This window comes from Humulus lupulus, chromosome 2 (genome assembly GCF_963169125.1).
Source record: "Humulus lupulus chromosome 2, drHumLupu1.1, whole genome shotgun sequence".
Taxonomy (NCBI): Eukaryota; Viridiplantae; Streptophyta; class Magnoliopsida; order Rosales; family Cannabaceae; genus Humulus; species Humulus lupulus.
In genome coordinates, this window is record NC_084794.1 from 27,015,562 (window position 1) to 27,087,650 (window position 72,089).

At 37.6% G+C, this 72,089-nt stretch overlaps 2 protein-coding genes and 1 long non-coding RNA gene across 3 annotated transcripts; all 3 read right to left on the reverse strand.

The window, feature by feature from the left end:
* Positions 1–28,189: 28,189 nt before the first annotated feature.
* LOC133814067 (alpha-mannosidase At3g26720-like) lies at positions 28,190–35,164 on the reverse strand. The gene is made up of 4 exons (XM_062247077.1): positions 35,150–35,164; positions 34,651–34,770; positions 34,091–34,203; positions 28,190–28,623 (listed from the first exon to the last, which is right to left on the reverse strand). Exons 1-4 carry the CDS (start codon positions 35,162–35,164, stop codon positions 28,614–28,616), a joined length of 258 nt encoding a protein of 85 aa, XP_062103061.1. The 3' UTR covers positions 28,190–28,613.
* Positions 31,010–33,841, reverse strand: LOC133816822 (protein NPGR2-like). Its single transcript, XM_062249124.1, has 5 exons — positions 33,789–33,841; positions 33,600–33,690; positions 32,512–32,532; positions 31,503–31,755; positions 31,010–31,233 (listed from the first exon to the last, which is right to left on the reverse strand). Exons 1-5 carry the CDS (start codon positions 33,839–33,841, stop codon positions 31,010–31,012), a joined length of 642 nt encoding a protein of 213 aa, XP_062105108.1.
* Positions 35,165–35,449: 285 nt separating the features above from the next.
* LOC133815918 (uncharacterized) lies at positions 35,450–36,359 on the reverse strand. Its single transcript, XR_009884906.1, has 4 exons — positions 36,285–36,359; positions 36,131–36,202; positions 35,818–35,957; positions 35,450–35,519 (listed from the first exon to the last, which is right to left on the reverse strand). It is a non-coding gene; the product is annotated as an uncharacterized LOC133815918 (long non-coding RNA).
* Positions 36,360–72,089: the final 35,730 nt, after the last annotated feature.

Genomic DNA, 72,089 nt, shown 5'->3' on the forward strand with positions numbered 1-72,089 from the left:
AAATAAAATGAATAATGACTGAGTTCGGTGAGGGTGGATACGAATCAATGAACCTGGTTTCCTTGTTGAGAGTTAGGGGGCCTTAGTAGTGGGAACGATTTTACTGATCCCAGCCCTCCCTCAATATGGTTAACTTTGGAACAAAGATAAGTTTCGAGCCTGAGAATTAAGTCATATAGGATGATTAGAAACACACTTAGAAAATAAATATGACTTGTTTTTCTAAGTATAGAAACCCACTCTAATAATAAATAAAGACCTATATAATTTTTCATAAAAAGTCATAATAAATAGGTCCGAGATATGTTTGTTTTAGAATAAGTTTTTGCCTTAGAGCCTATTAGGAAAAAGTTCTAGCATGTTTCTTTTAACTGTTAGAACTCTGCTACGATGTCTCTCCGAAGATCTGCTCGCACCAACGGAAACGCCTCCAACGTTGTTCCAACGACCAATGATGCCCTCCAGTTCGCAGAAGAGGAGTGCGTGCTACTACTAGCCGCAACGCGCCGACACCGTCAGCTGACAACACCGCGGAAATTGCTTGACGGCGACAACAAGTCGAGGAACTTCTGCAGCAACAATGCCAACAGGCTCAATCTCAGCCTCAGCCTCCGCCACAGCCGCAGCCGCAGCCACAGCCAATGGCCCCAGCACCCCAACAAGTTGGTCCGTATGGGGGATGGCCTATGACGAACTACGCTCCTTATCCTGTACAGCATATGGAGCCAGTGTACGAGAGGTTCCGCAAGCAGCACGCTCCGAACTTCGAAGGGACTACGGACCCCTTTGAAGCAGAAGAATGGCTAAGGAATGTGGAGCCGATCCTAGCCCACATGAACCTCAATAATGCTGACCGCATATCCTGCGTCTCATCTTTACTCAAGAAAGATGCCAGGATATGGTGGGATTTGGTCCAGCAATCCCACGATGCTGCCACTATGACGTGGACCCGATTTGTGGAGCTCTTCCACAAGAAGTACTACAATTCAGCAGTGCTTGCTACGAGAGTTGAGGAGTTCACCAATCTGAAGCAAGGGAACTTAACAGTGGCGGAATATGCTCGTCAGTTTGATCGCTTAGCCAAGTTCGCAGCAGAGTTAGTTCCGACCGATTATCTGAGGGTGAACAAATTCGTGAGAGGACTCCGACCAAAGATTGAGATGGGGGTGAAGCTAGCAAACCCGGGAAACACTTCATATGCCGACGTTCTTGAGACGGCAATTGAAGTAGAAAGGTTGCAAGCCAACGTGAGCAAAGAAGAAGCCAGCAAGCCGGAACCTAGGCAGCAGAGCCAACCTCAGGCCAGTCGGAACAACAATCAGTCCAGCAACAGTCAGTCCAACAACAACGGTAACGGACAGAAGAGAAGGCATCCTGACAACAAGCAAGCCGACAACAATAAAAGGGCACGACCAAGTAATGGGGGAAATAGGTCGGGCTACGTGGAATACCCGCCATGTGCCAAATGTCAGAAGAAGCACCCCGGAGAATGCCGTGCCAACACCAAGGAGTGTTTCAACTGTGGTCAAGAAGGGCATCGTAAAAGAGACTGTCCTCAGCAAAAGCCGGAAGGAAAGAAGGACGAAAAGATGGTTCCTGCTCGGGTTTTTGCTTTAACCCAAGGAGAGGCGGATGCTAGCAACAAGGTGGTCACAGGTCAGGTTTCCATCCTCAATAAATTATGTCATGTATTATTTGATTCGGGAGCCACCCATTCGTATATTTCGTTAGGAATGATAGATAAACTAGACAAACCTAGTGAAAGATTTAGAACTAGGTTTGCAACCGAGTTGCCTTCGGGCAAAGTAGTTCTATCATCACGAATTGTACGAGGCGTACCAATCAAGATTGAGGACAAGGAACTAGAAGGAGACCTGATAGAGCTGGTGATCAAAGACTTCGACGTAATAGTAGGCATGGATCGGCTAGCACGGCATGGCGCAACGATCGACAGCAAACGCAAGAAGGTGATGTTCGAGACTCCTGACGGCCAGAAACTGTGCTTCATGGGACAAGCTTCAGGACTACGCACACCGTTAGTATCATCTCTCAAAGCTCAGAGAATGATAGAGAAAGGATGTCAAGCATTCTTAGCCAACATCACGAATGTGGAGAAGGAGACATCACTCAAAGTTGGAGATGTTCGAGTCATACAAGAATTTCCAGAAGTTTTCCCCGATGACTTGCCAGGATTGCCGCCAACTAGAGAAATAGACTTCACGATAGAATTAGTACCGGGCACCGAGCCTATCTCTAAGGCACCATACCGGATGGCACCTACGGAACTCAAGGAGTTAAAGACGCAGCTACAAGAACTCCTAGACTTGGGTTTCATTAGGCCAAGCCATTCACCATGGGGAGCTCCGGTACTATTCGTGAAAAAGAAGGACGGAAGTATGCGCATGTGCATAGACTACCGTGAGCTGAATAAAGTAACGATTAAGAACAAATACCCGCTACCTCGGATTGATGATTTGTTTGATCAACTCCGAGGCGCGACTGTATTCTCTAAGATCGATTTACGGTCCGGGTATCATCAGCTCAAGGTAAAGGGGGAAGATATTCCTAAGACAGCCTTTAGGACTCGTTATGGACATTACGAGTTCTTGGTTATGTCTTTTGGTCTTACTAACGCGCCAGCCGCGTTTATGGACTTAATGAATAGGGTCTTCAAGGACTACTTGGATAAATTCGTCGTTGTGTTCATCGACGACATTTTAATTTACTCCAAGGATGAAGTGGAGCACGAGGAACACTTGAGGATAATTTTGACGCGATTGAAGGAGCACCAACTCTACGCGAAGTTCAAGAAATGCGAGTTTTGGCTCTCACAAGTGGCGTTCCTCGGGCACATCATATCGAAAGACGGAGTTGCAGTAGATCCATCGAAGGTAGAGGCCGTGAAAGATTGGCCTAGACCAAAGAACGCGTCGGAAGTAAGAAGCTTCTTAGGGCTAGCAGGTTACTATAGAAAGTTTGTAGAGGGCTTTTCTAAAATAGCCACTCCACTCACCAACCTGACCCGGAAGCAACAAAAGTTTAACTGGAATGATAAGTGTGAGGAAAGCTTCCAGTTGCTTAAGGATAAGCTTTGCTCAACACCAGTACTTAGTGTCCCAACACCCAACGACAAGTTCGTTGTCTACTGTGATGCATCAAAGTTAGGATTGGGATGCGTACTGATGCAAAATGACAAGGTGATAGCCTACGCGTCACGTCAGTTAAAGGAGTATGAACAACGCTATCCAACTCACGATATGGAGTTGGCAGCGGTGGTCTTTGCGTTAAAAATCTGGCGCCATTATCTTTACGGAGAACGGTGCGAGATTTATACGGACCACAAAAGTTTAAAATACTTCTTTACTCAGAAGGAGCTTAACATGAGGCAGCGCCGGTGGTTGGAATTAGTAAAGGATTACGACTGCGAAATCCTATACCACCCGGGGAAGGCAAACGTAGTTGCCGATGCACTTAGCCGAAAAAGTTATGGGAACTTAGCAGCCTTATCCGGAATAGAAAAGCCACTACAGCAGGAGCTTATCAGTGCCGGAATAGAAGTGGTTGTAGGCAAGTTGGCTAACTTGTCTATCCAATCGAATATGCTAGAAGACATACGGAATGGTCAGAGACATGATGATTCACTAGCAACGCACATGGATGCAGTCAGAGAAGGCAAGACTACAGATTTCTCAATATCCAGTCAAGGTTTATTGAGATATAAGGATCGGGTATGCGTGCCAGACGATCAAAGTATTAAGAAGACGATCCTAGAAGAAGCGCACAACACCCCATACTCGGTTCATCCAGGGTCTACCAAGATGACTCATCACATCAAGGCAGTCTATTGGTGGCCAGGGATGAAGAAGGACATAGCGGAATATGTATCTAAGTGTCTGGTATGCCAGCAAGTGAAGGCGGAGCATCAGCGGCCTGCAGGATTATTGCAACCGCTTAGCATACCGGAGTGGAAGTGGGACGATATAGCCATGGACTTCGTGACGGGTCTGCCAAAGACAAATAAGCAGCATGATTCTGCTTGGATAGTCATAGATAGACTAACCAAGTCGGCTCATTTTCTGCCTGTTAAGACTTCTTATACGGCAGACCAATATGCAGACATCTACATCCAAGAGATTGTACGATTGCATGGAATCCCCAAGACGATAGTATCAGATAGAGGATCAGTGTTTACGTCAAGATTTTGGAGAAGCTTACAGCAAGCCATGGGTACTAAGTTAAGTCTTAGTACAGCTTTCCATCCTCAGACAGATGGGCAGTTAGAGCGTACGATTCAGATTTTAGAGGATATGCTACGCGCATGTGTACTTGACTTCGGAGGATCGTGGAACAAGTACTTACCGCTGATCGAGTTCTCGTACTACAATAGCTACCAGTCGACGATCGAGATGGCACCTTATGAGTTGCTATATGGAAGAAGGTGCCGATCACCGTTGCACTGGGACGAGGTAGGAGAAAGGCAGCTTCTAGGGCCCGAAGCTGTTAGGCAAGCTCAAGAAGCAGTAACGCTTATTAGACAGCGTATGCTTGCTGCTCAAAGCCGACAGAAAAGCTATGCAGATACCAAGAGACGCGATGTGGAGTTCCAAGTTGGAGATCAAGTCTTCCTGAAGATATCTCCTATGAAGGGTGTCAAGCGGTTCGGGAAGAAAGGCAAGCTCAGTCCCCGATTCTTAGGTCCTTTTGAGATATTGGACAAAGTGGGACCAGTTGCGTATAGACTAGCCCTACCGCCAGCACTAGCCGATAGTCACAACGTCTTCCACATCTCGATGTTACGCAAGTATGTGTCAGACCCATCTCACGTCCTCAAGTACGATACCATAGCACTCCAGAAAGACTTAAGTTACGAGGAACGACCGGTTAGCATCCTAGATAGGGGGATGAAGCAGTTACGGTCCAAGAGCTTTCCTATAGTTAAAGTCCTATGGAGCAATAGTTCTGAACGCGAGGCAACGTGGGAGTTGGAAGAAGACATGCAGAGCCGGTATCCGGAGTTATTTGGTAAGTAAATTTCGAGGACGAAATTCTTTTTAGTAGGGGAGAATTGTAGAGTCCAAGAACTTTACTTAGCTAATTGTTTAGTAGTATTATAGTATGTTTAGTGTTATCATTGTTACTTTGGATTTTTGGTTCAGACCGGGAGTTATTTGGACACTCATAGTAGTACTTATAGATTTTCTAAGTTTAACCTATAGTTTAAGAATATTAAGTATAACCTAAGGTTTGATTAATGTGTCTGATATTAAGGAATATATTATTATATTATAAGGTTTAGACATCAACCAATAGGATTTTAAGCACATGTTTTGAATGGTAATTAAGGATTTAGTATTTTTGAGGATTAAATTAAATAAGGGTAAAAGTTTGAATGTATAGGGTCAGTCAGCAGCTTTGAGCACGTTGAGGGCTTAGTCAAGGCTGTTTACTCCATTCAAACTCAGCTAAAAATGTGTAAATTCGTGTTTAAATATTCAGCGTATGCCGATATATCGCAGCTATAGGGGGCGATATGTCGCAGCACGTAGATACGGAAAACACGAATCGATGCACGGTCGCCTCGGGAACAAAGGTCCAGGCGATATATCGCCTATAGGGGGCGATATATCGCCTCCACCAGCATGAATTCAAATACATTTGAATTCTTTTCCCTTCAGCCATTCAAACTCCTTCAACAGTCCAGCATCTTCTGAACGAGTCTTCAGCCTCTGCTGAACGATTATTCAAATGATTTTCACCTAAAAAGCCATTATTTTTATTCAAGTAAAATTAAGATATTTTCATTCCCAAACTCTATAAATAGGACCTAGTACCCAGCCATTATTCACCATTTTCTCTAAGTTCAGAGGCTGCTAGTGTTAAGTGAGTGAGAGAGTGTAAACACTTGGTTTGGGGAAAAACTATAAGCTTAAACATCATAAGCTTATCAAACACTTGGGAAGTAAGTGAGTGCTATAGTATTTCGGTGGATGTTAGATTGATCTTGCAATCTTTGAGGTAAACCCAAAACTCTAGTCCTTTCTGTATTCTATGTTATTTCTTTTCTCAAAACCTTCTACTCAGTCCCCTAACCTTATTCGTATTTTTGGTTAGGGAATCCAAGTTCTTAAGCACTTAAGTGGTGGTAAGCATATTTTCGTTTAATGGTTTAGTCTTCCTATTCTCTTTCATTTCATCTCCTTTCTTTAGACTCACCCTTGTTCATTGTGGTTTTAGGAGTGTTCCAAAAGTCCTAACTCAGTCCATTTTATCCCGGTAACTTTGGTAAGGAAAATAGGCTAGAATTAATATGTTATGTGCTTATGTTATCTATATGTTTATGTTATTAAAAGTGTTATGATATGTATATGTGTATGTAGGCTTGGGCATATGACCCATATGACTAACAAGACCCCAAATGGGTTATGGGCATATGACCTACTTAGCTAGTAGGACCCCATTAACCCCATGGGCATATGCTTGTTTAGTCTATGGGACCCCAAGTAATAATGGCCATTGTAATAAGTGTATGTTATATGTATTATGTTAAGTCTTTATGTTTTCTTATGAAATTGTGTATATGACTATGTGTTAGGTTTTTCCTTGCTGGGCATTAGGCTCACTCCTTTCTGTTTATGTGCAGGAAAATAAGCTTAGAGGCGGTAAGATTCGTGATGCTTGGGAGGATGTGTATCGATGATGAATGGAGTCAAGGGGCCGAGCGTTATCGATTCGAGGATGTAGTCTCCTTTTATGTTTTTTATGGTTTTACATGTATTTTCCGCATTATTATGAAATGTCTTTTATTTTAAATCTTATTTTGTTTTAAAGACAATGGGATCCCAAAATCCTTCTTAGTATTCTGTTTCTTTGTAAATAACTCTTATTTTCAAGTTACTCAATAAATTATGGTATTTTCGTAAAATGTAAGTTTTTATGTATAGTTTCGATAATGGTCCAATTAGTCTAGATTAGTGGGTCATTACAACAGGTTAAACATCTGGCTACGTACTCTACCACATCCTTCTTCATCCTGAGCCACCAATATAACGTCCGTAGATCCTGATACACCTTCGTGGTATCTGGATGAAGTGAGTACGACGTTGTATGTTACTCATCCAATATCTCTCATCGAATCCCCTTATCAGCTGAAACACAAATCCACCCATGATACCGAAGCAAACCAATCTCAGAAATAGAATAGTCCTTAGCTACTCCCGCTAAGACATTCTCTCTAACCTCCTGTAACTGAGCGTCTACCAATTGACCTTCTTTAATTTGCTCTAGCAAGGTCGACTGCAGAGCAATATTGGCTAATCGGCCGACCACCAATTCTATCCCCACTCTCACCATCTCATCAGCTAACTCTCTCGAGATCTGGGTGGAACTATACAACTGGCCTGGGCCTCTCCGGCTCAACACATCCGCCACTACATTGGCTTTTCCCGGATGGTAAAGAATATCACAGTCATAGTCTTTCAGCAACTCTAGCCAACGTCTCTGCCTCATGTTCAGGTTCTTCTGGGTGAAAAAGTACTTCAAGCTCTTGTGATCAGTGTATATCTCGCACTTCTCCCCATATAGATAATGCCGCCAAACCTTCAGTGCGAATACCACTGTTGCTAACAAATCATGGGTAGGATACCGCTGCTCATACTCCTTCAGCTTCCGTGACGCAGAAGCTATAACCTTCCCATTTGGCATCAACACACAGCCTAAACCCAACCTCGATGCATCACAGTAGACAACAAACTTCCCTTCCCCCGAAGGGAGACTTAACATAGGTGCAATAATAAGTCGTCGCTTAAATTCTTGGAAACTGTTCTCACACTTTTCTGACCAGATAAACTTTAAATTCTTCCGTGTCAATTCTATCATCGGTGCCGCTATCTTTGAGAAGCCTTCCACAAACCGTCTGTAGTAACCTGCTAGACCAAGAAAACTCTGCACCTCCGAGACGTTCCTTGGCGTCAGCCAATCCCTAATTGCTTCCACCTTAGATGGATCCACCTTAATTCCATCTGCACCAACAATATGTCCAAGGCATGTCACTTCTGGTAACCATTATTCACATTTCTTAAACTTGGCATACAACTGATGCTCCCTCAATCTCTGCAAAACCTGTCGAAGATGAATCTCATGCTCTGCCTCTGAACTTGAGTACACAAAGATGTTGTCGATGAAGACAATAACGAACTGATCCAGAAAGTCCTTGAACACCATGTTCATTAATCCATAAAGGCTGCTGGGGCATTGGTCAAACCAAATGACATGACCAGAAACTCATAGTGCCTATACCTCGTTCGGAAGGCCATCTTCGGTATATCCTCATCCTTGATCCTCAGCTGGTGATAACCAAATCGAAGATCAATCTTCGAGAACACCGTCTTACCCTGCAACTGATCGAACAAGTCGTGAATCCTTGATAGGGGATACTTATTCTTGATAGTCAACTTGTTCAATTTGTGGTAGTCTATACACATCCTCAATGTCCCGTCCTTCTTCTTCACAAAAAAAATTGGTGCACCCCACGGCGAGTAGCTAGGCCTAATGAACCCCAAATCAAGAAGCTCCTATAACTGTATCTTCAATTCCTTCAGTTCTGCCGGTGCCATTCTATACGGTGCCCTCGACACTGGCTCTGTCCCTGGCGCTAACTCAATAACGAACTGAATCTCCCTACGCGACGATAACCCAGATAAGTCCTTAGGAAACACATCCAAGAACTCGCAATCCAATCTGGTCTCCTCCGGTCTTGTTGGAAAAACCTTAGTGGTATCTACCACACTAGCCAGAAAACATATACATCCTCCTTGTAACAGATCTCTGATACTCAGCGCTGATATCATGGGTATACGGGGTCCATGCACTGCTCCCACAAAAACAAAGGGATTCTCGCCCTCCGGCTCAAAGGTCACCATCTTTTTCCTGCAGTCAATAGTAGCTCCGTATCTAACCAGCCAATCCATACCTAAAATCATATCAAATTCCTCCATGCTCAACTCAATCAAGTCTACTGTCAACTCCCCACCATCAACCATAAATGGCAGTGCTCTAATCCACCTCCTAGAAACCACCAGTTATCCTGTAGGCAAAATTGTCCCAAATCCAGAAGTATAATACTCACTAGGTCTACACAGTCTATCAATTACCTTACTAGAAACAAACGAATGTGTAGCACCAGAGTCAACCAATACAGTAAAAGGAGAGCCAGCGCTAGAAAGCTGACCTGTCACTACTGAGGGACTAGCCTTGGCCTCCGCCTGCGTCAGGGTGAACACTCGAGCTAGAGTCAAGCTGTCCACCTTCCCCGCATCTCCCTTCTTCATGGTCGAGCAGTCCTTCTTGAGGTGTCCTACCACCCCGCACACATAACATGCCTTAGCTCGACACTCGCCCAGATGACGTCTTCTGCACCTCGTGCATTCAAGATAGGTTCTCCATGAATCACCGCCTCCCTGACGGCCACCCTGAGTACCCCGACCTCTCCTATCATGACCAGGAGCGGTCAAAGCATCCGGGGTCTTCCTCTTCAGATCACTGGGGCCTCCGCCCCTACTAGAACCAGAATATGGAGGCACCGTCCTATGGCACTCCCGCCTTGCTGCACTCTCCCTCCATATCTTATTTTTCTGCTTCCTCAACAGTAAGAGCCTTCTCTACAGCGTGGGCATAAGTTGTCCCTCCAGGAACTGGTGTAATCCTCACATCTCAGGCTATCATAGCATTTAGCCCTCTAATAAACATGTCTTGCCTAGTTGCATCAGTAGGTACAAGATCTGGTGCGAACTTTGCAAGTCTGTCAAACTTCAGGTCATATTCTGTAACTGCCATGCTGCCCTGAACCAACCCCACAAACTCATTTACTTTTGTTTCCCTGATGGCAACATTATAGTATTTCTGACTGAATTGGGCCTTGAATCCTTCCCAACTCAGTGTAGAAACATCTCTAGTCTGTGATGCCATTTCCCACCAGATTTGGGCATCCTCTCTTTGCATATATGTGGCACAGGCTACTCTGTCATGTCCCTCTACCCTCATGAAATCTAGGATAGTAGTAATCATGGTCATCCACTGTTTGGCCTTCAATGGATCAGGTCCTCCCTCAAAGATCGGGGGTTGCTGTTTCCTGAACCGCTCATACAATGACTCCCATCTGTTCCCAATCTCTACCGGCTGTACAACTGGTACCACTGCAGGTGGCATAATAGGGGCAACACTCCCTGATGGAGCCTACTGTCGCAGAATTCAAATTTGCTCAGCCTGGCTCTGTAGCCGTGCTTGAATGTCTGCCATAAGTTGCTGCCAGTTCTCAGGGACTGGTGGAGGGGTCTGGCCATGGTCATCATCTCTAGTCTCAGACCTGGTGCCGGCTAGTCGCGTAGATTTTCTTGGATGCATAATAATCCAAGTCAATCTGCAATCAACGACTCGACAGTCAGACTACGATGACAGGGTAATAATCCTTCCATGATCCACCATTAGAACTTAAATATTCACAAGCAATCAAGATATAACAGTTTATCCAAGTATTCATCCATTTATTCATTCACATGCATAGCAATGCTAATAAGCATGCCTCAATATCATCACACAACAGTCAAGGGCCAGGCCCTATTAGCATCTCATGCTCCTTATTAATCAAGCAAATACCAGTATTCATATTTCGATCTAATCATTTAAGCATATAATCACACTACAAGAAAAAATGCTTTTAATAACACCAAAAATGTGTTATCAAAACATACCATAACACTTCTTGATGTGTTAAGACCGACTATGTTATCGTAGGTCAGGGTACTTTACATAACACTTTATCATTGTTATACAGATGTGTTATTATACTATCAACGATAACACACTTTCTGTGTTATTTTAATAAATAGATAAGTGTTTAATTATATTATTTATAGTCGATTATAAATTTGTGTTATACTACACTTTAGTATAACACATTTTTTGTGTTATACTACACTTTAGTATAACACATTATTTGTGTTATATAATGAAGTTTGCATAGCAAAATTCTTTACATAAAAAGTGTTATTGTAATAGATATTATAACACAATTTTTCGTATTATTTTAATATTTAGATAAGTTTAAATTCTCATTATATATTCATTTATATAACACTAATTTATTCTATTATATTTTAATTTTTCTTTATATAATTAAAATTAACTTTCTAATATATACTAGCATCATCAAATGAAGTTGATTTTCAAATAACAAAAAGTAAAAGCATTCAACATTGTATTAACAATCCACAAATTAGTTTAAAACATTCAACATTGTTTTCAACAACAAAATGTTCTTTAAGTATTCAAGTAGTCTTAAATATTCAACATATTGAAAAGTTACTACTTTCAGCAAAAAATATTCTACAGTTACCCAACACAAAGCCTTCAAAATTAAGTATCTTTTTCTCCCCCAATTGATGGGGAAAGAGACATTTTTTCTCCTGCAATAGTAGATAAAAGGTAAGGTATATGCTTAAAAAAATTAAATAATATGAATCAAATAATAAAATTGTATACAATATAAGACCTAAGCAAGCAATACCAGGTGAACATACTTCAAAATTCAAAATACTGCTATCACACAGTGAATAGATACATATTATACAGTAAACAAACATTAACATTTTCAGGTTAAAGGGGCCTCAATTTCACCCTAAAGACATCTCTGGTTCAGGTGCTTAATTACTGAGACAGCATGTTAAAAGTTTGGGAGATTTGAGTTACAAAAGCATTTAGAATGATATTATTATTTCTAGGGTAGATCCATCGAATCTCATTTAAAGGAGAGGTGTAATAGAATATGGAGCTCAAACATGTACTAAACTCTAGACCTTAAGTTATTTGGGCACTAACAAGTAATTACAAAATAGTGATACATATTCACAGAGGATGTTATTTCAAAAAGATGGATTTGGCACAGTTATTTTGTGTTAAAAATCAGTCTTTTTGACCCTATAAAGGATAGACCAGACCCTAGCTCCTTAAAATTTGCTCTAATCAAGTTTACAAATCTATAAGTGATGATCTCCAATGAAGAACATCTCATTTAGTCAAAGACATGCCTAAGATACAAGTTTGAACGTTGTCTTTTTAAAGTATAGGAGATAAATGAAGCTAGAATAGTTTAATTCTCTGATATCATATTATGAAAGAAAATGAAATTGTATTGAATTGAATGAATATAGAATACAAGTGGCACCAATATCTAGTATCACACACAGAAACCAACATTTAATTCAAAACTCAACCATTTGTTTTTCCTCAATAACCAAAAGCTCATCATGTGGAAATCCATAACAGACAAAAAGCTAGAAATCCTAAGTAGCTAACCATGGCCAATAGGCCCAATACCAATTTAATAATAGTACTTACCAATTTAAAATCAAATCCCAAATCCAAATGATAATTTAGATTCTTTGATAATTATCATCAAATGCCTGGTATGCAACATTTTCATATGCACTTTCTCTTCAGATACCAAAAAACATAGCAGAAATAAAATCACTACTAAGATACCAAAATGAATTAAAGAAAAAACTGAAGCTTGAGAAGATGAGATTTTTAGATAACCAATACTAGACTAGTTAGAATCTCACATCCATTACTGGAGGAAGAAACCTAAATAATTAAATAATTAAAAAGAAACTAGGATATACCATAAACAACATGACACATGCATTATTTGAAGTAAACAACTAAATTATTGCCAAGAGAAAAGAAACACAGGACGGTGTAATTAACAAATTCCATAATGCTAACCTTCACAAGATCTCCTAGCTCCTCGCTGCATTCTAATTTGTCTTATGCTAGCCAATTTTCCAACAAATTATTCTTGTTCTGGTTCACAACAAGACGTGATAGTTCCAATGACTCGAAAGCATTAAGCTTTCCAGTGGTCAAGAGAGTACCAAAATATTGCAAAAGTGGTGGTGTTTGCCCAGTTTGTACAGGAACACTCAGCAACAATAAGAATAAGAATTAATTACTAATCATGAAGTTACGATCACATGTTTGACTCTGCAAGATCAAGAAATAAGTAAAAAAGAACACCATAAAAGAAAAGTCCCATCCTCCAGAAAAAAAAGGAGAAGCCACATCATTGAAATGGCCAATTGGCTTCTTGCTAGAAATCATAGAGAGATAATTTGAAGAAAAAATTGCTCATGAAACATTACCCATGGCTGGCTAAAGCATAAACAGGTTAAAAAGCAAGGCAAAAACATATATATTAGCATTGCTTCTCTATACAAAAAGCGTGGGATTTCCATAAATAATGAAAGTAAGAGATCTCAATTCCCAACTAGAAAATCAAAGCAGAAAGATACCAACTAGAATGGGAAGCAAGGAGGATTTTTTTAAAGATGTTTAGGTAGGAACACAAGTCCTTGGCAACCTAGTAAATTTCAACTTAGTATCAAGAAATATTACTGACTATCCCTATTGAAAACAGAACATAGAACTATTGATTGGCCTTTCTTTCAAAAAATTTAAGTTTTGTAACTTTGTACAGTTTTGAGTTAAGCTATTTGTTGAAAGGAGAATCAAAATATAATTTATCAGTCACTTTTTCTGTACAGAATGAAATTTCATTTATTGAGACTGTCAAGCAAGAACACAAAATCAAAAAGAAAAAAAAATATATAAAAGCCATCCATAAGAGTGCCAATGTAGAACTTAAAACTATGATTACCATGTCAAGACAAACTGATGCAGTAGCTTAATTGTGATGTAGCACTTTAGTTGTCCATGCATAATATATACCCCTTTGTCGTATATTTATATTTTGGCATATGTATCTTTTATGCCCTTTATGGTCATTTCCTTAAACTACTTTTGGTGCATTGTCGTTTAGCACCCCTTTTGAATTGTAATCCAAACTTGTCGTTTAAGATGTGGTTTAAAAGCATCTTAATATTGAATGATATGACCTAGCCGAAATTGATATCATATATCCGTTTATCTTGTTTATTCTGGAGCATGACCAGCTCTCTTCAATCCATTAGAGTTCTTCCCATCATTTGGTATCACGAGCCTACAGCCTTCCTGGACAGCTTCCATGGTCGATGCTGATGGAGATACTCGCCATGCCGTCGCCGAAGAGCGAGGTGTGCAGGCCCTTTGGGCAGCTTTGCAGACGGTAGAACAACGACTTGACCAACGCCTCACGACCTTCCTTGATGAATTTCGTGGTGTTCTTGATCAACTCCGTCCTCCGGCTGTCGAGCAACCAGTCGCTGAACCTCCCCGTGAGCGTGTCCTTCCTCACCCACCAGTTCCGACTGTTGCGATTCTGCGTGAGCCCTATGTTCCACCGGTGGCTGGTTTTCCAAGAGACAATGGTGCCTTCCCACTTCGCAATCACCCCGTCCCTCTCGACCTTGATTTTGACGATGATGTCGATCCGCCCTTTGTTGTGGGTACTCGCGGTAATGTTCGTCCTAATCCGCACCATGATTTTAAAATGAAAATCGATATCCCTTGGTTTGATGGTCATTTACATATTGAGAATTTCTTGGATTGGCTTTCTACTGTGGAGAAATTTTTTGAGTGTATGGGTGTTGACGATGTCCATCAAGTCCAACTTGTTTCTTATAAATTAAAAGGGGGTGCTGCAGCTTGGTGGGATCAGTTGCAAAATCACCGCCGTCGTTCCGGTCGATAACCCATCCGTTCTTGGCCCCATATACGTCAATTACTCCGTGCTCGTTTTTTGCCTCCTGATTATGAACATATTTTGTATCAACAATATCAACAGTATCGTCAACGGAATCATTCTGTCGCTGATTATGCTTCTGAATTTTATCATCTCAATGCCCGCACTGATCTCATTGAAACTGAACAACAGCAGGTAGCTCGATTCTTGGGTGGTTTACGTGATCAAATCCAAGCTACCTTATCCTTGCACTCCATCTGGTCATTGGCCGACGCTGTCAACCTTGCCACTAAAGTTGAATCCCAACTTTCCCATAGTTGGGGTCATTCGTTTGTGCCTCGCAAAGCGCCTCCGATCCCACACCACTCCCAAGTTCGGACCCTCTGCCTACCCAACCCAGCACTTCCATTGCGGTTCCTCCGCCACGTTCCCCTGCTGTTAAACCGTCTTATCCTCGACCACCTAATCCATATCCTCATCCTACTACTGATAGATGCTATCGTTGTCTCGAGCCGGGTCACCGTTCTAATGATTGTCCTAAACGTCGAACTAATTTCTTGTGTACTGATGAGCCTGAAGCTTTTGGTGACCTTAATACTTTTGTGAGCACTGATGGTGATGAATATTTTGATGCTGACTTTCTTCCTAGGGATGAGGGTGATCCCGTTGTGTGTATTTTGGAGAAACTCTTGCTGGCCCCTCGCCAACCTTCCCCTAGTCAACGTAACTCTTTATTTCGCACGAGGTGCATTGTCAACACCAAGGTATGTGATGTGGTTATTGATAGTGGCAGCACGGAGAATGTTGTCTCAAAGGCTCTTGTCAAAACCTTGGGTTTACCAACGTCCCCGCATCCGCGCCCTTACAAGATTAGCTGGATAAAGCGTGGCATTGAATCCAAAGTCACTGAGTTGTGTCGTTTTTCCTTTTCTATTGGGAAATCTTATCAAGATGAGATCTCATGTGATATTGTTGAAATGGATGCTTGTCATATTCTCTTGGGTCGCCAGTGGCTTTTTGACAGGGATGTTACTCATAAAGGACGTGATAACACTTATTTTTTTCAATGGAAAGGCCACAAGGTTGTGTTGCTTCCTTACCTTCCCACTTCGGCATTGCCGGTCTCTCCTCCAACTGTTGATGCCTTACTCACGACTAATGTTTCTGACTTTTGTCTCTCTATTAAGCAATGCTCTTGTGTGGTTGCTTTGTTCATGAAAGACTCCGCTGCCCCCATCACTGCCTCTCCCACCTGTTGTGTCCACTCTACTTCAACAATATCCTACTATTGCTCCTACTGATTTACTTGACAGTTTGCCCCCAACACGTGATATTCAACACCAAATTGACCTACAACCTGGTGCCACACTCCCTAATTTGCCTCATTATCGTCTTTCTCCCAAGGAGCATGAGCTGTTACAAAGTTTGGTTGATGATCTCCTCTCCAGGAACCTTGTTCGTCCAAGTCTTAGTCCTTGTGCTGTTCCTGCCTTGGTGGTCCCCAAAAAGGATGGTTCATGGCGCTTGTGTGTCGACAGTCGCGCGATTAATAAGATCACCATCAAATATCGATTTCCCATACCGCGTCACGAAGATATGTTAGAAAAATTGGCTGGTTCTCAATTCTATTCACGGCTGGATCTTCGCAGTGGGTACCACCAAATTCGGATACGACCGGGGGATGAATGGAAAACTGCCTTTAAGACTCGTGAGGGGCTCTATGAATGGCTAGTGATGCCATTTGTTCTTAGTAACGCCCCAAGCACGTTTCTGAGATTGATGAATGAAGTCTTAAAGCCTTTTATTGGTAAATGTGTTGTAGTGTACTTTTATGATATCTTGATTTTCAGTAAAACTGAGCATGATCACCTTACCCATTTATCTCAGGTTTTTTCTGTCTTGCAAGCTAATCAACTCTACCTTAATCTCAAGAAATGTGAGTTCCTCACCTCAGAGTTTTTGTTCCTTGGTTTTCTAATCACTAATCATGGCATTCATGTTGATGAGCACAAGATTCAGGCAATTCGTGATTGGCCCCCCCTGCCAATGTCCACGAGCTTCGCAGCTTCCATGGCTTGGCTACTTTTTACCGATGGTTCATTCGAAACTTCAGCTCTCTTGTTGCCCCTTTAACTGATTGTTTAAAGGCTGGGAAATTTCATTGGGGTGACACTCAAGAGCATTGCTTTGTTTTAATTAAACATAAGCTTTGCCACGCCCCTGTCTTGGCTCTTCCTGACTTCACCAAAGCCTTTGAAGTTGAGACTGATGCATCCATGATTGGCCTATGTGCTGTCCTCTCACAAGATGGTCATCGTGTGGAATATTTTAGTGAAAAATTAAATGAAGTTCGGAAGCGTTGGTCCACTTATGAACAAGAGTTATATGCTGTCATCCGCGCTCTCCAACATTGGGAGCCTTACTTACTCCATCAAGAATTTATTTTGCATTGTGATCATTAGGCACTTCAATTCCTTAGTTCCCAAAAGTCCTTGAATCAGATGCATGCTCGTTGGATACTTATTCTTCAGAAATTTACATGTTTTTAAACATAGAACAGGACAACAAAACAAGGCTGCTAATGCCCTTAGCCGTCGGTCTCATTTGCTATCCACCCTCCATACTGAAATCATTGGATTTGAAGTCTTGCCTTCCTTATATGCAGATGATGAAGACTTTACTCAGATTTGGTCTCATTGCAAAGATGGTGCTGTCTACAAGGAGTTCCATGTCCAAGGCGGTTATCTCTTTCATGGTAACCAGCTTTGCATCCCTCGCACTTCTTTGCGTGATCATTTAATCCGTGAGCTTCACGCTAGTGGACTAGCGGCACATCCTGGTCGTGATCGCACTCGTGCCTCGCTTGAAGACAGATTTTATTGGTCTCATCTTCGTAAACACGTTCAGCGGTTTGTCGAGCATTGTGGTGTTTGCCACACTGCCAAAGGCCATCATCAAAATACTGGCCTTTACCTCCCATTGCCGATTCCTGCACACATTTTGGAAGATTTGTCTATGTATTTTGTTCTCGACCTCCCTCGCACCACTCGACATGTTGATTCTGTCTTTGTTGTTGTTGATCACTTTTCCAAAATGGCTCATTTCCTGCCGTGTAAGAAAGCTGCAGATGCCAGCTATGTTGCTCAACTTTTCTTTCGTGAAATTGTTCGCTTACATGGCATTCCGAAATCCATCACTTCTGACCGTGATGTTAAGTTCATGAGCCATTTCTGGCGCATTCTTTGGCAGCGTCTAGATACTACACTAAACTTTAGCACTGCCCACCATCCCCAAACGGATGGCCAGACCAAAGTTGTCAATTGCACTCTTGGCGATATGATCCGATGCATCGCCGGTGACAAACCAAAACAATGGAATATTGCCCTCCCGCAAGCTAAATTCGCTTATAATTGTTTGCCTAATCGCTCCACCGGTTTAGCTCCTTTTCATGTTGTCTACACTAAGGCTCCTAATCTTTCAGTGGACCTAGTTGCTATTCCTAACGTTAAAAGTAAGTCTGCTCTTGAGCTTGCTAATTCTGGTGTCGCCACTCACAACCAAGTTAAGCTTAAACTTGAAGAGTCTGCTGCCTCCTACAAACGTGCTGCCGACAAACATCGCCGGTTCAAATCTTTCAATGAGGGTGACCTTGTTATGGTCCATCTCCAGAAGGAACGTTTTCCTGTTGGTACATACAACAAATTGCAGGCTAAGAAAGTTGGTCCTTGCCGTATTCTCCACAAGGTCAATGATAATGCATATGTTGTTGAGCTTCCTTCTCACCTCCAAATTTCCAACACTTTTAATGTCGCCGATCTGTTTGAGTTCCACCCTCCTGATGATGCACCGACCACCACTCTAAACTCGAAGTCGAGTTCTTCTCAAGCAGGGGAGGAGAATGATGCAGCAGCTTAATTGTGATGTAGCACTTTAGTTGTCCATGCATAATATATACCCCTTTGTCGTATATTTATATTTTGGCATATGTATCTTTTATGTCCTTTATGGTCATTTCCTTAAACTACTTTTGGTGCATTGTCGTTTAGCACCCCTTTTGAATTGTAATCCAAACTTGTCGTTTAAGATGTGGTTTAAAAGCATCTTAATATTGAATGATATGACCTAGCCGAAATTGATATCATATATCCGTTTATCTTGTTTATTCTGGAGCATGACCAGCTCCCTTCAATCCATTAGAGTTCTTCCCATCACAAACTAATTGAATACTTTTCACACATCTAAATTCAAAAGGGAGATAGGGGCATTGGTAAGAAGATTAAATCGACTATATATGAATAAGAGCAAAAATATAAGAGAAAATATTAGGCCAAATGTGACTTGAAGTAAATCAGCAAAAGCAACCAAGAATGAATACAATAATACATTTTTAATAGAGTTGTTTTACTGTGTTATTGAAAGTAGACTTAAGGTACAATAAAATTAACTAAAAAAAGAACGCCATGGGTCATGAAGTTCCATAAACTAGCTAATTGTGTTAATGCCTCATTTTCTATTTTGTTACAAAGATCATACAGTTGTTGAAATCAATCATCCTTTGTTGAACCTTATTTTCTATTTCCTGACCTTGTAACTGTTAGTATAAAACTCAGTACATAGTGTTGCTTATTTATATCATGTCTCAAGAAGAAATGTTTCAAACGGAAGACACTCATACATGTTAAAAAAATAAACAAATCCTATACTATTGTCTATGACAATTGCATGTTCCATTTGTGGGGCATGGGATGAAATTTTTTATAAATACACATATACAAACTATATAAAAAATTGAATTAAATGCAGCCAATATATGCTGAAAATACAAACCACTACCATGTCAAACACAAGGTAGAATGTACCAAGTTTTAGTCAAAAGCAAGAAATGTAAAATATGGCAAGAATTGTGTGACTTGGCAATAGCAACATAATGGCTGGCCAAAAATAGCTATTATATATGCTTCAAGTACAACCCATCAACACTTGCTCAAACCAAAAGTTTAATGGCCATAGAATATTTTCTTAAGAAGTCTATTTACACTTGTAGATGTTATGATAGTGTTGACCAAGACTTAAAAAGTTCCAACAAAATGAGGCAATGAAAAGAACTAAATCTAAAAGCTTGTCTACATATGCTACTGTATATTTACAAGCATTTTCCCTAGATCCAAATAAAGTTACAATCCAGTGTAGCTAAGAATAAAAAAAATCCAACTAAGAGGCATAAATAATTAATGCTCAGTAATAAAAGCAAAATTTCCCACTTAAAATAGTTTTCTTGCAAACAAAACTCAATATATAGAATAAAAAACAATAACAAACCATATTTCAAAATAAACAAAAAAAAAGTACTATTATCCACCTCATATAGAATGGTAGTAGTAGTTCAATACCCTAATAAAAATAATTATTCTTATGAAAAAGTAAAAAAAAAAAAAAAGTAAAGCTTCTGGACCTTAAACAATGAAAAGAGGCAAACCTATATCAACATTATGAAGAAGGAGCCCGAATTACATGCTATAAAGTCTATTTTTTACTTGGTAAATTATTTTGAAAAATAGACAAATCATAAACTAAGAAAAGTGATAGAAGTCAAAGATAAATTAAAGCATAGTATTTACATCAAGTAATATTTGATAGAAATTGTTCTTTTGTGCTGTTCAGATCAGAAAGCTAATAGCCCAAAAGATAGAATTGTGTTAAACCATCAAAAAACACAAAAGAGAAATAATAAGCTAAGAGATGAACGAAGAGAAAATTCCACTGCCAAACAGAGTATCCGCTATCGCTGAATTCCAAGACCACTAACAATAGAGGTACAAAACTAAAAATTAGCTTATAGGAAAAAAACAAAAATAGAATAGAGCTTCTTCTATTTTTGTAAGCAATTAGTAGATTGAAGCAAACAAGGTTAAAAAATAGATCCCCACTTTTTAATTATCTTTCATTCCAATGCAAAATAACAAATCAAACTCATAGACACGCTTCAACCATTATCAAATATAACCATTATAAATAAGTAAGCAACAACATGAGCCTACTCATTGTGCCTATTTTAATATCAGAGGATTAGTTTGAATCCTCACAAGTATATAAACATATATATAATTGTAGTAATGGAAGACATGAAATCTAATTTCTTCGAAGGCAGGATTTTTGAGCATGACCTTAGAACATTAAGTATTCTTCTCAATGTATGGAACAATCAATTTTATATGAAATAAAAGATAACTACTTAAGTTTCCAAAGAAAAAACTATAAACTACGACATTGAAACACACGAGAATAAAAGGAGATATTAAAAACAGATTTCTAAAACCCTCACCTCATCTATTACGATTATGACCACTTGAAACAACAAAAAAAAAATAATATAAAAATCTAAATCATACAATTTCTAGGCTAAAGTTGTATATATTAGATAAAAATAGAAAAAGGCTTCCCATTGGTTCAAAAATAGTGTTTTTGTTAACTTGTTTTTATATCTCTTCAACCCAATAGAAAACTAAGTATAACTAAGATAAACCAAAGCCAGAGAACTCTATCAATACCTAAAACTTAATGAAAATGAAAGAAACATTCAGCAGCATAATTCTAAAACACAACAGAAGACTTTCTTCTTTATACCATGACAAGGGCTGATGAAAGTCATCTTTTTGTTGGTCATTCGTCTTCTAACACGGTCATATTCGCCTATTGAGAAAGAAAAATCTAAGCATATGAATTTTCCACAAAACAAACAGTTAAATTCATAAATGAAAGTGAATGAGAAAATCAGAGAGGATAGAGAATGAATGAACTGAACTTTATTGAAATATATAAAAGTCTTAAATATAAAAAGAGAATACATCACTTATAATGAGCTAAAAATTAGAGTAAGACTAACAGATTCATAGAAAACCATAACAGATCTAGCAGCTACCACTTAATAGATAAATTTTGTAGTAATAAAAGTACTACAATTTTTCCATTAATCATTTATAGTGTGCACAAGGGAAATAAAAAGCCCACCTGTTCAGATGATGTTAGAATGCCCTGTATAAAGCCCTGACAGTATATCCATGGAGATCAGAAGCATTGCTTGTGTCAATAATAAGGGCAGGCCATACATCATCTTTTACATAATTTCCAGCCTCCTAAGCATGGCATAAAAATCAGATACTTCTTAGTTAAAACAAAAACTCATCTTATATTAGTCCAATTAAAGTTTATTACATTTTATATTGAGAGTCAATACTATTATGCTTAGATTCACCATTGCAATTGCTCAAAAGGGAGCACCGTTGTCGTGATTTATTTGCATAGAAAAATTCTAGTTCTAATTTACATAACTATAAGATAGAAAATGGTACCTTAATAAGAGAAGTATGAATGGATAAAATTAGGAAATCATACATAACAGTTAAATTGTATGATTTGCTACAAATAAAAGAAATAAACAAGGAAAGTCATGTCTATAGAAATCAAAAGTTCAAATAGGCTTGTGAGAGACTAGCTAAATATAGTTGGAATTCTGCGTTGATACTTAATTGAATGCTCGTGAGAAAGCAACCAAAATAAAAGGCTTACCATTATTTTGTACCAGCAACTACTATTGATATAGTCAATCATATCATCATATACTTTGACATCCTTATGAGTTCAAAATAGATATTAATAAATCAAAATAACTATTTTACAAGAGCTTCAAACTAATTATAGACCACACTATTTTCTGTTTCCCTGTTTTCAAAATAAAAGCAAAACGTACTAATAGCCTCAAATTTGATGTTCAATTGTACTTTATAGACCAGATTTTTTTTGGTATGAACCAAGCCTCAAAGAAGAGAGCACTAACACTTCATTAATTAAATAAACATAGTGAACACTACAACTCAAAAACCATGGAAAAGTTGCAGAGAAAATCCATGAACCAAAGCCAAAAAAAAAAAAAATAACAAAATTCCAAAACAACAACAAGATAAGAGAATCACATGTAAAGCAAATATAAAATTCGATTCATGTGTTGTAGTGATTCTTGCTCATTAATATAGCTAATTACTGCACTAAAGGATTCAATTTAATTAATATGCCAACCACTAAGTGAAGTTTAAGAAGAGTGTACATACACCTACATCCACTAAGTTAATAAAAATTGGACTTACTCAAATTACCAAACATATCGCAAGTGTAGTGCTAAAGCATCTCAGTGTTTTTGACAGCAAAAAGTTTTAACACAATTTGAAAATTAGGTTAGATAGAAATCACGTATGTTTCTCTAAAACTCAACATAAAGGTTTTCAATTATGGTAAATTTTCTTATAAGCTTATAATTATAGACATTCTTCATATGGCCTAACCATTTTATAGAATTTCAAACAATAGATAAAACTTTAAGTTTGATAACCAAATCAAATGGCATAATTACAGTACTTTACTGCCCTTAATCTAAGAACAATTAATATAACTCTTTTATGTATACATATACATATATAAACACAGCACACACAGAAATGTACCAAAAGGAGAGAAATATCAAATAATATTTATTTGAGTTGAAAATACTAACATTTGTTTTAGTACAGAAAAGTTCCCCAAGAATGCTAGCAAAGTCCTTGAAAAGTACTTGAAAGCAAGAAAATAATACTAAAATGAACTACAATGAGGATCAAGATCAGGACTTGTTATAAATTTTCTTTTTTGACTTCTCTGAATTTATGTATGCGTGTTCTTCATCTTTGCTTGCAATTTTACAATCATTTGAAAGCTACTGTACTAGATATTAATGGCACATTTTTTCAAATATCAATCATATCAGGGATGGTTGAATATGTGTGATAATTTGTTCAAAAGAATAGATAAAATAGATCTCATGCTCAACTCTATTGTATTCCTTAATATAACTATCCATTTGTGTTGACATATTTTTGTGCTAAATTAAATTATAGGGGCATTTAATATTATTAAATTAAAGGCATAATTTTACTTTATATACATATGTGAGCTAGGAATATATTTATTTATTTATTTTTGCCATTTCCTTTTGTTACAATGTCTTGAGAGCTTAAAAGTTGTCAATCCAAAGAAAATTAGATTATTAGACTTGAGGGGAACTAAGATAAAAGAAATGTCTTCATCTTCCTTAGAAAGTATCTCTAGTCTTGAGGATCTATGTCTAATGAATTACACAGAGCTTGAAACCCTACTAACGAGTATCTGTAAGCTGACATCTCTTGTGAGTCTAAACCTATCTGACTGCTCAGAATTGAAAAGTTTCCCAGAAATCTCAGAGCCAATGAAAAGTTTGAGAAACCTTCAACTAGATCAAAATAACTACAACTCTTCTCTCCAATAGAAGAAAAGTATACCTCTCTTTCTCTATATATACACAAAATATATATATATGTATATATTTATACAAGAAATCCTCTCCGAGACAATACAGTTTTGTCCTACGAATTACTGTGTCATTAAACATAGAGGAAGTATATAAGTGGTATATACTTTCCCCCTCTCCTTTCTTACAAAGCTCATTATATCTCATCTCATGCAAGAAATTGTTGTCCTCTGGATTATTAGCCTAGAAATATATAGCTCACCCTCTAAAACTATCTTGAATACTTCATTAAACCAAAGGGCTCATACATCATATTCTATCTGTCCAAGCTCATAATGTATATACAGTTTCTTTGCATCATTTTATCATACACTTGTGGGGCATTGACCATTAGTTCAAGAGTAACATAGACCACAGTTACCTTACACTACCTTGAACCTCAATACAAACAAACATTCCAAAAACTAACCCAGAACTTTTTCAAAGAAGAAAAAGATAATAGATATAAGGCAAGAAAACCTACCTCTGGAACCAAAGCAGAGGAGACCGACATCAGATTAGTTCTCTTCCCTGCAACCAAGATTGGAAAAATAACAAGTTAATCATTAATCTAAAGCTCTATGGTTTAATATATATACCTATATTATCAAATGTATAAGGAAGAAAATGAATTTATATATATATATTATCAAAGGTTTCCCATACATATCCCTTGAAAAACTTTATTATACGCAATCTCCATATCTTGCTCTTTACCCCCACTTTTCCTAAAACAGATCTTAAAACTAGTGTGAACACATAAAAAAAACTTGATCAATGTTGAAGTTTTTTGCTAAGCTTACATGCTTTTGTTTATCTTGATTCTTCAAACTTATAAAGGCTTTGACTCATCTTTCTGAAGCAACCATTTTTTCTTTAAAAAGCACAACTTCTTACTTCAGTTGGCTTGAACAATAGTGTTGAAACCAATTTTTTCCCCTAAAATAATTAAACTATAAGAACAAAACATTTCAAAAATGTAAGTGAAAGAGGAAAATATGTCTAAAGAGAAAAAAAAAAGTTTAGAGAGAGAAACGTGGATAGTTTCTTTATACCTTTGACTATAAACTTGCAATGTTAACAACTTTATTGTAATTCTATATATAGTATAATAGGTTGTATAGCACAAACAAGAATCATGCATAAACTTTATTCACACACGCACACACACACACACACACACACACACACACATATATATAAACAAAGAAAATATGAAGGTAACAGAGAAGAAAAGGGTCCATATGGCTGGTATAGTGCAAAAGAGCTACATGAACAAACTGGAAGTTGCAAATGGATGAACTGAGAAGTTTTGATAAGGATTACCTTGGGCTTAGTCCCTATGTAGTTGTCTCATAATGATTCAAGGAATTCCATGGGGAATCAATCTTTGCTAAGGGGTTGTGAGAGACCAGAGGCACAAATCGTCGTTAGGGATTTAGAGAGAGATGAGTGATAAGAGAGAGAGAGAGAGAGAGAGAGAGAGAGAGAGAGAGAGAGAGAGAGAGAGAGAGTTAAGTAAAATAAAAAAGTAAGCAATTTGTTAACCTAGCAGCGAAAATTTGGGGACAGAAATTAAAAAGATGGCGCTAAATTTTTTGAGTGACCCGCATAAAATTTTAGCACATACCATAATACTTTTTTAATAGTATTAGATTTTAGTGTTGTGGTTATTAGTCTTTGTTGTAGTGTCATGTATGCACAATTACCAAACCCTGAGTCAAGCTTGTCTTTAACGGTGAATGTTCACGTCCAGCCAGTCTTCAGGAACCCTTAAACCTGGGACACTCTGATACCAAGTTGTAACGCCCTGGATAACCAAGACCGTTACACTGTGTGTTTACAAATGTGCAAGACTTGCTAATCAAGCCATTTAGTTAGAAACGTGTTACAAAGACTACAGTTGAACTAGGGTTAAAATACTTTGGCCTCAAAAGTTTCATTTCTTATAATCAAACATTTTTACATGGGATCCCAAAAGTAGTAGTGTTAAATGACACTTTACAAAATGTTTGGATAAAAGTACAATTACTAGCCACTCTAAGGAAAAATAGACAATTAGGCTTTTCTTGTCATGTAGCACTCTTAGGGCGTGGCAGCTGATCAGCTGATTATGTACATTCAGCCTCAAAGCTCTCCATCTCAGGGCTGGTCCACTTTGCCCTTGCCTTTACCTGCACCACGTAGCACCCGTGAGCCAAGGCCCAGCAAGAAACCAAATAACAGAGCATATTCATTAGGCAATCAATTTGCAAACCAGCAATCAAGCAACTCATAATGCATAGCCATATACTCAACAATCCATAATGTTCATATAAACATATATTCAACATATCAAACTCATCGTGAAACATTTATAATCAATTCACATAATAAAAAGGGTCAACACCCTTACGCCGCACCCCCTGATTACCCCACTGACTTTGGCCTGCTTAAACTGAGCTCAGTGAATATTAAGCTGTCCTCAGCTACCAGTGGCCGAGCCACACCCTGTGTGCAAATGTTGATTCTGGCACTCTTAGGCCGTTAATCACATGTCCCATGGCATAATCCCTTCTATGACACAATTCATGTATAGGGAGCTCTTAGTCCCATCATTAAAATGTAACCGGGTGCAGTTTCTTACCTTTAGATTCTGATAGCTTGTTCAAATCAATCCTCAAGCACGATCCCGTCCGAGCCCTAGCGTACACCTAGTCACGGTCACAAGTTAGAACCATACCAAACTTTAATTCCAAATCCTAGCCTCGGGACCAATCCCGAGCCCTTGGGAAGCCCTAATTCCACCAAACGGGGTGGTGGAATCAAACCCCGAGCCCACGGCTAGCGCTGTAGCGCTAGTCACAGCACAGCCCAACACAGAATTTCTTCCTTCGAATTTCCCCGACCCAAACCTTTCCAAAACTCAGCCAAACCTCAACCATACCCCAAAGCAAGCCGACCAACATCTCGAACTCACCCCAAATGACCCTATCATAAGAAATTCAATCACATGCATCCAAAAATACAGAAATCACCATGGCTGAGTTTGAAGCTAAAAAACTCAACAGATGAACAGAAGTCACAGAACTTAAAGCTAGAATTTCTTACCTTTGATAGATGAATTCGACCTAGGTTATCTTCCACACTTCCTTAGCCTTCACCTCCTCAAACCCTTAGGCTTAATTCCTTAGAATTCCCACAGAAACTCAGCTTAGAAAACCAATTCAACATCAAAACCAAGAACTGAATAACAACCTCAAAATCTTACCTTAATTGGATGAGTAATCCCTGCCAATCCCTCAAGCCAAGTTAAGAACCCTAGTGGTGAGCCTTATCCTGAGCCTTCTCTGAAGTTTAGCTCCAAATTCCAGAAAAATTGGTGAAGGGAAACCTAAATCGCATAAGGAAATAATGCCATGCTTTCCCCTTCTTTCTTTTCTTTTCCTTTTTCTTTTCTTCAGACTTCTACCACTTTCTACACATCCCACCAAGGCATAAAACAACATGACCCTTATCTCTGACTTTAAACACCAAAAGATCAAACTGCCCTCCACTACAAGAAAAAATGCTTTTAATAACACCAAAAATGTGTTATCAAAACCTACGATAACACTTTCTTATGTGTTAAGACAGACTATGTTATCGTAGGTCAAGGTACTTTACATAACACTTTATCAGTGTTATACAGATGTGTTATTGTACTGTCAACGATAACACAATTTCTGTGTTATTTTAATATATAGATAAGTGTTGAATTATGTTATTTATAGTCGATACTATAACACTTTTTTTGTGTTATACTACACTTTAGTATAACACATTATTTGTGTTATATAATGAAGTTTCCATAACATAATTCTTTGCATAAAAAGTGTTATTGTAATATATATTATAACTCAATTTTCGTATTATTGTTATATTTAGATATATTTAAATTCTCATTATATATTTTATTTATATTACACTAATTTATTCTATTATATTTTAATTTTTTTTATATAATTAAAATTAACTTTCTAATGTATACTAGCATCATCAAATGAACTTGATTTTCAAATTACAAAAAGTAAGAGCATTCTACATTGAATTAACAATCCATAATTTAGTTTAAAACATGCAACACTGTCATCAACAACAAAATATTCTTTAAGTATTCAAGGAGTCTAAAATTTACTACTTTCAAGCAACAAGCATTACTTAGTTGTTCACTAAGATCTTTACAGCAACCTTGCTTTAGCAAACTAACAGTGTATAGCATAGGAAGACCACTTCCATCGCTGTAAAACACAGTCACAGTTATTTGCCGAGTTGCAGTTGAAGGTAGCGGCAACGACAAATACATGAAGGGATCAAAAGTGATTGAAATCTTTCCACATGCTGGGCAAACCAGTGTCGAATTATATTGACCCTGACCATTAACATATAAACATTGTAAGAGAAGAAAATACTTTTGTACCAGTACAGGAAAAAATAAATGCTTATGGTTCAAGGAAAGAAGAAATATAGCTTTCAAGAAAGAAGACTTTAATTCCCACTCACCTGGCAAACATCCACTATCAATGAGTCATTCCGGGCCCTGTGATTTTGCAAATGATGAAGATCCAATGCCTACATCAATCTGCAAAATAGACAGTTAAGCTGTCATTTTCTACAATTTAGTATCCCATAGAGAAAAAAAAAAGAGGTTTGCAAATTATCATATTACTTCAGTAGCCAAAGGGCAAAAGTAAATGTTTATGTAAAACTAAAAACTTAACTTCTCTTTATTTAGTATAACAATAAAAATAATTAAAGAAATAAATAATACTTAACGTGACATCTAGGCAAGTAAGATGTTTCACAAAAGAAAGTATTAAAAAAAGAAATACCCTGAACTATTAAAAAAGAAAGTAATCACTATAGATTACTTGGACAAAAGAAAGATGAAACAATTAAAATATTATCTATTATTAAAAACAGTCAACAATATTCATAAGAACTCATTAGCCTAAAAAATTATAGAGGTATGTTGACTTACAAAACCCAGTTGACCCACTTGTCACGGTTGTTTCAGACATTGTGAAAGGTAAAATCAGACTTGACGGCTATGAAGGAATGGAAATAATGGCCAAAAAAATTTCCAATAATGTAAACTAGAAAATAAGATGTAATACTCTGTTTTGTCTTTAGAAAACATAGCCCCCCAAAAAAACTCAGCAATGAAGGCTGGAAATAGACAAAAATCCGCAACAAAGACTTTGAAGAAACTAACCTAGAATAAAGCCAAGCTCTGACACATAACTCATTCAGATCTCTCTAAGTGTCTCTGTCTAATTGTAAATACATGATATGTGTGCATGCTATGCAGAAATGTAGATCATGTTAGGCTAATTCTAGTTAAAACCTGGTTCATGTAAACAACAGCTGCATATCTTCCAACTAACAGTGAAAATATACTAATCAATTTAATTGATGAAGAACTGAGAAATAACAGTCTTTACAGCACAAAAACTACAAAAAATCATGATTAAAATGCAATGCAATAAATCCAATATGTTAATAATACTCTGGAACTTTGACTCTTTTATCTATGAGAGAGAGCTAAGTAAAACCTCCAATTATAGCACCTAGAATCTTAATCAACAAGAATGTGCAGATTTTTTTATAAAATAAACAGGGCTTATAATCAATAACCAAAATAGAGTGTTAGTGGCACCACACATATGAGAACATAATTTATAAGCAAGAAAGTTTCATGCACCATTAAACAAAAATACAAATTTCAAGCCATGCTAAGTCAAGGTAATTTCAGCAGCAAAAAAAATTGTCAAGCTAATTAATAAGTACTATTATAGCTAATAAAATATATACAATATAAGCAATACATGCCAATAGAAATATCTTGATTGCATAGATACAAAAACAGCATTAAATAAGAAATTAAAATTCAGACAGAAAATAAGAATGTTAAGATTCCAAAATATAAAATTTAACTTGCTATTTAATTGAACACAGAAATCAAATCCCTTTTTATAAAGAGTAAACTAAGCAACATTGATGATATAATTGTTTCACAAGTACTATTTTTCTCTACTGTATGCACACAAAGCTTGATTAATTAATAGTAAGAAATCAATTATATAGAAAGCTCATTCAATAGAAAAATTAGAACAGTAATTTAAATGCAGATAATACTAACATACATGAATGATCCTGATTATTGATTTTGAAATCTTAATAGTATAAGCTTAAAATAGATGGATGGCCTTTTTAAAAGAAATAGAAGGCAATCTTGCATTCCAACCCGAAACAAGCCTACCTAGCGCTTGTTTCATAGGATCTTTCACCCCAAAACAAAAATAATGCAAAATGAGTTGATTATTAATGGAATATAAAGCCAATCATCAATGATGTAATCTGAAGAATATAAAGCTATAATACCTGCAGAAATCTGATTCAGAAACTCATTTCGGTCAAGTTGAGTGGTATCTGATTTTAAACAAGAAACTTGGAGAGTATTGTCTACTATAACATCCTCCAACTCTCACTCTTGCTTTGGCTCGTTCTCTCCATTTCCCATTCCAACTATTTCATATAGCTTCACAGTTTATGCATAGGAAATAAGCAGCCACAAAAGTCTTTTTTTTTCCCTAAGCAAAGTGCATATTGCCAAAATGTAGAGAGATCTCATTCATGGGCATGCTTGGATATTTTTTTACGAATTAAATATATTTCTTTCTTGTTTTTTTCTTTTTTTTTTTAAAAAGGCAAAACATAAAAGTAAAAAAAAATTATCATACAAGGCCAAAGGTTTTCTAAAGAAATAAAGTTTTCCTAAAAAAATTATATAACTAAGGTTTTGGCTAGTATATTAGTGTTTGCAAATTAAAAGGAAAAAACTAGTATAGGAAGAAGTTGTATCTGAACAACCACCAATGTGTTTGCCCCCTCATGAATTGGAAAAAAGAAAAACTTGAGCTTTTAGTCTCACTAGACATCAATTCAAATAAAACATTGTATTGCAACTAAAGGAAAGAAAAATCATTGTGCCACAAGTTGAAAATGCACTGATTTACAGTGAAAAACCCACCAATTATTCTGATGGCTGAACTCCAAAACTCTGGTAGTGATTCAACAGCCCTAGATAAAGTATCTTGTAATTTACAATCTGAAGTGAAGTTTTCAGGCAAGCCATCTGGCAGAGCAGATTCTACAGTGTCCAAAATAACTTTGCTTGATTGAGCAGCTTCTACAAAAAGTACAGGAATAAAGATTGGGAGTTTGTGAGGATCATAAAAGTTTGCTATTTTAGTAATCTTAAACTTTTAGATATCTAAGAAATGAAAATCAACAAGTAATAATCCAATCATATTTTCTAACATTTTACTAAATACAATAAAAATATCAGGAAAAGAAAAACTACTTTGACTAGTACTAGACAGCAGCAACAATAATGTGAAACAGAATTCCAAAGCTATATGAACTAAGAATGAAATTACAGTTAGGTAAAGAAAATACCTTCATATCGTCCAAGGCCTTGCAATGATTTTGCTTTGAGAAGAACAGCTTCAAGGAGCAGACTAACAGCATGCATTGACATAGGTGGGACAGAATCACTCTGTGAACGGCGTCTATTTTGTTCACATCTTCTAGAAATGGATCCTTTCATCCTAGGAGTCACTGCAGCAATGTCTATTCCTTCAAATGCATGAAGTGCAACTTCTATGTTACCCTTTTGATACTTAAGTCTTCCTAGTAGAGCTCTTGCTTCCTATAAACCATGAAACCAAAATCAATCATCATCCAAAATAAATCATCATCCAAACTGATTTGCCAAAATAAATAAGTCTAAAAACAACTCCTTAGTAATTTGCCTCAACTTTATGACATTGAAACTGTACCATCCCAAGACTAAAAAAACTCAAAAACAGTAATGCTATTTTTGTAACAGTATACCAATATTTTAATCAAACTGATTTCTTGACTCTTCCTTTCGATAGAAAATTATACACAGGAACAATATTAGAACAAACAATCTTTAAACTTTCCTAGTTTTGCAATCTCTATAATGACTAAAAGGAAAGCAAAGCTCTTAAAAAATATCCCTCAGAATATGAGCCATGAAAATGGCTACTACTAGTTCTATAAAGCTATAATCAAAATCAAATCATGCATTGGCATGATGCGCTACTAGAATCAGAGTCAAATTATACATTGGTATGATTTAAGTTATGAGACTCAAATATCAAGAGTGTTGGTGATCAAATTCAGTGTTTTATAAAAAAAAATAAAAAAAAATGCTCAACCCAAATCTCCAACTATAACCAAAAGGGTATCCAAAATATGTGATTCCCTAAAATATCACAACAACAGTGAATAAAATTTTCCTTTCATTTTAAACACATCTCTCAGCAACCAAACTATAGAAAGAAAGTTTTATGTTTAAAAGGAGCAACATATCAATTCAGTTGTGATTTGAAAGAAAAAAAATCTATCTAAATTATACAAGCAAACAGAGCAAACTAACCCAAACAGATTGACATGGAACCTAAAATCAATTAAAAATAAAGAGCAAAACCTTTAGTACAGTTATCAATTAAACATAGAATAGATACCTTGACTAAAGCCCTGCAGATGCCGGTGGTCCCACAACTGGTCACATATATTATAGAATCATTTAAATCTCTTGTAAAAATTTGTCCTTACAAAATTCAAACCCTAAAAGACTCAATTTCAAGTACTCAACTACATGCCCAAAGCTTATTTGCTTAGTTTATATAAACTCACACAAAAAGCATATATATATAATTCAAATATATGGCAAAGAAATTAACAAAAATAAGATAAAGAGTACTTATGATTAGCCTAATCCACTACAAGCACAAAAGGAAAAATTTAGAACAAAATTGTCCCAAACTTACAAGGGGAGGAAACTAATCAAAGCTTAATGAAAAAGGATTCACATGACAAAAACAAAGAAATGAAAAAGAATCATTTAAACATTAGCAAAGCAAAAAGTAAATTGTTCCATTAGAAGCAAAAACATACATGAACTTAATGAGACAACTAGAACTAGAACCTAATAGGATTAATTAGTCCCCTGTTTTGGACTACTATAGTTCACATAGTTTATTTTGTTATCATACACATTTTTTCTTATGTGTATGTACAAGAATCATCACTCAATATCATGCAAAAATATGTAGGTCAATATTTGTTTATATAAACACATCATTATTGAGATTTATTGTAGAAAACGTTGAACAAACATATATATAGATATATAAAGGCAATCAATGAATAAATAAGTAGAACAAACTCATTAATCTCAAACCAACAAATAATAAGTCTATAAAATGAAGAGAGAAACAGAGAAAAAGTATCCAATCCAGAACTTAAAATAAAAAAACTCATGAACCATAATGTTGGGCAATCTTCATAGCTGGAGGCATATGAGTGAAAGAGAGAAGAATTTTTTTTTTTAGGAATGAAAAGAATACCAAAAATACTAAAAAATAATCAGAGGCACAAATTAATCCAAACATATAAAACATTTTCATACTTAATAAAACAGAGAAAAAGATAAATGAAACCCCAAAAGGAATCTCATTATACTTGCACATTGCACATCAAAGCTTTGACAGTTAAATGTAACATGCTCACCCAGGGCTCAAGCCAGATTAGAATCAGACCTTGCAAAATGGGTCTAATATAAGAAATAACAACTAAATCAAACAGAAAATAATAGCTTAAAAAATATCATATTTTCTTTGGTCGTCTTGATTGTAAATATCCATATGGAACCTGAGTCTATTAGTTCTCCCTGTGTCATTTGAAAATTTGTTCATAGACACCATTATCAACTCAACTATAAATAGAGGTTGGAAAAATGGTATACTTACAGTTAAACCCTCGCATTTATCATGAAGACAAACTGTTTCATTCAACACCTCACCAACTCCTCTTGAATCATCATGAAGAAATCTCCTACAAAATCAAAGCAGCTTGTTCGAAGTCATGAGGAAGAAATCCTAGCTGATTAAATCAAATGCATTAAACCAGGGAATAATAATTAATCTTAGAAAAAAATCAAAGAGAATAGAAACCTGTGGAGCATAAGCTCTATCTGAGCATCCACTAAACTGGATCCCCCAACTGAACGGTCAACCAACACTGACAGTTCTGAGATACTGTCTTGCATGTATATTCCAAGATTAATCTGAAAAATAATAACAAAAGGCAAGAAAGCAGTCAGAAATATAATACATAGAGAATACTGAACATGAGAAAAACAAAAACAAAGCATATGTTTTTGGATTTCCTCTCAAAAATTGAATTGAGACAGTTGAACTACGTACATGCTCAATAATTGATGCTTACTATAAAAACTGTAAAATGGAATGGAGGTAAGATCAATGCAGCTTGAGAATAAATTGAATCAATACCATAACATATCTATATGAGTCGTATGTTTCAATGCGTCAAGAAACAGAAGTACACAGGATAATAACTTCATGTATGCTTCCATGAGATGGAATAAAGACTTGAAAATAAACCGCAAAGATCTTCAACTTCCATATATTTAACTGTACAATGATATATAAAGTAGCACAGTGTGTGATTCAAATATCTCTTATCAAATTTAAGTATTAGAGATTTAGAATACCCTCTTAATGAAGTCACGTCTGTTAGAATCTGTGTAGAATGTTCCATTAGTCTTTAAGGCTGTTGTAATTTGAGTAGTGATTTCTTTTCCTATGTTATCATCCACAGGTATAGGTCCAATCTAAAAATAGAATAACATAATCAGCAAACAGTAAATTGACAACTATATTAATATATATATGAAAAACAAAGTTAACAGAATTCTCTGTGCTCTTGGTAGATCAATTTCAGAAGTTAACTTATAGTAAACTCAACTTCAGCGTGCTCCTTTTCCTTGAATACCCTAGTAATTTGTGCATACATTTGGGTTTGTTACTGAAATTATAAGGAATAATGTCCCTAGGTTGAGAACACAATTCCAAACATGTTATCTAACCAATCCTACCCAATTACAGTTTGATATATCAAGTCTAAAACAACTGTATGATCTTGTTATATTTGGAGCAGCAAATCGCCTGAGATATGCATGGATTGAGCCGTTGGTGTACTTCATCCAGTACCGGACCTCGAACCATAGTTAGAGAAGCCTGGAACATAGGAGTGTTACCTTTAGGTACTCAATTCTATAAATTGACAGTTCATGATCATTTAAAAATTTTACACAAATTAAACGACTTTGGTTACCTAGCTATCAGATTTGATTGGAAATGTGCCATTTGGACGAAAGACATATGCTCCAGAAGCCTTCAACAGAAAAGACAACACCACATTGATAACAGCTAAAACTACTCTAAACAATAGAAGTAATCTAGGAATTGACAAAGCATATTAAATTTTTTAAGTGCATAGATAATTCACTACCCGTGGATCTTTATCAGTTCCATCGTTTCCACTGTAATAAATGTATGACTGTTCTGCAGATGCTGTAATCTTCAATAGGAACATAACATAGTAAACACATCACCATCTTTTTCCATCAATATAGAATTTTATAAAACCATGAGCAAATACATGAATGTACAAGGAAATTGGAAACCAAAAAAAGAAAAAGAGGAAAAAGATTAGCATCACTGTCCATGACATGTCTATGAGATAATTTATCCGTATGTGTTAATTTTGAATTAAGATTGAATATTAGAAGATACATAAAATAAACTCCATACAAAAACAAACCATATAAAATGAAGTGGAAAAAGTACTGGGAAACTAAATCTTCAACATAGCATACCAAATTTCTGTTGTTAGCATAGTGTGAAAGCTTTCCATCACGAGCTGAATAAATTAGCTTCAAACTTCCTTGTCCAACTTCTATAGTGTTTTCTATACTTTCTTCTGACCTGTACACAGAAGAAATGGCTACACTAGAGCCTGTAAAGTAAAGCAATAATTAGATTATCAGGTCTAACTTGGAGAGCTCTTATATGTAACACCTTAAACATTACAAACATGTGTAGACTCCTATTATTTTAAATATTGACCATTTGCATACAGTAATCTAGCAAACATGGAATTCGACTAAATGGTTCCTCTCTAATTCTTACCTGAGCTAAAGCGGCAGCAACAAAGTCATTCACTCGCTCTTGAACATTATAGTCAAACATAAGAGTATCATCCTACAACCAAAAAACATGTTTCAAAATGCATTCAGATGCAAACTTTCAGGCATTATCTACATTATTGATCAATCAAACTTACCTGAATAGGTGGTGAAACATCATTTATTTCAAACTTGAAACCATCAGGAGGATCATAATACCGGGGCGATATGCCATTGAAAATCTGAGGATAAAATTAATAGAGGAAGTTACTTGGAATCCAAGCACAGGACTAGTAGAAGCGACAAATATAAGAATTAATATATCAAATCAATTAGTGGTAATAAAATAAAGAGGTTTCTAACCTGTGAAGAAGAACCAAGGGACCTAGATCCCTGCCATAAAACATCAAGAGTTTCCTCTTTGAGACGCTTAGCTCTGTCTTGGTAATCAATTCGAGAAAAATAGAGGGAGTCAAATCCCAACGGCAGTTTTTCCAACGGCGATCTCCAAGAACGATGAGACCACTGGGTCGAAGGCACGCAGAGGTGGGCTCGCACCTGGGGTCACTTGGTTCGGGGGTTGGGTTCACGGGTGCCTGAGATTTGGAGCTTGGCTCGGAGAAAAATGGGTGTGAGGATGGTGGTTAGGTGGTCGGAGCTGAGGATGATGGTGGTTACGGGAGTGCGGCTAGGGCGAAGGGAAGAGAGAGACGAGAAGGAGAAGGGGAAAAAAGGGAAAATGAGAAAGAGATAAGACTCGGTCCGAGATAGTGAAAATGAGAAAAATTTGCCTCTGTTTTTTTTTCACTTGGCGCTTTATTTTTAACTTTGCCGCGTGAGATTTCCTCAAATAACTTTATATATACAATAACTCTTTTTAAATAGTATTATAATGATGTGTTATGGTAATGGGTGTTTGGTGTAGTGCTCCCATTCAAAACTAAGCTTTTAAACCTCCTAAGGGAATTTTAGTCATTACACCTAATTCCCGCTAATTCCTCGAATGCCTCTAATATTTACCGCTTATTTCCCGACACCTAACTAATCACCAATTATATTCCTCAATATGAAAATAGGCTCCAATATATTTCCTAAATTCCCAGAAATACCCCCAGGCTCGCCCCGAGCCGGGTATAAATACCCGCCGTGACTTTTTCGCTAAACCGCTCACTAGGATCACCTCAAGTCACAAGTTACAAATATATCCACATAATAATGTGGTCTCAACAATTAATCAATGATATTTACATTTATGCCCTCAACGAGCCAAAATTACGAATATGCTCTTCTAACCTAATCAGGGCCTATTATATTATTTCATATAATATAATATTAGATTAAATAATGTGACAAAATGTGATTTGTCACACCTTGTAACATATTATTGAGAGTCACAAAATTGGACACATGTATGTGCCCAAATGTGACATATTTTGGAGATACAAACTTGTAACTCCAAAATATTACCTAATAATGTGTAGATTTGATATTACACATTTTGATTTGATTTTCTTAAAGCCATATGTGAAATAGGGCTGTTAGAGATGTGATTTTAACTCCCATAATGTGTATGGAAGTTACAAAATCAAGTGGGAATGAATTTGGAACGTTTTGGCAAATTTGGAAAATTGGTTGCTGAAAAAATGACTTGGGCCACTGCCTATGTTTTTCAGGCCGCAGCCTAAGAAGAAAAAATAGGCAAAAATACACCGTGGGCCGCGACTCGTGTTTTTCAGGCCGCGGCCTGAGCGGTTGACAGCATTTTCCAACTTCGGTTTTATCCAATTTTGAACGTTTCCAACAGCCAAGTAACTCCCAAATCTCTATTTTAATTCCATATACATCCAATTAATCATTGGTAACAGCCATGGGGGTTGGTGGAATTTGAAATTCAAAAGTTGTCTCAAAACTCTATAAATAGGAGCTTAATGCTCACTTGTAAGACACACCATTTTCCATCCACAAAGCACTTGGCTGGAAAATACACCATAGATGCTTGATAATTTCAGAGAGCTATTTCCTAGGGAGATCCCTTAGTGCTTAGAGAATAGGGGGAAATAAGCTTTTGGACAAAGGTTTTGAACCTTTTTCAAGTTGGTGATCCCCACTACTCTACACTTTGGTTGTGTGAGAGTTTGTTCTTTATATTGATTTTATTTTCATTCTTTTGATCTTGTTGATCTTATTTACTTGTATTATCATTGTTTTGAGTTTGTAATCTTCTTCTTCTACCTCTTTATATTTACTTGTATTTTGAGCAATTGAGTTGTATTTTGGTTTTTCCATGTTTCCATTGAGTATAAAAATATATTCTCTAACAATAAAAATCTTAATTTCCTTTTAAATGGAAGGAGAAACCATAGAGATCTTGTGAGGATCCAACTTTGAAAAGATGGTAAGATAAGGTAATGTTCTTCTTTAGTTTTCTTAGAAGATCTAATGGTTTTCATATAGTGATAGAAGAAGAAAATTTTATAAATGAGGTTCATTGTTTTCTAATCTTCTTTGTTTTTTAGTGGTTAGATTAGAAGATAATATAATATTTTGAGATTTTTTTTATATATGTGATTAATGTGTAAGCAATCTAGTAGATTATTGGGTAATATGATAGCATGTTATAGAATTGTCTTATTATGAGATAATGATAAATTATTAAGATGACAATTTTATGAGTTTTATATGACATGCCTATATATTGATTTTGTGAATCAATAGAATATATCAATATGTGGATATGTAAATTATTGTATGATATTTGTGATATATTTACAATATTATTATGGGATTAACAATGCATGCTAATATGATGGATATATGTTGAAAAATTGTGTGAAATTTCTTTGAGACATAATTATGTTAATATATAAATGTATATTGATTTATATATGAGAATTATCATGATTATTATGATATGCCCTATAATATGATTATTAAGGTGATAATAATGTAAATATGTTTATCATATATTATTGAAATGTGATGAGTTACCATTTATTTGGTAAATAAATAGAATTATTTGAGAAATTAAATTTCTCATTTAAGTGTTGACCATCTCATTTTATGAGATAAGAAAACATGAACCTAAGGGGGTTACATATTTTAATGGCTGTGTCTTGCCATTGCAAGAAAAATTGATCAAGGTAGATTAAAAAATTGTGGGATGACATATTGACTCAATAAACTTGAAGTCTAGAGTGTGGTCAAATGAAATATATTTGAGAATTATTTAGTGACAATAATTCTTAAATATTCTATGTATCAATGAGGAGACATTGTAAAATTGGAGAAACAATTTTGAATATTTACACCAATAGTGAATAGATTAAAGTGAACTTTATTCATTTTAGTTAAAGATGGTGATATGTTTAAATTAATCTAAAAGAGGAGATAATTTTTAAACTAAAACATAAGAAATTAAAGTGTTTAAATAAATCAATAAGGGTTTATTTTCTTTGATTTAAAGTGTTTAAAACAAAAATTGACATCTTCAAATTGATTTTGATGAGAAAATCAATGGATGTAAAATTGGTGTTTTCAAAAGAATCTCAAAGAGACTCTTAAGAAATACACAAAAGTTGTTTAAGTGATTTTGAGATTATTTAGACAACTAAAAGTGAAAATGAGTGATTATTTGTTTGAGAAATTTTCACATGACATTTGTGTTCACATATTTTATTTTGTGAAATATATAAAAGAAAGCAACTAAGTGAAAGTTGCTTTGAAAGAAATGTGCATTGCTTTAGAAAGCAAATAAATCAAGATAAAACATTGAGGTTTTTATCTTGATCTATTGAGAGTTTATCATGTGTCTTAGAGGACTCATGATGAACTTTGAGAATTATAAGTCTAGATTTATCTTGGAGGATAAGGGACTTAATAGAAATGAAGAGATTTCTATTTTTTTAAAATTATATTTTATTATCACTATGGGAGAAATGTGGGGGTGATGCTCCAAAGTTAATCAATTTATTTTGTTAATAATAATTGATTAATTTGGCCATCCTATCAAATAGGTGATTTGGAATTCCACATTCTAAATCATATTGGCTATATGTGTATAGAATGAACAAATCTAAACATGCTTGGTGTCTAAAGTTATTGTTTTGTAATATTTTGATTCAAGAAGGAATCAATTTAAAACATAAAGAAGAATTCTAGAAAAAAAATAGGTTTCTAGAATTAATATTCAAGGAAAATGTTTATCTTGGATATAAAACTAAAAAATAGTGGGGGTGTTGACTATGGTCAAAATCACTATTTTAAAGTGGTAACTATTTTAATCAAACTATGGCTAGCAAAAAAGTTTGAATAAAATAAAGAGAGTGTTTAAAGTATGCATACATGAGAAAAGAAATAATTCAAATGGAATCATTTCTACATCTCAAGGGGTGGGACTTAGACTCCCTAAAGAGATTCACGGTTGATGGTAACCTATCTTAATACTAGTCACCAAACTAGTATTAGGTTCAATAGGTAATAAGAAGTCAATCAAGTGAATAGAAGTAGTACTCAAATTTTTTCCCATCTGAGATATGAGTACTAGTGTGTTACCAAAATGAGGGTTAAAACCAAAAGGTTTTTTAATAGAACTCAGTCTTGAAAAGACAAGTATTTTAGGGTAACAAAATACTGTAAGAGTTCTACCTATATAGACCTAGGGGTGGTGCCGCCCCTCATGAGAATTGGGAGTCATTCTCAAGAAAAGTCTATGAATGGAATGGGCACATGGCCATTAACGGTGCAAAAGCGAGACATTGAGGTCTCAAGTGAACATAGCAAAGGTGTGTGTGTTATTACCGGTTTGTTATCATGGGATAGTGGTTCAATGCTTCGGCAACCAAAATTTCAACAAACTTTGTGATAATTACACTAAGGTAAAATTCAAGTCGAAAGACATTTTACTTTATGCACCAATGCAAAGGTTTCTATAGAGAGTGATTATTTAATCAAGTGGGGGAAGATTATATTTTAATATAATGTTTGATTGATTAAATAAGTGTTACAAAAGTGATTATATAATCTAGTGGGGGAATGTTATATTATTCTATAAGCAACAAGAAAAGAAACAACATGGCACCAAGCTAGTCAGCACAATACAAAATCATATTTAAAAGCTGACCTACCACCCCTAAGGAACTAGTCTCAGTCTCTGACTGCCTCAGAATGAACACTCGAGCTGGAGTCCAGCTGTCCATCCCCTTTTGCTCATCCTTCCTTAGCCTTGGGCAATCCATCTTGAAATGCCTAACCATGTCACATAAGAAACATGCCTTTGCTCGACATTCTCCCAGATGACGCCTCTTACACCGAGTGCATCTGGGTAAGTCTTCCCCTCCTTCTTCTTGCTTGATCAAATAAGTGGAGGTATCACTGCTTGAGCTCCATACTCTCCAGCACTCTCCTACTCAATTTGATTTCTTGTGCTCTCAAAAGCAAGGGCCTTCCCTACCACCTGAGCGTAGGTAGATATCTTATGCACTGGGGCAACTCTAATGCCCTGAGCTATTATGAGATTCAATCCCTGAATAAACCTTTCCTTCCGAGATACATATGTGGGTACCATGTCAAAAGCAAACTTAGACAACCCATCAAATCTGTTAATATACTCGGTTACAATTGTACTACCCCGAACGAGGTTCATAAACTCATTCATCTTAGCAGTCTTGGCTGCATCACAGTAATACCTTTCATTAAACAGCTGCCTAAATTCTTTCCAGTCCATCAGAGCTGTGTCTCGTGTCTGGGATACTACTTCCCACCATGTCTGGGCATCCTACTGCAATACATATATCGCACAGATCACCCTATCGAGACCCACCAACCCCATTCTGTCGAGAATGGAACTGATCATGCCCATCCAGTGCTTAGCTCTGAATGGATCTAGGCCTTCCTCAAAGACTAGAGGGTAATACTTATGGAATCTTCCACAAAGAAATTCCCATCTGTTCTCAACCCTAGGCTGGGCCAAAACTGGTGCCACTCCTGGCACAACAAAGGAAGAGGTGCTCCCCGACAGATTTCGATGTTGCTTCAAATACTTAATCTCTTCCTCCTGCCTCTGCAATCTTAATTGCACATCTGTAAACATTTGTTGGAAATTCTGAGGGGCGGATGAAGAACTCAACCCCTCACTGAAACTCCCAGCCTTAATATAACAACCTTCAGGCATCATTATCTGCCTTGGATATATACCTGCTGAATGGATCTGTAGTCAATAACTTGACCCATTAAATATGATGAGCATATCAAGAGCTTTCCCTTGGGAACAATCATACCACACCACATTCACAAACCATTGAAGTGCTAAAAACATGCCCATGACATTTATACATCAATCATAATCCATGCTCTTCCAACATACCTACCATGCCTCTAACTCCAGCATGCAAATATCACAATTATATATATTCATAGATCAGGTAATCATATAGTCAAGAGCCAGGCTGTATCAGAATCTCATGCTCCCTAATACAATGTGCAGGTACAGAATTTACATTCTATTTAAGCGGTTAAATACATAACTACAAGAAAATATTTCAACCAGTTGATCTAAGCGACAAAATAGGGTTTAACCCTAGTTCCTCTTTCAACCCTCAGCCGTGGCGGTCGAGCAGCCGTATATGTACACATCGTCACCTAAGCTCTTTAACTCAGGGATGGTCCAGCTTTCTTTTGCCTTTACTTGCACCACATAGCACCCGTGAGCCGAAGCCCAGCAAGAAAACGATATATGCTCATGAACAGTAATAACATGTCATCAAATCATAACATGCATGCCTAGCAATAATAGCCTTAAACATGCATGCAAATAAGTTCAGATAATGATGGGGGATTGATGATGAGGAATCCTGCCCTCCTGAATGGATGACTATCAAGTCAATCTTAATCAGATGAGTGATTTAACACTTTGAGGTTCTGTTAACCATAATGAGTGACTGACGAGCAAGTCACTACAGGGCTCAGCACCCACAGCCATGTGATGATGCAGTCACTTGGACCTTCTGGCTTTGGCTCTAATAAGATGAGTGACTGATGGGTAGTCACTAACTTAAACAAATGAGTGACTGATGGGTAATCACTAACTTAAACAGATGAGTGACTGATGGATAGTTACTACGGGGCTTAGCACCCATAGCCATGTGACAAAGAAATCACCTAGGCCTTCTCGCCCTGGCTCTAAGTGACTAGCCATAGGCTAGACAAACGCTTTTAGTTTTAATCGAACTTGAGGTTGGTCTGGCATTAATGCTCACGATGAGTAATTCAATGCAGAGTCAGCTTTCATTAAACACACTAAGACCGTTCTTGACTTATTAGTCAATACCATGTGACCAGTGCTCAGTACTACTGCAGAACTTGACTAGTGAGTCACAGCTTAACAGGTAATACTGACACCATTGCCAATTCTGACTAATTAGTCAATGCCACTGTAACGCCCTGGATAGCCAAGACCGCTACACTATGTACTTATAAAAGTGCAGGACTTGCTAATCAAGACTTTAGTTTGAAAACGTGTCACTAAACATGTAGGATCTAAGGGTAAAAAGGTTTTGGTCTCAAAAGACTCATTTCATATATATTAAACTATAGCAAACATGGGATCCCATAGAAAACAAAGTTAAAATAAGTTTACAGACTCCCAAAAGTACTTGAGTAACCACTAGCCATACTAAGGCAAAACAGACAGTCTTTAGGTTTCCCCGTCCTTGCCTACACCTCAACTGTGGTGGCTGAGCACCTAGCTATGTACATTCCGCTCGCTGAGCTCTCCAGTCAGGGTTGATCTAACTTGCCCTTGCCTTTACCAGCACCACGTAGCACCCGTGAGCCAAGGCCTAGCAAGAAAACATCATAGTTAACTCAAACAATAACAACAGACAAATAGCTCAGTAAGCATGCGTACTCATCAGATAATCCACAACAGATATTCAGCATATACAATCCAATACAAGATACATTCTATCACATGTAATATTCATATCACATAATATTTAGGGCTGACGACTTAGGCCGCACCCTCTGTTTAACCCACTGACTCTGGCCCGCTTAAACCAAGCTCAATGCATAATAAGCTGTCCTCGGATACCAGTGTCTGATCCGCGCCCTGTGCGCAAGTGAGACCCTTGGCAGCCTTAGGCCGCTGGTTCACTAAATGGCTTGCATGGCTTAATACCATCTTTTCAAGCTTCTACAATAGGGAGCCCTTAGTCCCGACACATATATTCAACCAGGTGCAGTTTTCTTACCTTTAGTCTGTACGGTTATCGAATTACGAGCAACGCCCCTCAAGCACGATCCGTTCCCGAGCCTAAGCTTTTATCACCTAGTCACAACCAAAGTATAGGGTTTCATAAATACTCAAATATAGGTTTCCAGTTACAAAACTAACTCCCGGGACTCCTAATTCCACCAAGCACAGTGATGAAACCAAACCTGAGCACACTAGACCACTTTCCCATGCTTAAAACCCTCAAGAATTCATGTGTGCAACCAAGGGCTGCGGCCCCCAAAGCCTAGCCGCGACCCTTCCCCAAAAGAGAGCCTACTCCCACACTGAACCACACACGCGCCGCGACCCTTGCCTTGGGCGCTGCAGCGCGCCCCCTTGGCCGAGCCCCCTTGGCTTCTTTGCATGCTAGGGCCGCAGCGCTCTAGAATAGAGCCGCGGCCCTCCTCTTCGAACCTAGATTTTTCACCATTTCAAAGCTAAAAACCTTACCTTAAACCATCCCAAAACTTCCCAACTCTTAACCAATTAATTCCCAACTTCTTTAGCATGATCTAAACAACATAATTCCCAAGAAAACACAGCCTAACACACTCTAATCTCTTCCTTTCCATTTCTGAAATCCAAGTGCTATGAACACTCAAACCAGCCACTTAAACTCAATTTAAAACCTCTAAACCAGGAGTTGAAACTTACCCTTGCTGTAGAATCACTTCCCCAAGCTATAGCCAAGCTAGGTTCCCAAGTTCCCTTCTTTAATTCTGCCTTAAAACACCAAAACTATACTTGTTTCAACACTTAATCAAAGTCCAGAATTCTAACCACAGAGAAGAAAATTAAGAGCTTACCTTAACCCTGTTTTGATGCTTGATAACTCCCTGAGCTAGACCCCTAAATCCACACCTCAAATCTCAGAATTCCAGCTTGTTTCCCCCTTAAGTTCCCTGTGTTTTCTTTTCCCCTTTGTTTTCCCTTGAGCGTGAGAGAGAGAGAGAGAGAGCTGAGATTAAGTCGGTTTATGTTTTCTTCTAAAAGCTTCCTAAGGTCTATCTCACATATTAAATCAATCTCGAGGCTCGGGGTGCCGGAACCGTCCCCGAGGCCAAAATGGTAAAATCTCCCAATATTCCCGCCTAGACATTATAACCTCAAATATATCTCCATATATTTATTTCCATGACCCAATAATCCAAATCACTACCTGCTATCTAAAAATATCCCCGACTTCTCCAAAGTCATAACTTAAATCCCATTGTGACTTTTCTCGCTATCTGACCCTAGAATCGTCTTGAGTCGTGCTCAGTGAACCTGTCCACATAATAATGTGGTTCTCACATATATCACATATCATATTACCACATAATATAATCAATTATCATATAAACATTATCAGACATATAATTACTCATTAATTTACAATTATTCCATTAATGCCCTCCTGACACACTAATCAAGGCCCTTAAGCCTTATTAGCGAATTTGGGTCGTTACAGCCACGCACAAGTAAGAAATGCTATTAGGCATATTTAATACTAGGATCTTCTTGTGTTGGGTAACCCTAGCATAACCAAATAATAATGAAGCGCCATAAACACATGCCAAGTATGCCCGAGATGGCCAAAATATGAAAATCACCCAATTAATCCGAAATGGGTTCACATGCATATTTAATACTCCTAAACATGCATATTATCATTTAATGGCATAATAAAGAGATTATGGCCCTCCTGTCCTCTTAATCAAGATCCTAAACCTTATTGGGGATTTTGGGGCATTACACATTTAGTTATACGATTATGGAAAAATGACTCGGTTAGCGAGTTTAGCACCATTTAAAATGCACACCGTAATGGTCCCTGGGTAGTAGGGGTTACAACTGGTATCAGAGCAAGCCAAGGTAAAGGGTTCCTGAAGACAAGTTGGGCATGTACACACGTCACTAAAGATAGCTTCACTCAGGGTATGGTAACTATTTTTGTAGTTATGTGTTTAACTGCTTAAATAGGATGTTAATGCTTTACCTGCGCATTGTACTAGGGAGCATGAGATTTTGATAGAGCCTGATTCTTGACTGTTATTCTGATTATATGATTACATGCTCTGTGAATATATATAAATTTGATATTTTCATGTTGGAGTTGGAAGCATGGTGTGTATCTTGGAAGAGCAGGGGTTATGAATTGATGAAAAAATGCTATGGGCATGTTTTAACACTACAATGGTTTGTTATTGTAGTGTGGTATGATTGTTCCTGTGGGGAAGGCTTTTTAATATGCTCATTATGTTTAATGGGTCAAGTTATTGACTACAGATTCAATCAGCAGGTATGTATCCAAGATAAATAATGAGACCTGTTGGTGGTTATACCGGGGCTGGGTATTACAGCTAGGATTTGAGTTCACCTGCCCTTGGAATTTCCAGAAAGTGTTTATAGATATGCAATTAAGATTGTCGAGGTAAGAGGAAGAGATTAGGAGTTTGAAGCAACAACAAAATCTGTTAGGGAACAACTCTTCCTCTGTTATGCCAGGAGTGGCACCAGTTTTGGCCCAGCCTAAGGTTGAGAAAAGATGGGAATTTCTTTGTTAAAGATTCCAGGAGTATTACCCTTCAGTCTTTGAAGGAGGCCTAGATCCATTCATAGCTGAGCAATGGATGGGCGTGATCAGTTCCGTTCTCAATAGTATGGGGGTGGTAGGTCATGATAAGGTGATCTGTGCTACATATGTATTGTAGGATGATGCTCGGATGTGGTGGGAAGTAGTATCCCAAACACGAGATACAATTGTGATGGATTGGAAAGAATTTAGGTAGCTGCTTAATGAAAGATATTACTGCGATGCAGCCAAGACGTCTAAGATGAATGAGTTTCTGAACCTTGTTCAGGGAAATGCAATAGTAACCGCGTATGTTAACAGATTTGATGGGTTGGCCAAGTTTACTTTTGATATGTTACCGATAGATGTAGCTCGGAAGGAGAGGTTTATCCAAGGATTGAATCCCAGAATAGTTTAGGGTGTTAGAGCCGCCCAATTCCATGAAATTTCTACCTATGCTCAGGTGGTAGGGAAGGCCCTTGCTGTTGAAAGCATAGGAAATCAAATTGAGAAGGAAGGTACTGGAGAACATAGTACTCAAGTATTGATACCTTCATTTATTGGAGCGAGCAAGAATAAGAATTGGAGGACTTATCCAAAATGTGCCCAGTGTAAGAGAAGTCATCTAGGAGAATGTCGAGCAAAGGCATGTTTTTTATGTGGAATAGTTGGGCATTTCATGAGGGATTGCCCAAGGGGAGGGACATATGAGAAAAAGGGGATTTACAGCTTGACTCTAGCTCGAGTGTTCGTTCCGAAGCAGTCAGAGTCGGAGACTGAGACAGAGACTGAGGCTGGTTCCTCAGGGGTGGCAGGTCAGCTTTCTAGGTTTTATTTTCTTGTATTGTGCTGAATGGTTTTGGTGCCATGTTGTTTCTTTGCTTGTTACATATAGAGAAGCATAGAGTTGTTATGCAGATTGCATGGTTATGTTGTGATGAGAATGTGATACTTTATTGGTGATTTTAAGAAATGAGGTAGATTATGGTGGAAAGGACTCATCAGTTGTTTTGATAGAATTGGGTATGACTGACTTTAGTATAATCCTGGATATAGATTGGTTAACCAAGTGTGGGGCAATGCTAAATTACAAGGAAATGATAGTAACTCTTGGGTTTGAGAGTGGGAAACCCTTGTGGTAGTTGGCACTGTGCATGGATTTTGTATGCTTATGACATCTGTATTTAGAGCTAGAGATCTATTGTAGGAGGATGCATAGAACTCTTAGCTAGTGTGGTGGATACCACTTAGGTTGTGCCAGTGGGATCAGGGCAGGCTTGATTAGTCTGTGAAGTTCTAGATCTATCTCCAGGGGATTTTCCAAGGTTACCTTTACATAAAGAGATAAATGGTGATTGGATTGGTGCCAGGGGTGGAATCAGGTCTAGGGCACTGTATTGAACAACTTTAGCAAAGTTGTAAGACCTAAAGGCTCAGTTATTGAGTAGGATGGTATTCTCCAAAGTAGATCTTTGATCTGGTTATTACCAGCTAGAGATCAGGGAGAAGGATATGCAGAAGACTGTTTTTCTATCAGATAAGGGCGTTGGAGTGCTAAGTTATGTTCTGATGGATTAGATGAATAGAGTATTCAAGAATTATCTTAATTGGATTTGTGATCTTCTTGATCGATGGTATTGTGGTATATTATCGGTTGGAGAATTTCCAAGGTCAAGAAACGCCTCAGAGGGCAGGAGTTTCCTTGGACGGGCAGGATATTACATGTACTTTGTGGAAGAGTTCTGAGTCTTTTTACAGATCAGAACAAGTTAGTATGTTGTTATGACACCTCAGTGACATGAAAAAGTGATTGCCTATGCATCATAATAGTTGAAGGATATGACCAGAACTAGAGTAGAGTTACTGGTGGGCCAGGTGGCCAACATTATGTTTGATTTACTCTAGTAGAGAGGATCAAAGGAAAAATAGTTAAGTGAACCACAAATGGGAGAATTGAGGGGAAGGTCTTAGCTGGATTAACTTAGGAATATACATTGTCATATATGAGTTTATTGTGGTATAAGGATCGGACTTGAGATCCGATGGACACTGGGATTAAACGAGGGATTCTGGATGAATCTTATACTACCTCTTATTATCTTCATCCAGGCATCATGAAAGATGTACAAGAATATGAAAGCATTATAGTAATGGCTTAGGATGGAGAGGGACGTAATGAAATGCATGACGAAGTTCTTAACTTGTTAGCAGGTGAAGACAGAGTATTAAGAATCGGTAGGGCCATTGCAGCCTTTTTGTATTTCATAGTGGAAGTAAAGGACATCGCGATGGGTTTCGTGGTGGGGCTGCCCAGGATCGTGGGCCAACATGATTTGGATTGGGTCATTATGGATCAGTATTTAAAGCAAATTCACTTCTATTAGTAAGGACAAGTAACACAGATGATCAGTATACAGATCTCTATGTGAGAGAGGTAGTACGCCTTCATGGAATTTGAGGTCTACCTTATCAGATGAAGAATCTATTATTACTTCCAAGTTTTGGGAAAGGTTGAAGAAGGTGATGGGTATACAGTTGGAATTTAGTATAGTTTATTATCCTCAGACTGATGGTAAATCAGAGAGAGAGTTATCTAGTTATTGGAAGGGCATCATATGAGATGGGTGAGATGTTATATCTGGATCCTGAGGTAGATCAGGGGATCATTGAGGTTTTTGAAATGGTTACAGCTTGGATGCTCACTTCTCAGAGTAAATGGAAAAGTTATGATGATTTGAAATGCAGGAACATGGAGTTCCAAGTGGAAGACTGTATCTTCCTTAGAGTATCACCATGGAAAGGGGTGAGGAAATAAAGGCAAGTTGAGCTCAAGATTAGAAAGGATCGTTTGAATCCTGGATATGATCGATCAGGTTGCCTATGGAATTGGCCTTATCGTTGGCACTGTTGGCCATATACAATGTATTTTATATTTCCATGCTGAGGACATGGGTTAGAAGAGCCTCATGGGTTGAGTTATTAGAATCTGCAGAATGAGGCTAAGTTATCCTATGAGGAATAGCCAGTCCAGATATGAGACAGAAAGAACAAAGTTCGGAAGAACAAAGCTATACCTTGGGTTAAGTTTTGATAATGAAAAAGTGAGGTCGAGGGAGCGACCTGGGAACTGGAATCAGATATGCGGAATGGATATTCCGGGCAGTTCAGATAAATTTCGAGGATGAAATTTCTGTAAGGAGGGGATAGTTGTAATGACCCAAATTTCCTAATAAGGCTTAGGGCCTTGATTAGGGGGCCAGGATGGCAAATCTTGGAATTATGTGATATTTATGTGTATCATTATGTGACTATGTGAGTTATATCATAATATGACTTGATATGCATGTTTAGGTGTATTAAATATGCATGTGAACCCATTTCTGATTAATTGGGTGATTTTCATAATTTTGGCCATTTCGGGTATATTTGGCATATATGTGGCATGTGTGTGTGGTACTTCATTATTATTTGGTTATTCTAGGGTTACTCAGCATGATACGATCCTAGGAGGAAACCAAGTGGGAAAGTCACAACAGGATTCATACTTGACACAGAGTGAGTCAAGGGGTATTTAGCACATTACCGGGATATTGGGTAATGAGAATAAAATATTTGATGATAAATTGGGAGTTAGTGAGATCAGGGGGAAATTCTATGAATTTTGACTATTTTACCCTCAGGGGCGTTTTCGGGATCCCGAGCAGTAGGATTTTCTTGAGGTTACTTAAGCTTGAAGTAACATGTTAGAATTATAAAAGAACGTCCAGAACGTTCTCCTTCCTCCTGTTCCTTTTTTTACCCCCGATCACATTTTCGAAGGAAACTTGAGTTATAAGACTCGGATTCAAGCGAGGAATGAGGCATAGCGATCCTAGGGAAGATTAGAAGCTTATTAGCCAGAGGATTTAGCTGGGAACAACTTAATCGAAGGTAATTGAAGTTTTAAGTTCATAATTTTTAAAGTTTTTAAGCTTGGATTGGATTTTTTGTTTTGATGAGTTTTTGGATGAATTGAAGCTTGGGTTTTATTGGTTTTGGGAGATTAGGATGTTTGGGAACTTTAATCTTGAGATTTGGATAGGTTGGGGTCAGATTTGGAGCTTTAAAGCTCGAAGAACTCGAAGAACACGAAGTTGAAATCCATAATTTATGGTTTGGGCGCTGTAGCGCTAAGTTGGTAGCGCTACATCGCTAGGTGCTCTATTTGGGGGGTTGAGGTTCTGCTTGTAGCGCTGTAGCGCCCAGAAGTAGCGATACTCAGTCTTCAGAATGAGGCTTTTTGGTACTTTTTGGGGTTTTTACCTGAGGGCTCGGGGGATGATTCCCCCACCTTGTTTGGTGGAATTGGAGGTCCCGAGAGTTCGGGATTGGTCCACGGATTTGGATTTTGGAACTTGAACTCATTGAAACACCATTTATGGGTGTGACTAGGTTATCGCTAAGGGCTTGGACACAGGATCGTGCTCGAGGGTTGTTCATTAGTAACCTGCGCTTGGACCAGAGGTAAGAGAACTGCACCCAGTATGTGATGCATGTGATGCATAAGATACATGAGATTAGGGCATGACATGAATGTTGAATTTGAGATTGATCAGAGCTTGACTCTCTATATTTGTGCATGAATATAATTATGCTTCTGATTATTGAGTAAGCATGCTAAATGCCTTATATTTGAATATTTGACATATGATATATGTCTGTTTGCATTACCTCATTGAGAAGCACTGACTTATTAGTCTTGGATTGACATTGGTGACAATATTGATTGAGAAGTTGTGACTTATCAGTCAAGATCAGCAGTAGTACTGAGCACTGGTCGTATGGTATTGGTTTATGAGTCAAGAACGGTATTAGCGTGTTTAACGCAAGCCAAAAAGATTAGATCTAATCGACATAAGAATTATCATCATAAGCATGAAATTCTTGACCGACCTTAAGTTCGATGAAAAACAAAAGCGTTTGTCTAATCTAAATGCTAGTTATTTAGAGACAGAGCCAAAAGGCTAAGGTGACCTACACGTTACATGGCTAGGAGGGTATGGGACCTCAGAGATAGACTTATCAGTCATCTACATAGAGATAGACTTATCAGTCATTCATACAAAGATAGACTTACCAATCATCTACACAGAGAAAGACTTATCAGTCATCTACACAGAGATAGACTTATTAGTTATCTATATAGAGATAGACTTATCAGTCATTTATACAGGGATAAACTTATTAGTCACCTATATAAAGTGTGACTCATTAGTCACCTATCCAAAGTGTGACTCATTAGTCACTTATCCAAAGTGTGACTCATTAGTCACATATTCAGAGTGTGACTCATTAGTCACCTATCTCAGTGAGTGACTTATAAGTAAACAATTCAGAGAGAGACTTATTAGTCATCTATCTCAGAGCGAGAGACTTTGTTTAACGCCCAAATCTTGACAACCACTAAGCGATGGTTGTAGTAGAGTCAGGCAGTCAATCGACAAGGAGGTAACCTAAACTCAAAAAATTAGTAGAAAATAACACAAAAATTAGTAACAAGAAATAAATAAAAAGATGGACATGAAAAGAAATTTGAGATTTTGGTGTTGTCTTTTTGATAAAATGATGAAATGAGAGAAGTGAAATAAAAGTAAGATGTAATCAAGAGTTTGAGAAATGGAAAGGTTTCAAGAATCATCCATATGCTTGTTTAGTTACTTGGTTACTTGATTTACAAAAATACACAAGTAAATAGTTCACATCCCAACATTTACTTGGAAAATCTAACATTAAAGTCCATATTATTTTCTAAAAAAAGTCCATTTGAGTTATAAAGTTCTTTACTTTAAAAGCACAATGTTAATCTTATGAAAAATCTTAAAATGAAAAAATACCCAAAGGCAATAATGCAATAGAAGATTAGACATAAAATTATGTATCAATATTACTTTTACTAATTAGAAGTACATAGAAAGAGCATGACTAATCCTATATACTATTAGCATAAATAAATAAAGATAACAAGACAGAGATGGAGATGAAAGAACATAAATAACTCAAATATATTACATTAAGAACATAGTAAATCAAAGTAGCAAAATAACATCACTAGCATATGAAATCATCCGTAACCTTCTTAGGAAGATTAGGCCCTTATGCTCATGATTCTCATAAAATTATAAGAAGAAAGTGAGTAGAAATTTTACTATAGTTTCTTTACTCCAAAATTACATACCAATTGTGAAGAAAAAGTCCCTATTTATAGAGGGAGAAAATGACTAAAAAGAAATTAAACAACAAAATGGGGTTTACAAAATAAATCTGAAATATTAATAATAAAATATGATTTTGAAAAATAAAATCTTATTATTAATATTACCCTGGCTATTTTGGTGTATGGTCAATATGCCCTCTTTCTCAAGCACCAAAAAAGATGAGCTTTAAAGCTCAAAATGGCTATTTTGCAAGGCCCAATACGCACAAAATATGGGTTGAAGGTGGCTGGTGGCAGAAGTGGATTTTGACCCATTTCTAGCCAATGAAAATGTGCCACGTGGGCACTGGGTTGAAGGAAAATACCTGGTTGGGCTTCTGGGCTTGCTGAAAGGAGATTTGGCTTTGGGCGAACTGGGCCTGTTGGGCTTGCTGAAAGGAAGAGAGATTGGGCCGCATGGGGTCTTTGGGTCGTTGGAATGCTAGACTGCTAGAGAGAAGGCTGGTGACAGGCTGGACACGTGGCGCGAGGAGGTTGGCTGGCACGCTGGCAGCGAGAGGCGGCTCGGCGGCTCGGCTCTCAGGCTCAGCGACTCGCAGGCTCGGCTCGGCTCGGCTTCAGTGGACTGGGGAGGAAATTGGGCCTGGGCTTCTCCTTCAGTTTGGCTTTAATCTCTAGAATACCATTTTCTCTTCTCTTTTTGTCAATTGTAACTATTTCTTTCTTCTATCTTTTTATTATTTTCCAAATGAAAATTATTTCGTGAAAATTAAACATAAATTAAATTAAAATTTAATATTTTCAATTAAAACAAATATTACAATAAATTCATGAAAATATTAATTAAAACTTAATTTATTTTACACTTTAAAACTAATAAATTGACATTTTTTAGCACTAATCACAACCCCCAACTAGCTTATTGCTCGTCCCTAGCAATTCAAGCGAGAAAGAAAATTGTCAAGTTGAATAATCAAGTCAAACCAAGCAAAATCATCTAGGCATTTTCATAGTATCAGAAAGCAGTCAGAAATTACTATTTAAGCTACTTCAGTTGCGATTTCAGAGTTGTGTGTCTGTGCACCAAACAATTTTCTTTTTATCACAAGTCATAACACAAATAGTATCGAAAAATCTCAAAAGTATAAAGGTCTCAACTCCAAATTCCTCACGGGCATTGAAAGTATTTTTATGGGAGGGATCACACTCTTGGAGTTGGAAATGTAACAGTTTAAGCTCAAATGAGAAAAGATAAAATTTTTAGGACAAGCAATTTGAACAAATATTGATCACAAGATAGGCAAATCAACTTATTGGAATTCAAATGACAAACAACCTTTTGGATTTACATGAGAAAACTCCAAGAAAAAAATGACAACTAACTAGAAATGATAGATAAGAAAATGAACTATAATGATAATAATTTTTTTTTAATACAATTACACAAAATAATAATAATAGAAATATATTTTTTTTCAACAACTACAAAATAATATAAGGAAGTGTTGCTCTTGTTCTCTTTTTTTTTTTAATTTTTTTTTCATTTATCTATTATTTTTTTTCTTTTTTTTTTTGTTTTTCATCATTCTTTTTTCTTTTTTTTTTAAATTTTTTTTTTGACAAGAGAAAACACAAAAATGAAAGGAAATTACAAACAAAATCTATTGAACATAAATTTAAAAATTATTACAAAGACTCATTCTTATATGAAAAGCATCCCTCTAGTAAATGTTATGTTTTAAATTCCAAAGATGTGACTTTACCAACTCAAATGATCAATAAAAGTTCAAAATTTTGTTTTCTCAACTCTCACAACTCACCAAGAAATGAAAAACATTAAACTTGAAATTTCTCTCAACTATTTGTGTTAACAACCAATTTATCACATGTTTGGAAAGTGCACAAAAGAACTTTGAAAATCACTTCTTAATAGCTAAACATAGTAAGAACTGACTTAAACCAACAAATTATACTAATGCTTAGATAATTTTGAGAAAATTTGACTTAAAAATTCAACAAGACAATAATGTTTTCCAAATGAATGCTAATGACACAATAATAAGATTTTCCAAATGAAAGCCAATGCATGCTTACCACCCCCAACCAAAAATCAGACAGTGTCCTCAATGTCAAAATGAATAATCAATGAAAAATGTAAGGAGAGAGAACACCTGGATGATGACCATGTCCATGAGGCGAGAGCGAAAATAGCCTGGTAACAATACCCCAAAACAAATAGAATACAAAACAAAAACATACAAAAATAAAAGAAAGAAAGAAAGAAAAATAAAGATAAAAAATAAAAAGAACAAACACGCAAACCATTCAAAACTTCAGAGTGTATAGATTGGGTCCTTAAGAAGGACCTCCTCAACACGACTCACACTCTCAATGTAATGCTTCAGTCTTTGGCCATTGACTCAAAAAATTCATCCATCGGTTGGGTTCGCAACCTCAACAGAACTGTTGGGAAATACTTGTTTCACGACAAATGGACCAGTCCATTACGATCGCAGTTTACCGAGGTGCAAGTGCAAGAAAGAATCATACAGATGCACTTTCTGATTTGGCTCAAAGTATTTTCACAGGATTTGTTTATCGTGAGAGATTTTCAAATTTTCCTTATAAATCTTGGAATTGTCATATGCATCGTTTCTCAACTCCTCAATTTCGGACAACTGGAGTTTGCGATTGATACCTGCGACATTCAGATCAAAGTTTAGGACATTGATAGCCCAATACGCTTTATGCTTGAGCTTGACAGGTAAATGACTGGCTTTTCCAAAGACAAGCCGATAGGGAGACATCCTAAGAAGGGATTTGAAAGCAGTGCGGTATGCCCAAAGAGCGTCTAGAAGACGTGTAGACCAATCTTTGCGTTCGGGATTTACCGTCTTTTCCAAAATGTGTTTTATCTCCTTATTGGCTAACTCAGCTTGACCATTAGCATTTGCAACTTTATGAAGTACACCGTACTTGCGCATAAGAGCCTCAAAGGATCTGTTGCAAAAATGAATGCCTTGATCACTAATGATAGCGCGAGGAGTACCGAACCTTGATAACACATTTTCTTTCAAGAATTTGACAACTGTAGCATTATTATTGGTTTGGCATGGTACAACCTCGACCCATTTGGAAACATAATCCACAGCGAGAAGAATGTAAAGGTAGCCAAAAGAAGGTGGAAATGGTCCCATAAAGTCTATCCCCCAACAATCAAATATTTCGATAAGAAGAATTGGGTTCAAGGGCATCATGTGCCGACGGGATAAAGAACCTAAATTTTGGCACCTTACACAAGAACGATAGAAATCATTGGTGTCTTTAAACAGAGTGGGCCAGTAAAGGCTGCATTGTAAGATTTTTGTAGCGATTTTCTTCACAGAGAAGTGACCACCACAAGCATCATTGTGGCAAAAATTTAGCACACTAGACACCTCATTGCCCTGGATGTATCTTTACATGATTTGGTCGAGGCAATGATTGAACAAGTATGGGTCATCCCAAAGTAAATTGCGCACCTCGACCAGAAATATGCGTTTGTCTTGTGAACTCTATTCAGATGGGAGTTCACCTGTTACTAAGTAGTTGACAATGTGAGCATACCACGGTAACTTAGCAACATAAAACAATTGTTCATCGGGGAAATTATCATGAATAGGTGAACCATCGGCCGGATTTCCGAATTCAAGTCGGGACAAGTGGTCCGCGATGACATTTTCAACACCTTTCTTGTCTTTGATCATTATGTCAAATTCTTGCAGGAGAAGGATCCACCATATTAATCGTGCCTTAGCATCCTTTTTGGAAATGAGATACTTAAGGGCGGAGTGATCTGTGAAGATCGTAATAGGCGATCCAATCAAATAAGATCAGAATTTTTCAAAGGCAAAGACAACGGCAAGAAGCTCTTTTTCAGTAGTGGAATAATTCATTTGAGCACTATTGAGAGTTCGGCTTGCATAATAGACAAAAAAGGGTTTCCCCTTCCTTCGTTGTCCTAGCACAGTTCCCACATCAATGTTGTTGGTGTCACACATGATCTCGAAAGGAAGACTCCAATCGGGTGACTGAATGATGGGAGCAGAAGTGAGTGAATTGAAAAGCGTTCGGAATGATTCTTCACACTTAGGTGTCCACTCAAAGGTAACATCTTTGGCTAGGAGGTTGCTCAGTGGACGAGCAATCATTGAAAATTTTTGTACGAACCTCTTATAGAAACTAGCATGACCAAGAAATGATCTAACGTCTTTGACAGTCTTAGGAGTCGGCAGGTTGGAGATAAGGTCAACTTTGGATTGATCAACCTCGATTCCTTTTTCAGAAACAATGTGGCCTAAGACTATGCCAAAAGATACCATGAAGTGGCATTTCTCCCAATTGAGTACAAGTCCTTTCTCAATGCATCGTTTTAAAACAGCTTCAAGATGAAGAAGACATGTCTCAAAGGAGTTTCCAAAAATGGTTAGGTCATCCATGAATACTTCCATTGATTTTTCGATCATGTCACTAAAGATGTTCATCATGCATCTTTGGAAAGTAGCTGGTGCATTACACAAGCCAAATGGCATACGACGGAAAGCAAAAGTGCCAAAGGGACAAGTGAAAGTGGTCTTATCTTGATCCTCTAATGCAGTCTCAATTTGATAATAGCCAGAATAGCCATCAAGAAAGTAATAGAAAGGATGACCAACTACACGTTCAAGGATTTGAACAATGAATGGGAGTGGAAAATGATCTTTGCGGGAGGCGGCATTTAATTTTCTATAATCAATGCACATGCGCCACCCCGTCACCGTTTTTGTGGGGACAATGACCCCTTTTTCATTTTGGATAACGATGGTACCAGATTTCTTAAGCACGACTTGAGTAGGACTGACCCATTTGCTATATGCTACCAGGTAAATAATACCAGCGTCTAGCAATTTCAATACTTCATTTTTTACAACTTCCTTCATCGTGGGGTTCAGTCGTCGCTGAGTGTCTCTTCATGGGATAACTTCATCCTCCAGATTGATTCGATGGGAGCAAATTAAAGGGCTAATACCTTTGATATCAGCAAGCATCCAACCTATCACAGATTTATGCGTTCACAGTAGCTCGAGTAATTGTAATTCTTGAGAATTTTGAAGGTTGGACGAGATGATAACTGGAAAGGTTTCACTGTCTCCCAAGAAGGCATGTTTCAAACCTTCGGGAAGTTGGGTCAATTGAACAATTGGAACCTCTTTGGCTGAAGTTTTTGGCTGTGCCCTCTCACGAGGTAGCTCTTCTAAGTGAGGTTGCCATAAATGAGTCCTTCTATTGCGTGAGTCTATGCAATCTGATATTGCAAGAGCATACTCAATAGAACTGGGACTTTCGTTGTCAGACAGAAGGAGGAGTTCATCAAGATTATCAAAGTTGCTTTGCAATTGAACCTCCTCGAGAATTATTGGGTCAATCATGAATGTTTGATAGCATTCATCATCTTCTCGGGGTTGTTTCCCGATGTGGAAGATATTGACTTCAAGAGTCATGTTTCCAAACGATATCTTCATTAGACCACTTCAACAATTGATCAAAGCACTAACAGTGGCAAGGAATAGTCTTCCGAGGATAATAGGAATTTTAGACTCCATGTTCACCACAGATTGGGTATCAAGAATAAGAAAATCCATGGGGTAATAGAATTTTTCAATTTGAACCAATACATCCTCAACGATACCCCTAGGCTTTTTGGTGGAACGATCAGCAAGTTTTAGCACAACAAATGTTGGCTTCATTTCTCCAAGACCGAGTTGCAAGTATACAGAGTAGGGCATGAGATTTACACTCGCGCCAAGATCAAGTACGGCTTGGCTGACTTCATGGGTCCCAATTTGGCAAGAAATGGTGGCACAACCAGGATCTTTGTATTTCGGTGGTGCCTTTTGTTCAATTACAGCACTCACTTGCTCAACCAAGAAAGCAGTCTTCTTGACATGATGCTTCCTTTTTGCAGTGCATAGATCCTTGATAATTTTGGCATAATCTGGCACTTGTTTTATGATGTGAAGCAAAGGAACATTAATCTTCACTTGTGTCAATTGCTCAAGGATTTTAGGTCGGTTATCAGGAAGTTTCCCAATAGGTTTCAAAGCCCGGGGAAATGGTACTTTTGGAGAGGCATTGAGTGTTGGATTTTCTGGAGTAACTTTAGGAATACAGGGAGAGTTGGATTTTATGTGTGGGTCTTGCAAAGTTTTACCGCTTCTAGTTGTGATGGCATTCACTTCCTTGACATTTTGATCATTAGAATTTGAAGATTGGGCAATGTGTTAGCCTCGCACATTGAATTTCGGTTGGGAAGGAAGTTTGCCTTTTTCCGGAATGGCCAAGGATTCAGTAAACTTTGAGAATTGACAGTTAATTTCCTTGATTTCTTCCATCATTTGGCGATTCAGTTTGGATTGTTCCTTGATAAATGCATGAAGAGTATTCTCGAGAGAATTTCGTTGTGGATGAGCATTGTATTGAGGTGCATAATACGTCTTTGATGGTTGAACTTGTTGCTCATTTCTCCATTGGCCTCCAGACGATTAAGCTTGGTTGGAATCTCTCCCACTGATATTTGGGTGGTTTCTCCAACCAGGGTTTACGTATGGGAGAATGGCTTGTTATATGCCCGTAAGACATTGCATTGCTCCTCATAAACCCCCCTCATTTCATTCAAAGCTAAGCAGTCCTTAGCTAAGTGCTCCGTCCCTCCACAAACAAAGCAAGGTTCTTGCAGTTCCGCTTGAGCGATCATGTGCGATTTTTGGCCATTTTTTGTCATTAAGACCTAAACTGCCTTTTCAAAGCTTCGAGTTGGGCCTTAACACTGTTCTTGTAGAGTCCTAGAATATTTACTTAACTAGCTAGATAGTAGTAGTAGTAGTAGTAGTAGTAGTAGTAGTAGTAGTAGTAGTAGTAGTAGTAGTAGTAGTAGTAGTAGTAGTAGTAGTAGTAGTAGTAGTAGTAGTAGTAGTTAGTATTAGTTTGTAGTATGTTAGATTCTGTAGATTTTGGTTCAAGTCGGGACTTAGTTGGAAACTCATTGCAATAGTTATGAATTTTATAAGTTTAACCTATAGTTTAAGAATATTAATTATAACATAAGGTTTGATTAATATTACTGGTCCTAGGTGTATTATTTATTATAACCTAAGGTTTAGATAGAGCCAATAAGAATATGACACATGCCATAAGCATGATTATTAGGGAATTAGAGTTTGTTATTTTATGGTTAGTTAAGAAATTTGTGAATTAGGTTGTTATTTAGATAATAAAATAGATTTTCCCGTAACTTTAGGGTACTGTAACTTCTAACCTATTTTTGACCCAGTTATATTATGAATTTCGAAAAATAGTATTTGTAGAAAGTTGTAGATAATTGAATTAGATTTCTAATGGTATAAAGATGGTCTAAATCAGAGTCCTATAGCTCCAGTTATCTTGATTTTACTATAGGTGAGTTTAGAGTTACGAGATTTAGAAAGTTAGAAGTTAGGATTCTATTTTTTTTTTTATTTTTAAAACAAGCTTTGACTCCTTAGACCTACCTCTGAATGATTTGACCGAGTCCTAAGCCTTTGACTGACGAATATTCAAATATTTTCAATTAAATTCATTATTTTTATTCAAAGCCAAAAATAAGATTTTTATTCTTAGAACTCTATAAATAGGACTTAGAACCCAGCCCTTCTCCTCACTCTTCAGCTGTGATCAAGCTCCAAGGTGTTAGTACTACCATAGAGTGATAAACACTTGGGTTGGGAAAAAGCTTTGCCATTCTTAAGCTTTATAAAATACTTGGGAAGTGAGGTTTAGTGTATTTCGGTATTGGAGTTAGACCAATCCATAAGGTCAACTAAGGTACTCCTATTCTTTAAGTCCAATTCTTTAAAACTCTTTAGTTTTCTTTAGTTCCTTTTATTCAGATCCTAACTTTCGTTATTGGTTCTTGAAACTTAAGTTCTTTCTTGGTAAGTTTCTTCTTGATGGTTTAGTTTCCACATTCATTCTTTATTCTTTAGAAATACTCACCATTTGTATTGTTGGTTTTAGGAGTGTTCCAAGTCCCGTCCTTGTTCTCATATCCCGGTGTTGGTAAGGAAAATATGATAGATTTTATGTGCTTATATGTTATGTTATGTTTATGTTATGTTATGTTATGTTATGATATGATACGTTATGTTATATGTTTATTCTATGATATGTATATGTATGATATGTTTTAGTTCTTGGGTATATGTTTTGTTTAGATAACAAGCATATAATTTGTATAGATAACAAATAACTTGTTTAGATAACAAGTCTCAATAGTATATTCCTTGGGCATATGATTTGTTTAGATAACAAGCCCCATAAATTTATATGACTTGTTTAGATAACTAACCCTGTAGAATTATGGGCATATGATTGCCTAGCTAGCAAGCCCCAAGATGTATAATGGCCATTGTAATAGATGTTTTTTTAGCCATATGTTTTATAGTGTATGCTTATGATATATGATATATGTTTTAGATAGTCTTTTGTTCTTTTACAGTATTTGATGTAGTCATATGCTTACGTTTACGATGTATGTTTTGTTTTTAGTAGATTTTCCTTGCTGGGAATTAGGCTCATTCCTTTATTTTAGTGTGATGTAGGAAAATGATTGTGACAGTCAGTATCCTGTGATCCGTGGGGGGAAAGACTGGGTAAAGCTGTGCAATCCCACACCGCCTAGGGAAGGTTAAGTGTGATGATTCTAAGACTGTATAGGTGTGTGACTATACAGTTGAAGATGAGTTAAATAGATTGATGGGTACTACCTATATCAACAAGATGCATCTTCTTTTCGGTAGCCCATTACTTGAGAACTCCAAAGTTAAGCGTGCTTAACCTGGAGTAATCTCAAGAAGGGTGACCTCCTGGGAAGTTTTCCCAGGAAGCGTGTGAGTGAGGACAAAGCATGCTAGAAAGACTCGTGTTGGTTTGTAGGGCCAGTCGTCATTCCAGGAAGCAGCCATAGTGAAGTGGAGCGTTACAAATGGTATCAGAGCCTTGACCCAGCCGAAAGTGTGGCCGACGGGGACATCAGACTCTTAAGGGGGGGTGATTGTGACAGTCAATATACCGTGATCCGTGGGGGGAAAGACCGGGTAAAGCTGTGCAATCCCACACCGCCTAGGGAAGGTTAAGTGTGATGATTCTAAGACTGTATAGGTATGTGACTATATAGTTGAAGATGGGTTAAATAGATTGATGGGTACTACCTATATCAACAAGATGCATCTTCTTTTCGGTAGCCCATTACTTGAGAACTCCAAAGTTAAGCGTGCTAGACCTGGAGTAATCTCAAGATGGGTGACCTCCTGGGAATTTTTCCCAGGAAGCGTGCGAGTGAGGACAAAGCACGCTGGAAAGACTCGTGGTTGTTTGTAGGGCCAGTTGTCATTCCAGGAAGCAGCCATAGTGACGTGGAGCGTTACAATGATTATGGAGGCGGAAGGATTCTTGGTAGCATGACATGTGTGTTGAGGATGAATGGAATTGATGGGCTGCGTGTTGATCGAGGATGACGTTTATTTTAGTCTTTTGAAATATGTCTCTTTTGTAATTCCGCATTCAATTTTTTTTTGAACTTGTTTTTAAAAGCTATGTTTTATGTTTTGTAAACAATGGGATCCCATACCATATCACATTTTATTTTACATTTTTAATAAAGACATGCTATTTCTTATATTTTGAGTTTTCAATAAAGGCATGTTATTTCTTATGTTTGTATCGAAATAGTAGCTATGTCTAGTAGTTTAAATGGTCCAAGGTCTTAGAAATAGTTGGGTCATTACAATCCTCTTCTCGAAGTTGATAGATCCCAGATGGTTTGTGTCGGTTGGTGCTGTCAGTAGCACTTGGACCAGCCTAGGTGTGCGACTTTTTCGTGGTTTCTTCGAGATATTCAAGAGCATCGTCTAACTATTTTTCAAGGAGTTCACCATTGCATAGCATTTCTACAAACTGGCGCTCATGACTCGTGAAGCCTTCATAGAAGTAATTAACCAAACACCAGTTCTCATAGCCATGGTGCAGGCACTGATTTAACAGATCTTTGAATCTTTCCCAGACTTGATAGAACGCTTCATTGTTTGTTTGGGAGAATGTGGAAACTTGTCATTTTAGATTGTTGGTCTTATGGCTAGGGACGTGTTTCAGAAAGAAGGATTTGGTCATCTCCTCCCATGTTCCAATAGACCTAGGTCTCAAAGAGTATAACCAGCTTTTGGCTTTGTCCTTCAAGGAGAAAGGGAAGAACTTCAGTCGCACAGAATCGGCATTTTCGGCTCGGTTATAGAACGTGGCTACTACCTCCTCAAATTCTCTGATATGCACGTATGGGCTTTCATTTTCCATTCCATGAAATGCGGGCAAGAGTTGAATCATGCCAGGTTTAAAGTCTAATGCGGGCATATTAGGAGGGAAAATAATGCATGAAGGCGTGGAAGTGCGAGTAGGATGGGGGTAGTCATTGAGAGTCCTTGGTTGGATTTCATCATTGCGAGCCATTGCAAATGGATTATTATCAGCGAAAGTTTGTGGAGAAACAGGATTGGTGGAAGGAGTGGTGGATGAATTGGAATAAGTGTTCCTAGAAGTTTCGTGATGATTCATCCACTCTCGAAAATCAGAATTAGATTTATTATTTTTTGTTTTCTTTGCTTTTTTTCTGATTTTTTTTATATATATTTTTTGTTAAACTTGTTCCCAGGTAGATTTGGAGGTTTTTGGGTGATCTCCAACGCCTTACTAGTACTCCCCGAGGTTACTGAGTAGGTATGGTGGATCACAAGTCAACCTTTTTTACCAAACAACCTTTAAGCAGAGTGAAATTGCTTATTTTGACAGAGCAAGCTTGGTTTTCTTATAGTAAGAAGTTCAACAATGTAATAGTGCAAAGGTAAATGCTCGAAATGTTCCCAGGCTGATAAGGAAGGTTGCCAAGGTACCGCTTTAGACCCACACTTGCCTAGATAGAACTCCCCGAGGTTCCCAGGTAAGTGTGGAGGGTAACGCTATCACAAACTTTATTTAACAGCAAATCTTTCTAGACAGAACAATATCGGTTTCTACCCTTTGTAATATTACACAATTATTCTCAATACTAAGCGTTTTATGATTGAAATTTTATGAACAATTTTACGCAATTTTATGTTTTTTTTTTTAAAACCTAAATTCTAAGGAAAACTATGGCAAAGAAAAAGGAAAATCCTAAACTAAGCAACAAAATAAACAACACAAGAATATAATCAAGAAAAGAAAATTAAAGTGAAGATAAAATAACAAACTTAATCTTTTTTTTTAAAATACGTATTAAACTAAAAAAAATAGAATAGAAAAAAAGAAAGAAAAATGGAGTAAGAATTAACTAAAAAGGAAAAAAATAATTATATAAATAAATATATATGGTTCTTTTTTTTAACCAAAAGAACGGAAATTGAAAAAGAAAGGAAATTTAAAATAAGAATAAATATAAATATATATTTTTTAGGATTTTTTTATAGATATGTATATATATATATATGAATATTTATAATATATATATATGTTTTTTTTTTGTTTTATCGAAAAAAATAATAAAAAAGAAAAAGAAAAGAAAAAATATATATATAAATAAAGAATTTTTTTTTTGTTTATGGTTTTTTTTTAGTTTTTTTTTTCTTTTTATTTTTGTTATAATAATAATCTAATTAACTAAAAATTAGTAAATAAAAAAACTATACAAACACAATATTTATTCCAATAAAAACACAATTAAAGTTACTAATATTTTTGTAAAAATTTCACTAATACCTTTGAAAACTATCTTGCCGGCAACGGAGCCAAAGTTTGTTTAACGCCCAAATCATGACAACCACTAAGCGGTGGTTGTAGTATAGTCAGGCGGTCGATCCACAAGGAGGTAACCTAAACTCAAAAGATTAGTAGAAAATAACACAAAAATTAGTAACAAGAAATAAATAAAAAGATGGACATGAAAAGAGATTTGAGATTTTGGTGTTGTCTTTTTGATGAAATGATGAAATGAGATAAGTGAAATAAAAGTAAGATGTAATCAAGAGTTTGAGAAATGGAAAAGTTTCAAGAATCATCCATATACTTGTTTAGTTACTTGGTTACTTGATTTACAAAAATACACAAGTAAATAGTTCACTTCCCAACATTTATTTGGAAAATCTAACATTAATGTCCATATTCTTTTCGAACAAAAGTCCATTTGAGTTATAAAGTTCTTTACTTTAAAAGCACAATGTTAATCTTATGAAAAATCTAAAAATGACAAAATACCCAAATGCAATAATGCAATAGAAGATTAGACATAAAATTATGTATCAATATTACTTTTACTAATTAGAAGTACATAGAAGGAGCATGACTAATCCTATATACTATTAGCATAAGTAAATAAAGATAACAAGACAGAGATGGAGATGGAGATGAAAGAACATAAATAACTCAAATATATTACATTAAGAACATAGTAAATCAAAGTAGCAAAATAACGTCACTAGCATATGAAATCATCTGTAACCTTCCTAGGAAGATTAGGCCATTATGCTCATGATTCTCATAAAATTCTAAGAAGAAAATATGAGAAGAAAGTGAGTAGAAATTTGGCTATACTTTCTTTACTCTCAAAATTACATACCAATTGTGAAGAAAAAGTCCCTAATTATAGAGAAAGAAAATGACTAAAAAGAAATTAAACAACAAAATGGGGTTTACAAAATAAATCTGAAATATTAATAATAAAATATGGTTTTGAAAAATCAAATCTTATTATTAATATTACCCTAGCTATTTTGGTGTATGGTCAATATGCCATTTTTCTAGAGCACCAAAAAAGATGAGCTTTAAAGCTCAAAATGGCAATTTTGCAAGGCCCAATACCCACAAAACATGGGTTGAAGGTGGCTGGTGGCAGAAGTGGGTTTTGACCCATTTCCAGCCAATGAAAATGTGCCACGTGGGCGGCTGGGTTGAAGGAAAATGGCTGGTTGGGCCGCTGGGTTTGCTGAAAGGAGACTTGGCTTTGGGCGAACTGGGCCTGTTGGGCTTGCTGAAAGGAAGAGAGATTGGGCCACGTGGGGTCTTTGGGCTGTTGGAATGCTAGGCTGCTGGAGAGAAGGCTGGTGACAAGCTGGATTCCACAAACATTTTTTAGCACTAATCAGACTTATTAGTCATCTACTCAAAGCGCAGGACTCCACAAACATTTATTTGTACTTGGTTGCATGCATGAATATGGTTATTTCTACTAGGCATGCCTTTTATGATATAGTAACATGTTATTACTTGTTCATAAGCATATTGAGTTTTCTTGCTGAGCTTCGGCTCACGGGTGCTATGTGGTGCAGGTAAAGGCAAAATAAAGCTGGACCATCCTTTAGTTGGAGAGCTTAGGTGATTACGTGTACATATGCGGCTGCTTGACCGCCATGGCCGAGGGTTTAAAGAGGAACTAGGGTTAAACTCTATTATTCTGCTTAGTTCGGTTGGTTGTAAATCTTTTTTTGTAATTAACCTTTAAATTATATTTTTGGGATCTCAATGTATATAGTAAACGTTTTAGTGAAACGTTGTATCTTATCAAAAAAATTTAACCATATATCGTTAATCACATTTAGTTACATGATTATGGCCAAATGGCTCAGTTAGCAAGTTTATCACTGTTTAAAATGCACACCGTAACGTTCCCTGGGTAGTAGGGGTTACACTTATTAGCATTGATGTGCATGCGGATGAATATTTGGATGAACTGCTATATTTTGACTGTTTGTGATTGGTTGCGTTTCAATGGTGATGCATGGAAAGATTGTTACCCTGGCATCATAGTCTGACCACCGAGTCGTTAATTGTAGATTAACTTGGATAGTTATGCGTCCAAGACGATCTATACGACTAGCCGGCATTGGGCTGGGGCTGAAGATGATGACCAGAGCTAAAACCCTCCACCAGTCCCTGAGAATTGGCAGCAGATTATGGCAGACATGCAAGCTTGGCTATAGAGCCAGGATGAGCAGATCCGTCTTCTGAGACAATAGTCTCCACCATTGAGTACTGCATCCATTGTGTCGCCTGCAATGGCACTAGTTGTACAACCATTGGAGGCTGGGAATAGGTGGGAGTCATTGTATGAGCGGTTTAGGAGATAGCATCCTCCAACTTTTGAGGGGGGACCAGATCCACTAAAGGTCGAACAATGGATGAGTATATTATCGCTATCCTGGATTTCATGAGGGTAGAGGGTCATGACAGGGTAACCTATGCTACATATATGGTAAGAGAGGATGCCCGCATTTGGTGGGAAGTGGCATCACAGACCAGAGATGTTACTACTCTGGGTTGTGATGGATTCAAGGACTTGTTCAGTCAGAAGTATTACAATGTTGCCGTAGGGCAGCAAGGTGAATGAGTTTGTGGGGTCCAGTTTAGGGCAACATGATAGTTACAGAGTATGCACTGAAGTTTGATAGACTTGCAAAGTTTGCACCAGATCTTGTGCCTACTGATACAGCTAGGCAGGATAGATTTATCAGAGGGCTTAACGCTATGATAGCCCGAGATGTGAGGATTACTACAGTACCTGAGGGGACGACTTATGCCCAGGCTGTTGAGGAGGCTCTTGCCGCTGAGGAAGCGGAGAACAAGATATGGAGGGAGAATGTTGTGAGGCGGGAAGTCCGCAGGGCGATGCCTCCATATTTTGAGCCTGGTAGAGGCGGAGGCCCCAGTAATTTGAAGAGGAAGACCCCTGACATTTCGATCACTGCTGGTCCTAATAGGAGGGGTCGGAGTGTTCAGGGTGGCCGTCAAGGAGGCGGTGATACATGGAGGTGCTATCCAGAGTGCACGAGGTGTAGAAGACGCCATGCGGGCAAATGTCAGGCTAAGGCATGTTATGTGTGTGGGGTGGTGGGCCACCTCAAGAAGGACTGCCCAGCAGTGAAGAAAGGGGAAGCAGGGATGGTGGACAACTTGACTCCAGCTCGAGTGTTCACCTTGACTCAGGCAGAGTCCGAGGCTAGTCCCTCGGTGGTGACAGGTCAGCTTTCTAGTGTTGGCTCTCCTTTTACTTCATTGACTGACTCTGGTGCTACACATTCATTTGATTCTAGTAAGGTAATTGATAGATTGTGTCGACCTAGTGAGTACTATACTGCGGGGTTTGGGACTATATTGCCTACGGGGGAACTGGTAGTTTCAAAGAGGTTGATTAGAGCACTGCTAGTGATGGTTGATGGTAGGGAGCTATCGGTAGACTTCATTTAGATAGGTATGGAGGATTTTTACATGATCTTGGGGATGGATTGGTTGGCTAGATACGAAGCTACTATTGATTGTAGAAAGAAGATGGTGACCTTTGAGCCAAAGGGCGAGGATCCCTTTGTTTTCGTGGGTGCGGTGTATGGACCCCGCATACCCATGATATCAGCACTAAGGGCCAGGGACTTATTATAGGGAGGATGTATAGGTTTTCTGGCTAGGGTGGTGGATACCACTAGGGTTTTGTCAACAGGGTCGGGGAGACTAGATTGGTTTATGAATTCTTGGATGTATTCCCTGAGGATTTACCAGAGTTGCCTCCGCAATAGGAGATTCAGTTTGTCATTGAGTTGGCACCGGGGACAGAGCCAGTGTCGAGGACACCATATAGAATGGCACCGGCAGAATTGAAAGAATTGAAGATATAGTTATAGGAACATCTGGATTTAGGGTTTATCAGGCCTAGCTACTCGCCATGGGGTGCTCCGGTTTTGTTTGTGAAGAAGAAGGACAAACATCTGAGGATGTGTATAGACTACAAAGAATTGAACAAGTTGACCATTAAGAACAAGTATCATCTGCAAGAAATTGACGACTTGTTCGATCAGCTGCAGGGAAAGACGGTATTCTCGAAGATTGATCTTCGATCTGGTTATCACCCGCTGAGGATCAAGGATGAGGATATACCGAAGATGGCCTTCCGAACAAGGTATGGGAACTATGAGTTTTTGATCATGTCATTTAGTTTGATCAATACCCCAACAACCTTCAAGGACTAAATGAACAGGGTATTCAAGGACTTTTTGGATCAATTCGTCATTGTCTTCGTCAATGACATTTTAGTGTACTCCAGTTTAGAGGCAGAGCACGAGCTATATCTTCGATAGGTCTGGCAGAGATTAAGAGAGCACCGATTGTACGTCAAGTTTAAGAAGTGTGAGTTTTGGCTACCGGAAGTGACATTCCTTGGACATATTGTTGGTGAAGATGGGTTTAAGGTGAATCCACCTAAGGTGGAGGCAGTGAGAGATTGGCCGAGGCCAAGGAACGCCTCAGAGGTTCAGATTTTCCTCGGGTTAGCAGGTTACTACAAGTGGTTTATGGAAGGGTTCTTGAAGATTGCTGCACCGATGACAGAACTGACACGAAGGAATTTGAAGTTCGTCTGGTCAGACAAGTAAGAGAACAGTTTTCAAGAGTTGAAGCGTCAACTTATTACTGCACCTGTGTTGAGTCTTCCTTCGGATGTGTGTTGATCCCAAATGGGAAAGTTATAGCTTATGCATCACGACAGCTGAAGGAGTATGAGCAGCGGTATCCTACCCATGATTTGGAGTTAGCAGCGGTGGTATTCGCACTGAAATTTTGGCGGCATTATCTGTATGGGGAGAATTGCGAGATATACATTGATCATAAGAGTTTGAAGTACTTCTTCACGTAGAAGGACCTGAACATGAGGTAGAGGCATTGGCTAGAATTGGTAAAACACTATGACTGTGACATTCTTTACCACCCGGGGAAAGTCAATGTAGTGGCGGATGCATCGACCGGGAGAGGCCCAGGTCAGTTATTTAGTTCTACTCGGATATCAAGAAAGTTGGCTAATGAGATGGCCAGAGCAAGGATAGAGTTAGTGGTGGGCCGGTTAGCCAACATTACTTTGCAGTCGACCCTACTAGAACGGATTAAGGAGGGTCTGTTGGTAGTTTCACAGTTACATGAGGTTAGTGAGAATGTCTTAGCGAGAATAGCTAAGGACTATTCTATTTCTGAGGTTGGTTTGCTACGGTATCAAGGTCGGATTTGTGTTCTGAATGATGTGAGGATTAAACTAGAGATACTGGATGAAACTCACACTACGTCGTACTCACTTCATTTGGGTAACATGAAGATGTATCAGGATCTACGGATGTTGTATTGGTGGCCCGGGATGAAGAAGGATGTGGTGGAGTACGTGGCAAGGTGTTTAACTTGTCAGAAGGTGAAAGCTGAGCATCAACGACCAGCAAGGTTGCTTCAGCCTTTGGGTATTCCCAAGTGGAAATGGGAGGATATTACGATGAACTTTTTGGGAGGTTTACCCAGGACAGTGGGGCTTCATGACTCGGTGTGGGTGATAGTGGACAGATACACCAAGTCAGCTCATTTTCTTCTAGTGAAGATGACATATACAATGGATCAGTATGCAGAGTTGTATGTGAGGGAGATCGTACGTCCCCACGGGGTTCCTAAGTCTATAGTGTCAGACTAGGATCCTATCTTTAACTCCAAGTTTTGGGGTGGTTTGCAAAGGGCTATGGGGACTCAGTTGAAGTTCAGCACGACCATTCATCCTCAGACTGATGGACAGTCAGAGAGGATCATCTAGATGTTGGAGGATATGCTTAGGGCATGTGTGATCGACTTTGAAGGATCCTGGAGTAAGTATCTCCTGTTGATTGAGTTTTCATATAACAACAGTTATCAATCGACGATTGGAGTGGCTCCATATGAGATGTTATATGGGAGGAGATGTAGATTGCCCATTATTTGGGATGAAATGGGTGAGAGGAAGTATTTGGGACCAGACATGGTTCAGAGGACTAATGAAGCTATTGAGAAGATCCGAGCTAGAATGCTTACTTCACAGAGTAGACAGAAAAGCTACGCTGATCCTAAGCGTAGGGATGTGGAGTTCCAGGTTGGGTAGCACGTGTTTTTGCGAGTTTCACCACTGCGAGGGGTGAGAAGGTTTGGGAAGAAGGGCAAGTTGAGCCCTAGATTCATTTGACCTTTTGAGAACCTAGAGAGGATTGGACTAGTGGCTTACAGGTTAGCTTTGCCACTGTCGTTGTCGGGAGTTCATGACATATTCCATGTTTCTATGCTTCAGAAGTACGTCTCAGATACAACGCATGTGTTGAAGTATGAAGACTTGGAATTGCAGACAGATTTTTCCTATGAGGAGCGACCGGTTCAAATCTTAGATCGGAAAGATAAGGTTCTACGAAACAAGACGATTCCTTTGGTTAAGGTATTTTGGAGGAATATCAGGGTCGAGGAGGTGACCTGTGAACTTGAGTTAGCGATGTGGGATCAGTATCCTGAGTTATTCAGGTAAATTTTGAGGACGAAATTCTCAGTAGGAGGGAATAGTTGTAACGACCCAAAATCACTAATAAGGCTTAAGGGCCTTGATTAGTGTGTCGGGAGGGCATAATTGGTTTATGTGTGATTTAAGTGATTTAATGCATGATTATGTGATAAGCATGCTTATATGATTATATGGATATGTGAAATGCATGTTTAGCAGTATTAATATGCATGTGGGCCTTGTTTAGATTATAGGGGCATATTTGTAATTTTGGCCCGTTGAGGGCATCAATGTGATTATTTGTGCTAATTGTTGAGACCACATTATTATGTGGATATATTTGCAGCATATGGCTCGAGATGGTCCTAGTGAGCGGTTTGGCGAAATAGTTACGACAGGGATTTATACCCGGCTCGGGGGAGCCTGAGGGTATTTTCAGGAATTTAGGAGATATGTTGGGAATTATTAGACATTGGGTAGATAATTGGTAATTAATTGGATGATGGGATTTAAGTGGTAAATATTAGGAACACTTGAAGAATTAGTGGGAATTAGGGACAAA

Coding starts and splice junctions, on each gene's coding strand:
- LOC133816822 (XM_062249124.1), bottom strand. CDS start 33,841: ATGGTGTCTATGAACAAATTTTCAAATGACACAGGGAGAACTAATAGA. Junction 32,533..33,599: donor CTTTGATGTGCAATGTGCAA/GTATAATGAGAT, acceptor AATTGATTTTAG/GTTCCATGTCAATCTGTTTG. Junction 31,234..31,502: donor AGGCCTTGGACGATATGAAG/GTATTTTCTTTA, acceptor TACTTTTTGTAG/AAGCTGCTCAATCAAGCAAA.
- LOC133814067 (XM_062247077.1), bottom strand. Junction 34,204..34,650: donor GACGTGACTTCATTAAGAGG/GTATTCTAAATC, acceptor ATTATTTTTCAG/ATTAATCTTGGAATATACAT.